Source organism: Monodelphis domestica, chromosome 2 (genome assembly GCF_027887165.1).
Source record: "Monodelphis domestica isolate mMonDom1 chromosome 2, mMonDom1.pri, whole genome shotgun sequence".
Taxonomy (NCBI): Eukaryota; Metazoa; Chordata; class Mammalia; order Didelphimorphia; family Didelphidae; genus Monodelphis; species Monodelphis domestica.
This window is the reverse complement of record NC_077228.1, coordinates 23632144-23701782: the sequence shown is the minus strand read 5'-3', so window position 1 is coordinate 23701782 and position 69639 is coordinate 23632144. Positions and strand designations below refer to the sequence as shown.

Below are 69639 nucleotides of genomic sequence, written 5' to 3'. Positions count from 1 at the left end.
CTGAACACCCCATACACCCCAGATGGTACTAAAAGGGAAATAAGTTCTGTTCTCAATGAGCTTACATTCTGTCATTAGAGACTGATCCCTTACACTGATGAATAAAGGATCTATTTATTTAGCAGAGTTGACCCTCACAGTTGGAGGATGATACCCCAATCCCAAACCAGATGGATTTTGCTTCCTCCAGGACTCATTTCATTCTTGTCTCCCTGCAGGGTTCTTAGTCTTTTTTGTGTGTGTCCTAGATCCCTTTGGCAGGCCAATGAAACCTAGAGACACTTTCTTAGTATCATATCTCTACATATATAAAATACATAGGCGTACAAAAAAAACCAAAAGTTGGGGAAAATTTAATTCTCACTCCCATCCCCCCATTGATGTTCTGGATCTCCCTGAAATCTCTCCTCAGACTCCTTAGAAAACCATGAACCCCAGGTTAGGAACCTCTAGCTTAGAGCTTTGTATTCATGACTGATCTAATTCTTCTATAGTCTCCTTTAGGTCTCATCAAAAGACTAGCAGAGAGATATCCTGTTGTGGGATTTTCCATTTAGCCAGTTTGGAAGTAAACCACAATGTCACTCAAGAGTAAGGAAGGAAGGAAGGAGATTTATTATACTTGGTCTCAAATGGGACCAGCTCCTCTGGTCTGGGCACTGAGGAAAGGGGTTCTTGTTATTTTATACACTTAGGTTACATGATTAGATACATACAGGTAAAGGGAATTACATGACTGGATGAAAAAGGGGAATAACTCTTCATCCTATTGCAACATTTTTCAAGGGGAATTCCAGGCTTGTATAGTCCTTAGTATGGTACAGAAGTATAAGTTCAAAACATCAATCCATCATGGATTTGCCATGTCATGGCATAGGAAGTAATAGTCCTGTGAAGTAGAACTACTTGTTTGTTTTGGAGTTCTGTAATAATTAAATTTTAGTGGTGGACTAAAGTATATGAAAATTATAAATAATATTGTAGTCACCAATTTAAAGTATTATTACTCAAAGTCAAATGACTTTTAATAGCTTTTATTTACAAAAGAGGTAGAAAGAGTAAAAGCAGAGAAATACAGAAAGGTAGAGAAGACAATAGCCTATCTCTGTAAATATTGCTCTGGTGCTCAACTCAGCCAGGACTTGTTGATCTTCGGCTGAAAATAAACTCTCTCCAGAAGACAGGAAGGGAAAGCCAGTCATCTACTCACCCACATTCCCTCCAAGAGGCAGGTCAAGATGAGAACTCAAGCTAAAGGTGACTCCTGAGGTGGACTTTCTTCCTTGAGCCAACCTCCTTCTTCTTAAAGCTGACTTCCTTCTTGAAGTTGTACTCCTCTTGAAGCTTAATCCCCCTGCCCAAGAAATTCAGAGCCTTTTATAGTGGTTTCTTGTCCCTTCCCCTTTTCACAAGGGCCAACCACAGCTTCCAAATTGCCCAACATTCCCCAGGGGGCAGTATTTGTGGGAACCACTTCTCACCTTGTGGAGAGGTGAATACTCATTAAAAGGGTTCACAGATTTCTGGCTGATTGAGGTGAAAGGGTGAAGAGCGCCTCCACCTAGTGCTAACTAAGTAGACAAAGGAGAGGTAATCCTATCTTCACAATCTGGTGAGGTACTAAGTAGGGGTACGTAAATTATTGTTAACCAAAGTGTTAACTCAGAATAGACAAAGAGAACAAAGAATTCCCTTTGTCAAGTCCAGCAGGTCATTCTGTTTGTAGCAAGCTTCTGGGTATGTCAGCCTTGCAAAGCCAGTCCTTAGAGCATAAGAGAGTCCCTGAAGGGGGAGGTCTGAGGATTTTCCACTACGATCCAAGTGATGAAGAATTCATTGGTCCTCAGGATTCCACTTGTGGATGAGTATAATTCTTAGATTCTCCCTACCCCACATGCCCTTACATGGAGCCAAGGTCCTCATATTTGTCTAATTTATTTGATTTTTTAAAAAAAACTGGAAAATTTCATACATTGCTTGATTTCTCATACATGAAAAATGATGTTTTACATTTCTCCCATTTTAAAATGTTTTTGTTTGCTTTCTCAAAACAAATTCAAGGAGAAAGTAATGATGACTGAATGTATCGAATATTCATGTAGGAGTTGCATTTACAAGAAGCTGGTACAGAAGTCTATCATTTGGCCCTACAAAGAGAGCCTCAATGCTGAGCCCAGCAGTTCTACTCCCTTTTCCACTCAGCAAATTACGCCAATCCTGTTGGCCTCAGTTGCTCATCTGTAAGAAGAAGGGGTTGGGCAAAGTGAGTTCTCTGGCCTCTCGCATCTCTGGCATACTCTGTTTCCAACTAAATTGCAATTAACAGGGATGTTTAGGAATGATGTGGTTGTTAGGGTTTCTGGTTAACTCAGCAGATGTGACGACAGCTGAGCCATTTCAGTAATTCTGGGAAGATTATGGTGAAAGGGAGAGGTTCCTCAGAACTGGAGGAAGCCAAATGTTCTATATTTTTAAGAGAAGAAAACAGTCTAAATGATAGCTCTGGAAGACTGACTTAATTCCTGAGAAAAGTCTAGACCATATTATTAAAAAGATGGTTATTAAACATCTAGAAAGAAATCAAAGGCCACACACGGCAAGAAGACTTTATTCCATTCGGCACCTTATTACACTGGGAGCTTCTTGAAGGCAAGGGCTGTTTTCTTACTTTGTAGTCCCAGTGCTTACTTAGCACAGGGCTTGGCGCAATAAGAGGCATTTATTAAATGCTTATTATCTAGAAAATAATCTAGAAAAATACCATGGCAAACTACCCCACTTCCATGTTTGATTGTGTCAGTCGGTCAGTCCATAAATATTTATCACTTAGAGAATGCCAAGCCATGTGCCTTCTTGTGCCAGGGATACGAAGAAAGATAAAAGACTGACCAAAGGAAATAGATTGAGTGCTAGGAGGGATGTTGGCAGTCATCTAAGCTTAAAGGTGTCAAACACAGGGCCTTGGGTCAAATTCATTGGAGGATGGAAATCAGATTAAAATGTAATTGAAAAATATTTAACCAAATAAATATACAATAAAATATAATGTTAATTGGTGGTTTTCTAAGTTGATATGTGACCCTTAGATATCCTTATGTATTTTGTATATGTAGTTTGACCCCACTCATCTATATATAAAAATAAACTTATACTTAGATCACACATACACTTATATAGCACTCCCCTTCCCATTTTATGAGAGAAAACTGAGGCCTAGAAAAGTTGACTTGCCCAAGATCACACAGGTGTGTCAGAGGCAGGATTTAAACCTCCTCTGACTCCAGTTTCTATCACTCTTCTCTTGATACTACATGAGTTCTTTCTGCTTTCCCCCAAGGAGTCATGGCTAGAAGTTTCAAAGAAGCAATTTTAGATTTGACATTAGAAAAAATTAGAAAATTATATTAAAAAAAGCTGGGGGCAGCTGGGTAGCTCAGTGGATTGAGAGCCAGGCCTAGAGACGGGAGGTCCTGGGTTCAAATCTGACCTCAGACACTTCCCAAATGTGTGACCCTGGGCAAGTCACTTGACCCCCATTGCCTAGCCCTTACCACTCTTCTGCCTTGGAGCCAATACACAGTATTGATTCCAAGACGGAAGGTGAGGGTTTAAAAAAAAAAGCTAACCAAAAGTGGAACAAGATCTTCAAATAAAGGTTTGTAACATACTCTGACTTAGTTATCCCAATTCCCACTCTTGCTGGCCTCTTCAGTGCTCTATGGGTCTCCCCAGGAGTTGGAGATTATCTTTTCTAACAAACCCCCATAGTGTTGCCTCTCCACCCCCAACCCCCAGGATTATCAGTTGAAAATTCATCAGCCAGAGGGGTGGAGCTAAGATGGCGGCATAGTAGCAGGAGCCTTCTGAATCTCCTTCTGACTGATCATTACAAAGTGTCTCAAAAGAACAGAAATTAAAATCAGATGAATAAAGGGGCTGTCCCACTGGATGCAGCCTTAAAAGTAGGCAGTGTTTGGGGATTCCCACACTATAAAGGGACAAAACTACACATATCAAAGCTGAAGTTGATCACCACCCCTTCCCACCCCCACCATCACCTACAGTGCCAGAGTCAGAGCAAGGGCTGGGGAAATCTCTAAATTCTTGGGAGCTGGCTGAGGGCACCACAGACTTACCCCTGAGGGTGGTACAAGGCCTTGACAGCAAGACTTGAGACCCAAGGCTGAGGAGTGCAGAGCCTGGGCAGCTGAGGAGTGAGAAGCCTGGGCAGCAGAGCAAGGAACTTTGGCAGAAGCAAGGCTGGCCACAGCCAAGGCAGCAGGAGCTGGAAGAATAGCCTCAGGGCAAAACACTTTAAAGTGAGCTACACAAAGAACATCACAGATTTTCCTGCCCTCCTTTAGGCTTCTGACTGGGAAGGGAAAATACTACTAAGGCAAATGCCTACAAGACAGAAGCTAAGAAAGCAATCAACATGCAGGAGCCCCAATCCACTAATGGCAAAAGAAATGAGCAGCAGCAGCAAAAAAAAAAAAAGCTCTTGACCCCAGAAAATTTCTATGGAGAAAAAGAGCAAAATACAGAAGCAGCAGAGAGTGAAAAGTTCTTACTTTTTTTTTACACATTGAAACTTTCCCCCAAAAAAGGAAATTGGTCACAGGCTCTGGAGGAACTCAAAAAGGAGTTCAAGAACTAAGACAGATAGAAGAAAAATGAGAAGAAAAGTGGGAAAAAGAAATGAAAGTAATACAAAAAGAAAATAGCTCAAAGGACAAAATTTCCCATTTGGAAAAAGAGACACAAAAATCAAATGAAGTAATAAGCAAATTGGAGACCAGAATTGACTTGCTGGAAGCTAGGAAAAGCAGGATAGACCAAATCAAAAAGTAAAATTAAAAAATCATAGCTGAAAATCAGTCTCTAAAGACTAGAATTGGGCAAGTAGAAGCTAATGATATCACAAGACAGCAAGAATTAATAAAGCACAATCAAAAGAATGAAAAAAATAGAAGGAAACATGAAATATCTCATTGAAAAGACAACTGAGCTTGAAAACAGATCCAGGAGAGACAATTTGAGAGTGATTGGTCTACTGGTAAGCCTGGAACAAAATAAAAGCCCTGACATCATATTACATGAAATTATTCAAGAAAAATTCCTTGATATTCTTGAACAAGAGTGCAAAATAGACATTGAAAGAATCCATAGATCACCCCAAAAGAGAACCCCCAGGAATATTATAGCCAAATTCAAGAGTTTCCAGGCCAATGAGAAAATATTGCAAGCAGCCAGAAAGAGACAATTCAGATATCAAGGAGCCCCAGTCTTGATTACATAGGATCTGGCAGCCTCCACACTAAAGGACCATAACACTTGGAATGTGAATATTCAGGAAGGTAAGAGAATTAGGTCTACAACCAAGAATCACCTATCCATCAAAATTGACTATATACTTTCAGGGAAAAGTATGGGAATTTAACAAAATAGAATTTTCCTAAGGATTCCTGCAGAAAAGACCAGAACTAAATGGAAAATTCGATGTCCAAATACAAAATTCAAGAGAACCATAAAAAGGTAAACAAGAAAGAGAGGCAAAAATGTTAAGGGCTTCAGTAAGGTCAAATTGATTGTATTCCTATATGGGAAAATGATATCTGTAACTCAAAAATTGTATTCATTATCATGGTAGATAGAAGTATTATTCATAGGCAGAGGTTGTGGTATTAAGTTGTTTAAGAAGATATGTAAAAAATGGGGGGGGGACAAAAAAAGAGGATGATACTGAGAGAAATTTGAAGAAGAAAAATAGGATAAATTATACCACATAAAGAGGTGCATGGCAGGGAGTGGGGGATAATACTATTATAAGAAAGGAAGGAAGAGAGTGGTAATATGTAATACTTAAACCTTACTCTCAGTGGAATCAGTTCTGAGAGGGACTAACAACCAGATCTATTGGGGTATAGAATTCTATCTTACCCTACAGGGAAGTTGAAAATGAATAATGAAGGGGGGGAGTGGGGTGGGGAGTATCAAAAGGGAGGGAAAAGTTGGGGGAGGGGCAATTAATAGACCTTAAAGAGAAATAAGAGGGGAATAAGGGAGGGGATGGGAAGGAAAGTAAAATAAGGGTGGGGAAAAGGGGGACTGATTAAAAGCAAAACACTAGTATAGAAGGAAATAGTGAAAGAAGAAAGGGCAAGACTAAAAGAGGAAATCAAAATGATGGGGAATACACAACTAATAATCATAACTCTGAATGTGAATGGGATAAACTCACCCATAAAACAGAAGCAGATAGCAGAGTGGATTAAAAGCCCAAATCCCACCATATGTTGTCAACAAGAAGCACACATGAAGCAGGTAGACACACACAGGGTAAAAGAGGCTGGAGAAGAATTTATTGAGCATCAGCTGGAGTCTCAATCATGATATCTGACAAAGCCAAAGTAAAAATAGATCTGATTAAAAGAGATAGGGAAGGTAATTACATCTTGATAAAAGACAATATAGACAATGAAGAAATATCTGTACTTACCATGTAGGTACAAAATGGCATAGCATTCAGATTTTTAAAAGAGAAACTTTTGGAGCTTAAGGAGTAAATAGATAGTAAAACTATACTAGTGGGAGACCTCAGCCTTCTTCTGTAAGATCAAGATAAATCAAACCAAAAAATAAATGAGAAAGAAGTAAGAGATGTAAATGAAATCTTAGAAAAATTAAAGTTAATAGATATATGGAGAAAAGTAAATAGGGATAAAAAGGAATATACCTCCTTTTCAGCAGCACATGGTACATTCATAAAGTTTGATCATATGCTAGGGCATTAAAACATGGCAAACAAATGCAGAAAAGCAGAAAAAACAAATGCAACTTTTTCAGATCACAATGTAATAAAAATTATAATTAGTAAGAGTAGGAGAGGCAAATAAAAAATTAATTAGAAATTAAATAATCGGATTCTCCAAAACTGTTTGAAATAGCAAATGTCTCAAGTCTGGGACTTGAAGCCCATGCTAGGATTGGTCAGAGGCAATGACTGGACAATCAGGTATGCTACATTCAGAGGTCAATCTGGTGAGGGCAAAGGCTTTACAGAAACTGCTTCAGGTTTGAGTCCACCTTCCCCAAGGGCCAAGGGAAGAATACACTGTTTCCCACCTCCCTATATTTACCAACTATTGGGAGAAATGTTGGTACTTTTGCTCTGGCTATCTTTTATTTTTTTTTAACCCTTACTCAGAATTGATACTATTAGTTCTAAGGCATAAGAATGGCAAATGCTTGGTAATTCAGGTTAAATGACTTTCTCAGCGTCACACAGCTAAGAAGTATCTGAGGCGAGAGTTGAATCCAGCACATCCTGACTGTAGGCCACTCTCTATCTACTGAACCACATAACTGCCCCTCTGGCCATATCTTCTGAGTAAAAACTGAGGGTCTCTAGGCACATTCTGGATAAGAGCCTTTGCCTTGGAGTCAAGGAGATCTGAGCTCAAATTTGACCATAGATACTTACTAGCTTACTACTTAAAGCAAAAAGAAAAAAAATCACAAATTACATCAACATCTGGTATCACTGAGACTCAGAATGAACACTAAAAATAATTGTTTTTAGTAACAAATTTCTAAGCACTAATGGGTAGTGATGTCTTATTCTGTACTAAATGTTAACTTGGTGGGGAAAGCCACTTAGCATGGTTATTTCCATGTCCTCATTTGTAAAATGGGTTCAACAGTACCTATGAGGATAATAATGGGCCACTGAATGGTGCACTAGGAATAACATCATGCCTAAAGGCAGGAAGACCCGAGTTCAAATTCTGCCTGAGAAATGTACTGTTTTGCCTGTTTCTTCATCTGCAAAATGAGTTGGAGAAGGAAATGGCAAACCACTTCAGTATCTTTGTCAAGAAAATCCCAAATGGGGTTATAAAGTCAGACAAGATAGAAACAATTCAACATGATGTTGAAAGTACTTATCTCCTCAAGTAGTTGTGAGGATCAAATGAATTATTTGTAACGTACTTTGAAAACAGGTAGTTGCTGTAGAAATGCTAGCTATTATTATTATTTTATTATTATTAATTATTCCTTATAAAAGCTAACTGATGTTCACTGGTAAAACAGTACTATTGGGTGTTGGAGGGAACACACCAGAATGGGGTGGGGAATTGAGCCAAGAGTGATCTCCCAGGAAATATCTCCCCAAGGAAGGGGGAAATGCAAACATAAATGGAAACAGAGGGGGGATCTCACTCTTGTGGGAGTTCCTTGATTGTGAGGAAGAAGGATAGAAAGCAATAAGCATTTAAGGACTGGGGATACAAATGCAGAATGGAGGAGCACACACATAAAGGAATGGTAGCCAAGGAGGGGTGGTTCAGTCTGGGAAATCCCAGGCACAGTCAATGGATCCACAGGATGCTTGATTGATTCTCTTTCCTGAAGCAAGATGGCATTGGCTTGATTGCTGTTCCCAGCGCAGAGGTGGGAGGGGAGCAGGGAGTGTAGATTGAACACATTTTTGCTAATCAGAACACCGCTCCAAGGCAGGTGCTAGAGGACCAGGTCACTGGGGGAGAAATGAGTGGGAAGAGAGCTTGGAACACTGATTGCTTGGTTAGAACCAGTATAAGCCTTTGCCTAACAAATGGCTGAGCCAACTCGCCGGGCTACTGGGTCCCCAAGAAGCTGTGAGGGCTTTTGGTGTTGTTTAACAAGATGACATGCTTTTATTGGGAGTCCCTTGTTTAAAGACACCACCAGTGCCTGTCAAAGCACGAATTGGCATAAGGGAAGCAGCTTAGATAGGGGATGCCTAAACCTAGCAATAGGAACGGCAGTAAGAGCTCTGTTGCTGGGAAGCTGAGCCAGGAGTGTTACCATTGAACCCAACATGTTGTGCTCCACAGGGGAGATGCTTGCAGCATGACTAGGTAGTCCAGAGCCCCTTGGCCAGCCTGTGGAGATATGGGCAAGTTTGTGTGGCTCACTTAAAGACATTTGGGCTGTGGTCCAAGAAGCCACGTGTGAATTATATATCTAGGGGACCCCAACCCACTCTAATCCCGGAAGGATTCACCACAGGAGTCCAGGAGTCACACACCTGGGCTGCCAGCAGGGCAGGCCAGATTCCTGAGCAGGTCATGTAAATCTGATGTATGAAGGCCATTGACCAATTGGAGGAAAGGGGTGGGGGTGGGGAAGAGCTTAGGCGAGGTTTGAAAAGCCAGTGGGGGAAGCTCATCACTCTCCTGGATTCCCTCCATCTCTGGTCTCGCTCTCAGCCTTTGACTTATCTGTCTTGTGATGTGTGATCTCTGATCTCTGATGTGGAGAGGGCCACATTGGGCTGCAATCTGGGACTGATTCCTACCTTAAGTTAGGAAGGCTGGAAACCTTATTTCTCTCTTTCTTTCTCTTTCCTACTACTTCTAAATGTAGTATAAAGTCTCCAAGATTCATTTTTAACAGTCATTGTTCATGCCTAGGCATTCTTGGGAGAGCAAAGATCTCTTGGAAGGGGACCCATGGCTCCCTATCTGTAGTAGTAGGGGGGGGACAGAGAAAGAGGAAGAGACCCTGGGAGCTGACCTGAAATGGTCAGATGGCCAATTCCTTTGGAAAAGCTAACTGATATCCATGGGCAAAATGGTATTGGCTATTTTGGTATGAGAGATGAGAAGATCCTCCTACAACCATTTATTCCCATCATCCCTCCATCCACCGACTGCCCTTGCTTCCCAGGGGAGAAAAGATGGGAGATAACACCAGATGGTTCCTGGGTTACTTTATTTGGACAACAGTCACACAAACACGTTGGGGAGGTGGGAAGAACAGTCGGGCTTCTTCACTGTGGCTCCCCCAGCTCTGCGAGCCCGAGGGGCCTCTCCCAAGCTCTGCTGCCTCTTCGCCACAACCTGATCAGTAGTCCTCCCCCCACCTCATCCCCACAATTAAAATGACTCATTTTTGCCATAAAAGAAACTGCTGAAATTCTTACACCAGTCACAAGAAATAGTGGGGTGGCCGAACCACTCTGGTGGCTGCCACGGCATCACTCTTCACATGCACGCTTTCTGCCCCAGATTCGAACGTCAGGACACAGGAGCAAGTCCGGGGGAGGGGGCTCCCTAAGCACGGATGGCTCATGTTGGATTCAGTGTGCTGCATCTTCCTGCATAGCATTTCCCAGACTAGAATGTCTCCGTTGAACGGGAGCTCCGAAACCCAAAAGGTCAGAACAGAATGTCAGTGCGAAAATAAGAGTTCACAAGCAGACCATGAGAGATGGAACGGAGAATGTCGGAGCTGGGAGGGACCTTCGGGCAGGGGTGTCAAACTCCGCAAGCTGCATTAAGGACTTAGGAAGTCACGAATGAACATGATCTTTGGGGTATTTTTATTTTTTTGGTTAAAAAAGTCCCCAATTCCATTTTAATCTGGTTTGGGCCCCCCTCCAGAGTTTTACAGCAATTGGCCTCCAGTTCTGACACCTCAGCCTTAGAAACAGGATGTGTCCACGCTGGGAGAGACCTCAGGGAACAGGAAAGGCAGAGCTGGAAGGAATGGCAGCGCCGGGAGGGGTCTAGAACAGGGAATGCCAAAGCTCGAAGGATATGCCATTGCAGAACCCTGGGGCTGGAGGAGCCCTTGAGGCTGGGCTCGGGCTGAGCCCCTCATGCTACGGAAGAGGCTCTAAGTGACTTGGCCAAGGACACTCAGGGAGTTACGCTGAGACGAAGCAGGAACCTGAGGCAAATTCTACAACAAACCACGCTCGATTCCGGATGCCACACTCAGAATCGGAGGGCTCTTGGAGGCTTCTGGTCACCTTGGCTGAGCCGGACTTCTCGGTAGGGTTCAAAGACGGCGGTTTCTGGTTTTACTCCAGAGCGTCCGAGAGAGCCTGCGCACGAGGCTGGGCTCCACTCCTGCCGGTAGCCTCTCCTCTACGACCCGTAGAATCATGGGCTAAGCAGGGAACCGAGCCCTGCGGCGAGGCCTCGCTGGGGCCAGGGTCATCCCTTTCCTGCCAGAGCGCCCACAATGTCCTAAGCGATGCATAGAATGTATGGTTAAGACACAAGGCAGAATGCTTTGAGAGCAGACTGTAGCGCGATGGAAGCGGCCACCAGCTTGGGCAGAGCCTCCGGCGAGGACCGCGCGAGGCGGCCACGTTCCGGGCCCTTTGGGCCATCTTTCCGCCTTCGCAGCCGGAGGGAGGAGGAAATGCTGAGAACAGCCATTCAAGCCCCATCAGGAGTGTCAGGGGGTCAGCTGGCCGGTTCTGCTGGGACCCCCCCCCCCCCTCCGGTCTGAATCCTCGTTCCAGAGAGCCCCTAAGCTGAGCTTTGCATAAATAAGGATGAATCTTGGTGAATCGGGCCAAGGGCTGGGGTACCTTTGGGGGTCCTCTCCCCGGGGAAGGGAAGACAAGAACCGTTCCAAGTTCTCGCCAGGCTTCAGATTTCTGTAAGGCACTGAAATGAACCGTAGTCAGCCGCTGGAGGAGGTGGGGGGGGGGGGGGGGACAACTCAAAGTGGGCCAAGCTGTGAGCGAATACTGTCGGATGATGTCGTGCGGGGGTCGCCCCAGAAGCCCCCGGGCCCCCGGGCCAGCTCCTCAGCTCCCCAGAGCAGGCCGGCACGGACCCAGGCTGCCCCGCCGTGCCGACGGCAGCCTTCGGGGAGGATGGAGAGCGCGGGGAGCGGCGGCACTCCCACAGCCTCTAGAGCTTCCCACTCCCTGAGGGAATCGGCCCCAGAGCCGCCAGAGGCTCCCCAAGCACGAAGTGCCCACGCCGTGCAAGGCACTGATGGCTGGCTGGCTCCAGCCGCGGGGGCCTGGACACGGCCGCAGTGGGCTCTGGGGAAGGATCCGTTTCCCTGGGGCCGGGGGGTCCTTCATTCAATGCTGCCTGGGTGAGGCCGGGCTTGGGAAGATGGCGGGAGGCCAGGAGGGCGGGATGCGCCCCCAGAAGGGCTCCCGGCCATCGGGCGCTCCCCACTTTCCCAGAGGCCACCGGGCACGCGCGGGGCGGCTCCTGAAGGCACCTGCCCAAGCCTCTTCTGGTCAGGAGCCGCCCCCGGGGATGTTCCATGGGTCTGCGAGCGGGGCTGGCCGGAGGAGGCGGATCCTTTTCGTCTGAAGAGAAAGGCGATTTCAAAGAAGGCGGACGGGTGGGCAGAGCAGCGGAGCCTGGCCCCGGGTAGGGGGAGGCCCAGGGGGTGCCAGGGCCTGGCGGGGTTGGGGGACGGGAAGCCTCAGTGCCGGGCGGCCTTACAGATCTTATCAAACACCTCAGGGAAGGCGTCTTTGCAGTTCAGCTCCTTCCGGAGCTTGTGGTACAGGGAGCCGTCAAACATCTCCCAGAACTCCTCCCGGTTCATGTAGCAGTCGGCGTACAGCATTTGGAACCTAGAGGGGCGATAGGACACACACTGAGAGCACTGCACTAACTCAGTGCTTTACAGCGATCGCCTCAGGTGATCCGGGGACAGGAAGCCGAGCAAACACACAGAGGTGAGTGACTACCCCAGGGTCACATGGCCAGTAAGTATCTGAGGCTGGATTTGAACTTGGGTCTTCCTGACTCCAGGTCTGCAGCTCTCTCCACTGGTAGAGTCTCTATCTGTTCTGGGGCTTCTGTCCTTCCCCTTCCCTCCCCAAGATTATCCACTAGCACCGCCATGTCTGAGCAGGCACCCCCACATCCGGGATGTCTCTGGACCAGGCTCCTGACCCCTTGGTCCACTCACCCATGCACACTTCGGACAAATTTCTCCATCTGCCTCATGCAAGACCTGGCTTCAAAGTGCTTCACCCGTGGTTCTCCGTAGGCCCCGATGTCCACGTAGAGCTCTGTCTCATCCCCCTTGGGGTGGACCATGCCTGGCTGGCTGGGCAAGATGAATGGGCACAACCAGATGGGATAGACCTGCAGAGGAGAGGAGGGAAGGCCCAGAGTTACCCGGGAGGGCCAGCTGTTCTCATCTGGCCAGGGAGGGGATCTGGTCCTGCTGAGCTTGCTGTCTTTTCAGCCTGATCCTCTCCTCATCCTTCTACCTCGTGGATCTCCTCTGCTGGCTCAGCCCCTCATTCAGGCCATAGCTCTACCTGTGGAGCACTCTCTTTGCCTTTCTTTGCAGGCTCAGTGATAAACCTTGGCATATAGTAGGGACTTAGTCATTGCTTACTGCCTGACTGTGTGATCTTAGACAAGCAAGTTAATCTTTCTGGGTCCTGGTTTTCTCAGTTATAAAATGAGGATTCTGAGCAAGATGATCTCAGAGGTCACTTCCAGCTGCAGCTCCGGGACCCTGTAACCAATGACACTGGATTCCTGGAACATTCACGCCAGAAGACATGAAGTGCTGGATCAGTGGATGGAGACACCCCAGGGATAAGCACATGGCACTGTCAGGAGCCACTGCCCTGGCTTCTCGATAACTCAGCTTCTTGCTCTCTAAGATCCCTGCCTTGGCCTGGCCTCCCTGGGATGCTGGGGAGTTCCAGGCACTGGTGTAATCAGAACTGACAGTCATGGACAGTTCCCTGTGCTCTAAGGGTCATGAGCTCCAGGGCACCCAGGCCTACCAGGGGTTTGAGAGCAAGTGTGTCGGGGGAATGGCTTACATGGAGGTCATTGTGGAAGGTCTGGATGGCGCTCTCCAGCACCTTCATGGGGACCAACATGTCTTGTACCACATGGTGCTGTTCATACAATTTGCGCAGGGTCTCGCCTTGAGTCAGCTTTAACAGGGAGATCTTGGGAGGCACCAACCAGCCAAAGAGGTAACGGAAGATGGGATTGTTGCCGAAGGGGATGATGTCCTGAAACAGGAAAAGGGGTGCGGTTGGGGGACTTTCAGAGCTGGGAGGGACCCCAAGGGTAATCCAGTCAGTCTGCCCTCCCACAGGGTAAAGGCATTCCTGGGATGCCATCTCAGAGCAGAGGAGATTCAGTGTGCTGAAGACATTGGGGATGGGAGTTGGTTATCTGCCACCATCATTCCCAAACTACACTTCCTAATTATGAGTCAGTCTTCATCTGCTTCTTTTTTTTTTTTTTAAACTCTTACCTTCTGGGGGCAGCTGGGTGGCTCAGTGGATTGAGAGCCAGGCCCAGAGACAGGAGGTCCTGGGTTCAAATCTGACCTCAGACACTTCCCAACTGTGTAGCCCTGGGCAAGTCATTTAACCCCCATTGCTTAGCCCTAAACACTCTTCTGCCTCAGAACCAATATGCAGTATTGATCCCAAGATGGAAGGTAAGGGTTTAAAAACAAACAAACAAGTCTTACCTTCTGTCTTAGAATCAGTACTGGGTATTGGTTCTAAGGCAGAATAGCGGTAAGGGCTAGGCAATGGGGGTTAAGTGACTTGCCCAGGGTCACACAGCTGGAAAGTGTCTGAGGCCAGATTTGAACCCAGGATCTCCTGTCTCTGGGCCTGGCTCTCAATCCACTGAGCCACCCAGCTACCCCTAACTCTCCAACTTCTGCCTGGCTCTAAGCTAGAGACGCATCCAATAAACCTACTTCACTTTCCACATGACAGCTCTCTGGCTAACACCTCGATAAGTCTTTTGTTCACCAGGAAAAACATCCCTAGTTCCTAATGACTGTTCTAGGGCCTAGCATAGTTTCTGGTACACAGAGGCCTTTTAATAAATGTATAATGATTGAAAGATAGTTCCTTCAACTGATTTCCATATGGTGTGGTCCCTTCTCAAGTCAACGTTTCTCCTAAAACACGGTGCCTTTCTATCTGTGTGACCTGGGCAAATCACTTAACCCCAACTGTCTAGCCATTCCGTTCTTCTGTGTTGGAACTGACACTCTGCATCCATGCTAAGACAGCAGGAGTTTCAAAGACAAAACAAAATACACGGCACCTACTGGTGGACACAATGCATGCATCATGTACAATTTGGCCAGGGCAAAAAATGCTCGGATTCCTACCTCCCTTCGGACCCAATGCGTGTGCTAATAGAATAGGATCACGATACCTTTTGGGCTGCTCAGTTCTATTAGGGAGTCAGCCAGTTGGACCCTGTGGTCTCCTAAAACTCCGTGGTATTTTCCCCACTCAAATACTTCCCTGGCTATGAGTCCCCATCCTGCATCTATTCTGCAATTGACTTTTTGAGCCCTGGTGCTGGACTTCACATTGACTGATCCTCAACACATAAATTCCATCCATCATTCCAGTCTGCTGAAGTACCCCTCAGACCATGGCTAATCCCAGGCCATGTGTCTCCTCAAGGAGAATTCTACAGGGCGTCCCAAAAGTCTGGCTGCAGCGTGAAGCTATGAAAGATTAAAGCCTTCAAAAGGAGGCTCCCAATTCCCTCCTCAGAAGGAAGGTCTCCTCCTAAGAAGAGAACCCCAAGACAACAATGAATTCATTCTAGAACCCCAGCTCTTGACAAGTGGGAAAAAGGACTCTAATGAAGATGGGGAAGGTTGGGGGGAATGGGGGGATCTGTTCCACGGGCCCGACCTCACCTGGAGTTCCCAGAAGATGCTACGGGTGTGGCGGTGGTAGTAGTGTCGCAAGGGGATGTACTCCAGCCCTTTCTGGTCTTTCTTCAGGTATTCCTCCACATGCTTGAAGAACCAGGGCTTGTAGTAGTCACCAATTCTGTTCAACTGAAGGGAGTGAGAGATGTCAGGAGCCGGGGAGGGGCCTGCAGGTGCCTGAGGTCGGGGTGGGGGGGGTGGGAGGGGGAATGTTAATAAGGGGAGGCTTGGGGCTCAGAGGGGGATCTAGATGGGCTTCTTGATCACTTCAGGCAAGTCCCATCCTGCCTCCAGGCTGCTTGTTCTAACCATGAAATGAGGGCAGAGTTGGAGTAGATCATCTTTGAGCTCTGTTCTATCAAGGGGTCCCAAGATCCTTCCCAGCCCTGCCATTCGGAGGCCCCCCCTGCCACTCCCTGACCTGAGACCCTCGGGGCTTTGGGCATCCTGCTGTGGCCACCCCAAGACCCAGTGCAGGACTCCGGGGAGGGGGAGGCCTTCACCACACTGGGCAGAGTAAAGAAGCTACGAGAGCGTCCTGAGCCCTGAAAACCCCAGTGGGCGGTGCCGGGGGGACTTGCTGGAAGTGAATGAGCTTCCAAAGGGAGAGAGAGGGGGCGGGGCAGACAGACAGACAGACGGACGGACGGACGGACGGACGGACGGACGGACGGACGGACGGACGGAGGATGCAGAAACCGTGATAACTGACATCCTATGTGGTAAATAAAATGCTACGTAACAGAAACAAAATCCGCGCCAGCCATTATTCCTCTAATTACAAATTCTAATTATCATCATCACCACAAAGGAAAGGTCTCGGTAAAGGGCTTCCCTTGATAGCAGACCTGCTGACACATCCTCGTGGGAAGAAGTCGGAAAGGAGAGCTAGAAGCCCTGGGTGAAGGCACCGAGTGCCGATGCTGGCTCAGCCTGTTCCCGGGCTCGGCCGCTTCCCCGTCCAACAGCAGTGAGGACGGGGTGGCGTTGGGAGCCCTGAGGGACCTCCCTTCCCCTCCTCACTCCCTGCTCCCGCTTCTCCTGAGCTGTTAGGCACACTCAGTCCTGGAGGCCAGGGACCACCTTTACCTTTCCTTGCCTTCCCAGGGCTTAGCTCAAGGCTCAGAGTAAAGGACTAAATGCTCCTGGATGGACTGATCTAGCTCAGCCTCCTCCCGGGAGGCCCAGTGAGCCTCGACTTCAGCAGCCCTGATCCCAAGTCCAACACTGGCCTTCTCCGCTATCCTCTGGGTGCCCCGCCTCCCCCGCCTTACAAAAGCCCAAGAGGCCACATTTCTGGGGCCTCTGAGGTGTCCTGGGCAAATGGGGGAATGTGGGGTCAGGGGGTGGATCCCTCTGACCTCTGTTCACTTTCAGGGAGACTCAGGACCGGCCGCCACCCTGTTCCCTTTCCAGTCAGCACTGGGCTGGCATCCTCCCCCTTGCCCGGGTGCCTGGCAGCGAGCCACCACTTTGAAGGCGACCAGCCTGCCTGGAAGCTTTCATTCAAAGGCACTGATCCTGCCAAGGTCCCAGGGCATGCTGGAAGGAGAATGGGGCCAGGAGGCTCCGGGACAAGTGGAAGCCCAGAATGAGCAAGAGAAGCCTGGAAGAGCCGGTCTTGGTCTCTGGCCTACCAGCTCCTGAGAGCAGGGGCTGCCCAGGCTGCCAAGGCTGTCCCCAGCTGAGGACCGTTCCTGGTGGCTGCGGCCACGGCCTGGCCAGGGAAGCCACTGCTCCTGCCCTGCCCCCTGACCTCTGCCTTCTCTGGCATTCAGACGCCCTGCACTGGCTGTGTGCTAACACGTCCCGGCTGGTGGCTGCCAGATGCCGAGTCAGCAGCAAAGAATGCCGGCTTGTTTGCCTCCTGTCCGAGGCGAGGGGGCCCAACAAGGACGAATGAGCCGAGGCGGCCCAGGACCCAGAGAGGAGGCGCTGCCAGCCTCCAGCCTCCCTGGTGGCCCTCAATGACTTCCGGTCTGCTTTTTTCTTCCTCCCTCCCTCCCTTGCTGGCTCTCCTTCCCTTCTCTCCCTGCTCATTCTCCCTCTCTGAATTTCCCTCCTCCGGGGCCTCCAGAATCCCCAACAGTCTGTCCCTGGGCTCATGCCAGCCACCTCTCTTCTCCCTCTCCTGTTGCCTCTCCAAGGAGACCATGTTTATAAAGCACTTGGCACAGTGGCAGCACACAGAAGGCACTTAATAAATGTTTGCCCATCAGTCCAAGCCCTCCTCCACCTTCCACATCTTCTCCTCTGCTGCTCAAACACCTTCTGCAGCTGCCGCTCCCCAGGGGATCATGCTACAGCCCCAGGGCCCTGCTAGGATGGGGAGGCAGGCTCAGCATGCCTGTCAGCACAAGCCCTGCAGCCCAGGAAGGAGTGCCAAGAAGGCGGGACTCACACCCAGGGCTCTTCCTCTAAACCAACTTCTCTGCCTGGCATTCAAGGCCCTACCAGTCAAGCACCAGCCTGGCCTCTCCCCTCCGGGCAGACACTGAACGGGAAGAGGGCAGCTCCTGGGCTACCCTGGAAAGTCAGGATCCAATTCCACCCCCCAGCCCTACCCTTTCTGCCCCCATGCCCAAGCCCTGGGCTGTAGCACAGGCCACGGCAGCCAGGAAACTGCCCGGGATCAGAGACACTCCCTGGGCTGGGCCTAGACCAGGGGGGTCAGGGCTGGGCGGGGCCTAGACCAGGGTGGGTCAGGGCTGGGCGGGGCCTAGACCAGGGTGGGTCAGGGCTGGGCTGGGCCTAGAACAGGGCGGGTCAGGGCTGGGCGGGGCCTAGACCAGGGTGGGTCAGGGCTGGGAGGGGCCTAGAACAGGGCGGGTCAGGGCCTAGCCAAGGAGTGTCAGGGCTGGGCGGGGCCTAGACCAGGGTCTGAAGTGAGGGATGCTCTGATTTCCCAGCCAAGATTCCCCAAAGCTCAGCTCTTCCAGTGGGAGGTGTCCAAGCCCGATTGAATGTGGCCAAATAGGTCTCCTTCGGGCCTTGGTCTGCCTGGGGCTCTCCCCCTTTCAGGTCTTTCAGGCCTGCCTCCTCCAGGCAGCCCTCCCACAGTCTCCGGACCAGCCCTGCACCTGGCAGGCTTGTCTGGTCGAGTTTCTTTGCTATTCTGCCAACTGTGGAGCCTCCTTCCCTGGAGCCGGCCAGCCTAGGCCGGTTCTCCGGTGCAGGCCTGGCGGGCTCACAGGTGGCTCCGCTAAGCCCTGAGCTGGGAGAGGCGGCTGTGCTCAGGCCACAGGCACCCCCTCTGGCTGCATCAGCCTGGAAGAGCCCGTGAGAGGCAGGGCTTGGGGGAAGGTCGCGTCCTCTCAGCACAAGATGATCTCCAAGCGGCTCCCTAGCCCGAGGGGGAAAGGCCGGCCTCAGAGCCTCTGTGGCCACCTGCGCTGGGGGGGGTCCTGACCTCCCCCTGCGCCACGGCTAGGAAAGCCCGAGGTCGATCCCTTGTTTCACGTGTGGAGAAACCAAGCGGTCCAGCACGGAAGTGACTGGCCCAAGGTCTCACGCGCAGGCCTGGCTAGAACCTGGGCGCCCCAGCGTCCGGCCTAGCTCTTTCCAGGCCGTTTCCTCTCTCAGGTCTGCCCCGCCTGGGAGCCCGAGTCCTGCCCCACCGAGGGCGCATCCACCCCCCTACCTTGCTGGGATCCAGGTCGTCGGTCATGACGCCCGTCATGATGACCGCCTCCTCCAGGGAGTACAGCAGGCCTTCCACAAAGTGGTTCTCCTTCCTCTGGGACTCCTCGGTGAACCTGGCGCAGATCTCCTTGAGGCCGCGCACGGGCTCCAGCCGCAGCTTCACATACTTCTTGGCGGGGATGATCCTGATCTCGGCGGCGACCAGGAAGCCCAGCGTGCCGCAGGACCAGGGCACCGCGTAGAACAGGTCCGAGTTCTCTGTCTGCAGAGGCCCACGAGCGCACGTGCTGGGAGCTCCAACCCGCGCACACAGCAGGCGCTTAATCGGTGCCCACTGACTTGCCTCTGCCTGGCCCCAGCATCCTCCCCCCCCCAGGATGTCCCCCCTCTCCCCCCCTCCAGGATGTCCCCCCCGCCTCATGTTCAGGATGTCCCCCCTCTCCCCCCTCCAGGATGTCCCCCCCCGCCTCACGTTCAGGATGTCCCCCCCCCACCTCATGTTCAGGATGTCCCCCCTCTCCCCCCTCCAGGATGTCCCCCCCACCTCATGTTCAGGATGCCCCCCCCGCCTCACGTTCAGGATGCCCCCCCCGCCTCACGTTCAGGATGTCCCCCCTCTCCCCCCTCCAGGATGTCCCCCCCCCGCCTCACATTCAGGATGCCCCCCCCGCCTCACGTTCAGGATGTCCCCCCTCTCCCCCCTCCAGGATGTCCCCCCCCTACCTCATGTTCAGGATGTCCCCCCTCTCCCCCCTCCAGGATGTCCCCCCCCACCTCATGTTCAGGATGCCCCCCCCGCCTCACGTTCAGGATGTCCCCCCTCTCCCCCCTCCAGGATGTCCCCCCCCCGCCTCACGTTCAGGATGTCCCCCCCCGCCTCACGTTCAGGATGTCCCCCCTCTCCCCCCTCCAGGATGTCCCCCCCCTACCTCATGTTCAGGATGTCCCCCCTCTCCCCCCTCCAGGATGTCCCCCCCCTACCTCATGTTCAGGATGCCCCCCCCCGCCTCACGTTCAGGATGTCCCCCCTCTCCCCCCTCCAGGATGTCCCCCCCCCGCCTCACATTCAGGATGCCCCCCCCGCCTCACGTTCAGGATGTCCCCCCTCTCCCCCCTCCAGGATGTCCCCCCCTACCTCATGTTCAGGATGTCCCCCCTCTCCCCCCTCCAGGATGTCCCCCCCCGCCTCACATTCAGGATGCCCCCCCCGCCTCACGTTCAGGATGTCCCCCCTCTCCCCCCTCCAGGATGCCCCCCCCCACCTCACGTTCAGGATGTCCCCCCTCTCCCCCCTCCAGGATGTCCCCCCCCTACCTCATGTTCAGGATGTCCCCCCTCTCCCCCCTCCAGGATGTCCCCCCCCGCCTCACGTTCAGGATGTCCCCCCTCTCCCCCCTCCAGGATGCCCCCCCCCACCTCACGTTCAGGATGTCCCCCCTCTCCCCCCTCCAGGATGTCCCCCCCACCTCATGTTCAGGATGCCCCCCCCGCCTCACGTTCAGGATGCCCCCCTACCTCATGTTCAGGATATCCCCCCTCTCCCCCCCTCCAGGATGTCCCCCCCCCACCTCATGTTCAGGATGTCCCCCCTCCCCCCCTCCAGGATGTTCCCCCCCCCGGCCCCGCCCTTACCGGGGTGCACCTCACGAAGCTCCCGTCGGACAGGACCAGCTCGTAGGCCGTGCAGATGTGCTGGAACAGCCCGAAGCGATGGGACGAGGACTCGATGCCGGTGCCCATGATGAGGCCTCCTGAACGCAGAAGGACACGACTCAGGCCCCGGCCTTCCACGCACCGCACACGCGGGGAGGCTGAGCTGGGGATCCTCCCCACCCCGGGACCTTCGGCTCTCCCCGTGGGCCGCCCCCGGGGCTGATCCTCCCAGTCGGGGCTCTGAACCCGGAACCGCTTGGACGACCCATTTGCTGTCACTGCTTTGCTTGTATTTGAAAGCCTGACTCTGAGAAGGGGTCCAGGACAGACAAAACGGCGCTCCGGGCAGATCTTATTCACAAGAAACAGCGTGAGAAAGGGGACAGATACAGGACTTGAACTCAGCACCACCCCAGGGCCTCGGTTTCTTCATTTGTCAAACAGAACCCTTCAGGACCTGGCTCAGAGGCGAAACCGAGACAAAAGCCAGGCTGCCCCCCTGCGAGCCTCAGTGATGCCAGTCACGGGACCTGGGAAGCCACTCCCCCTGCCTCAGTTTCCTAAAATGGGTTATCTCCGTGTTGTTGAAAGAGAAGCACATTATAACTGGACGCTGGACTCCACCATGTGAACACGGGCTATTCAAGCGACAACCACCACCAGCACAAGAAGCAAATCCACAGAGGGGCCAGCAAAGGGCCCTGTCCCCAAGGAGCGCGTGTTCTAACATTCCCCTCAGCACCCAGACACGTGTGCAAATGTCTGTGTGACACACAAGTGCATGACGTCGCCGTGTTCTGCACAAGCACACGTCACACAAGTTACACACATGGCAGCACGTGCTATACACACACGGTACCACACATGTTGTATGCGTGCACCTGTTGCACACATTGTATACAGGCATATGACACCACAATGTGTTATACAGGAATGCATGCCGTCAGCGTTCTGCTTAAGTGTAGGTCACACGTGTTGTGTAGGATGTATGATTTTAAGGGGTTTTGCTGTGTTCCTCTTATTATTAATCCTTACAACTGGAGTAAGGTAGGTGCTATTACCACCCCAATCTATAAATAAGGAAACTGAGGCTTATAGAAATGGAGTCATTTGGAGGCATCTAGGTAGTCCAGGGGATAAAGCACCAGGCTCAGTGTTGGGGAGTCCCGGGTTCAAGTCTGGCCTCAGACACTTCCTAGCTGTTTGAGCCTGGGCAAGTCCCTTAGCCCCCATGGCTCGGCCCTTATTGCTCTAATGTCTTAGAATGACTGAAGGTAGAGAAGACCGGGGGCAAGTTGGCTGCAGTCAGGCAGCTACTAACTGGACTGAGGTAGCACAGGAGCTCGTGGGCTGGGCCGACAGACATCCCTTCCTGAAACAAGGGGAGAGAGGAGGGCATCCGCCCCTGTGGCCCCCCATCTGGCCCTGATAGGGCGGGGAGCCTCTGGCTTTGCTCTCCGGCTCTCTCTTTGCCAGGCCAAGACGCAGGCCGGCCCAGCCACAAGGCCCGGGGGCTGAAGAGACCTTCCTGCCCACACGGCGGTGCTGTCAGCCAGCCCTGGCCCGTGTCTGCCTGGCACTATCCTGCTCCAGCTCCTGGGTGTTCCAGGGCCGTGGGATTCCCTTCTCCCCCTTCAGGTTATCTGTCTCAGCTGGCTGCTTAGATCGCCATCAGCGCCAGGCCCCCAGCCAAGGGGCACCTGGTAAGAGATCGCTGGCCGGCCGGTGAAGGGCGAACACACTGGCAGTCCTGACAGATTCCTCCTTCAGGCCCTTTTAGGTCAGGTCAAGGATCCAGAAGACCCAGTCCCTCCCCTCCCCCACCTACCCCTGGGGCTCCTGGACCAACCCTTGGCCTAGGCTCTGAGGCTCCTCCCGTGCCCAGGCTGTGGCCCCCATGGCCTGGGGCTCCTCCTGTGCCCAGGCTGTGCCTCCCCCCCTGGCCTGGGGCTCCTCCCCTGCCCAGGCTATGGCCCCCCTGGCCCTCGGATCCTCCTCTACCTAGGCTGTGGCCCCCCTGGCCCTCGGATCCTCCTCTGCCCAGGCTGTGGCCCCCCCCCCCCCCCCGGCCTGCGGCTCCTCCCCTGCCCAGGCTATGGCCCCCCTGGCCCTCGGATCCTCCCCTGCCCAGGCCATGGCCCCCCTGGCCCTCAGATCCTGCCCTGCCCAGGGGCTCCTCCCCAGCCCTGGCCCGGGGCTTCCTCTTTTTCCAGGACATGGTTTTGGGGCCCCCTGGCCCACCCCAGATAGCACCGCCTCACCTACTGTGAGGTCATCCAACTCTGGGAGAACGGGCAGAGTCCAGCCCACAGAATTGAGCAGCGCCGTCACCTGGCCCATAGTGACCAAAGGCTCCACAGAGACAATCTGAATAAGAAAAAAGAAAGGCAGGACCTGCGTTCTCATGTGACCCTCGCAACAAGCCTGTCAGGGAGAGGCTGTTATTAGCCCCACTTAACAGGTGAGGAAACTGAGGCAAACAGAGGGTAAGTGACTGGCTCAGGGTCACCCATCTAGTCGGTGTCTGAGGCCAGAGTTGAACTCGGGTCGGCCTCATTCCAGTCTTTGTCGGTGCCATCTGGCTGCCTCCAGGCACAAGCCTTTAGCATCGGCCTCTCAACGGGGCAGCCCACACCTGGGGGGGGGGGGGGTCACTGCCAGGCTGCCCAGTAGGACAGAGGCGGCACAGGGCACAGCAAGGCCAGAAGGAGCTCTGGAAGCCTGTCCTCTCTGGCGAGGACGTGGCTATGGGCAAGGGCTGGCCCTGGCTGGGCCTCAGTTTCCCCCCTCGGAGCCTCCAGGGTGGCCCCCAAGAGAAGCTCGTACAGGCCTGCCCTGGCCTCCCCCGGGGCCCCTCACCTGCCGCTTGGTGTCCACTTCCAGGATGTCCATCAGGTTGATCATGATGTTTTTGTGGGTTTTCTTGTACTTCCCGACCCGCAGAGACACGGTGAGCCAGCCGGGCCGGCCCGTGCACATGAAGGTCTTGCTTCCTTCTTCCTTCCATTCCCGCACCTGAAGGGAACAAGGGTGGGAGGCCTGTGAAGCTCCCCTCTGGGGAAGGAGCTGGAGGCCTCCCCCTCAGGAGAGACTTGAATCCGGACCCTGGCAGGTCCTGGCTCTGCCCTAGAGACAGACCAAGGCCGAAGGCGCCGAAGCAAGCTGGACCTCCTCGCCAGTAGAGGCCCTGCGCAAGGACAAAACACGGAAAATAAATGCGGGGCTGTTTGGAGGCAGTGGACAACCCTAAAGGCCTCACGCAGAGGGTGGCCCAGTGGAGAGAGCGCCAGGCTTCATCTTCCCGAGTTTAAACCTGGCCCTGCACACTTCCTAGCTGTGTGACCCTGGACATGTCTCCTAACCCTGTTTGCTTCCATTTCCTCAACTGTCAAATGAGAAGGAAGTAGCAAATCTTTGCCAAGAAAACCCCAAAGGAAGTCTTGCAGTGTTGGACAGGGCTGAATAACCAAAGAACACCAGGCGCTGCAGACTGGGGCTGGGTGGCGGCGCATTCCCGGCATGAAGGATCACCTGTACAAAAGCATGGAGATGGGAAATGAGGAACACCAAGGAGGTCCCTTGGGAGGGTGAGCAGAAGCAGGAAGGCTGGAGGGTTTGTACAGGCCCCCAGAGATGAGGCCACCATTGTTTACTAAGTAGTGGGTAACTCTTTGGCAGCTGGACCAAGGAGAAACTGGGGGGCAGGAGGGGTGGGGGTGGTTTCCTGTCTCCTGGCAGGCCCTCCCCTAGGGATGAAATTACACACAGGCACCCCACCCCCAAACAAGCCCAGGTTTGGCAGCGTCTGCACCAGGTCACCCACCTGGCCAAGTTAGGGCCAGAGCCCCAGGCTTCCTCCTGCGAAGAGCTGCCCAGAGTGGAACACCAGTCACTGTCCCAGGCCTGGCCACCCGAGGGGCGACAGGAAAGCTCTAGAGCCTCCAGCCCCAGGCACCCAGGTCTGTTTTATACAAGACGTTTCCTAGCCAAGTTTCCCCACTTCTCTCCCAACTCGTAGAAAGTTGATTATTTAAGCCTGAAATATAGGACTTTGTCTGAAGACCCCAGATTTCTTCTGTGATGTGCCCAGAAGGGAGACGCCCATCATCTGTCTGGGGACTTTCAGGGATGGGAAATTCCCTCCTTACTGGCCAAACTGGCCCCTTCCACTTTCATACAGCTCTTGTGGTTATGCTTTCTTTCCCTGCCTCGGCAGAAACCTGCCTGTCTGGGATTTCCTGAGCTGCGTGAGGGCTGGGCCCGTGTCTCAAGACTTTTTTACCTCGCTCTAGTATAGGACTGGTCATGTGAGAGGTGGTTATCACCGAATTCCAGATGGTCTGAAAGGGCAGGCAGGGCTGCCAGGAGTCACCTAATGGGAGAGGAAGCGGCCATTCCCAAATACAGTCCCCTCTGTGGTCAGGTTCTTGAATTTAGAGGAAGGAATTTTGGCCATCATCAAACTAACACATGGGAAAACTAAGGTCCAGAGGGTGAGATGTCTTATCCAAAGCCTGACACACAACCTTAGGATTTGAAGGGAGGTTTTGACTCAAAATCCCACTTCCCAAAGAGCCAAAAAACCTAGATCTGTCATTGTAGCTCCTTCATAAGCTTCCTTACCCTCTCTAAGGAATAGACTTAAATCAGGATTTATTATATCCCAGAGGGATTCCTTCTCCTCAGCTCCAATCTCTCCATTAGGCTACCTCAGCCTTTTCCTGCCATTTATCTAAAGGGTCTGAAGCTTAGAGGAGTTGCTTAGGTGAAGGAATGAAGCTTCCAGTCACAAAGAAGGAATATGAGAATGACAGTATCACCAAAGAGAAGTCACTTTCACAGAAGGAGCACTAGAATGTCAGTTTCACCCAAGGAGCACTAAGATGTTAGTTTTGCAGAAGAAGCAAAGATGTTAGTTTCACTGGAGGACTAGGATGTCAGTGTCACAGAAGGACCACTCTCAGATGTCAGTTTCACAGAAGGAACACTCTCAGATGTCAGTTTCACAGAAGGAGCACTCTCAGATGTCAGTTTCAAAGTGGTCACCACAACTCAGAAATTAAAATAGAGGCTGGATGGTGGAAGGGACCTTAGAATCCAACACCTTCATTCTATACTTAGAAGAGAAGTGACTAGCTGAAGGTCACACAACTGGTAAGAGGAAGAGCTGGGATTCTGTAGTAGGCAAAAGGCCTAGACTTTCAGCATTCTATTTCTCATCAGTTGCTCTGTTGGCTTTTTGATTCTAACAACATCTTGCCTCTAGCTGGTACCCTCTGGTGACCCCTTCTCCAGTTTCCTTTTATATATTGTCTTCCTCTATTAGACTTTAAGCTCCTTAAGGGCAGGGAAAGTCTTTCTCTTTCTTATTATTTGTATCCCAAGTCTGGAACATAGTAGGCAATTAATGTTTATTGACTATTATCTATTCAGCAACTAAGTGGCTAGTGGACAGAGCACTAGACTAGGAGTCAGAGAGCCTTGAGTTCAAATTTTGCTTCACACACTATGTGACCCTAAGCAAGTCACTTGAACTCGGTGCCCAAGTTAGCTCATCTGCAAAATGGGAATAAAAGTCCTTATGTCTCAGGGTTGTTCTAAGGACTGAATGATAGGACACTTGTAAAGCTCTTTGTAAACCTACAATGCTGCAGGAGGTTCCCTGAATGCTTGGGTAACCCCACAAAGCAGTGTGGGAGCAGGGGATGACAGTGTCCCCCTCTGGAGGGGGCAGAAAGGCCACCTGGAAAGCAGGCCAGACTTGTAGTCCAGAGACCTGGGCTTGAATTCCAGCCCTCTCCCCAGCTGTAACCTACCAGCAGGCCCCCTGCCTCTCTGGGGCTCAGTTTCCTTTTCAAAAGAAAATTCCAATTCAAGGAGGGGAGTTGATAACAAAGGTCCCTTCCAGCCCCCATCCTCCTCCCAGGCTTCCCTCAGAGGCTGGGCCTCCTCTCTCCACCCAGGGGCTAGTCCTCCCTACCCTCCAGCTATTTTTAAAGTCTTCACATTCCGTTTTAGAATCAATACTAAGGTTTGGTTCCAAGGCAGAGGAGTGGTCAGGGTTACACAATGCCAGGGTCATAAGGATAAGGCAGTGTCTCTAGGTCACATTTGAACCCAGGACCTCCTTCCCAGTCATTTAGCGGCCTAAAATATAATACCAGACTCCGAATTTTAGGCAAAAATCCTCCAGAAACAAACTTTAGCTCATTTCACATTAACAGCACTTGTATGGAGCTCTTGGTTTGCAAAACGCCTTTTTAAAAAAACAAACAAATGGGGTGAGGAGACTTGCCTAGGGTCACACAGCCAGGCAGTGTCTGAGGCCAGAATTGGACTCAATCTTCCAGATTCCAGGCTCAGAGACCAGCCCGTTCCCGGAGGCCAAGGCTTAGAGGAAATGGGAAGGGAGAGCTTGGCTGGGCTCAGGGTCATCGTCTGAGAGGTAGAGGAAGGAGGCCCAGCAGGCAGAGGGCGCAGCTTCTGAACTTGCTCAGAGGGCGGAGGCAACATTCAAACTTAGGCCTTCAGACTCCAAGCCAGAGCAGGTCCTTTCTATGGTGCCCTGCAAGTCTGGGGGAAAGCTTCTCCTCTAAGGAGCTGGAGAAAGTACAGAGGCCACATTTGGGCCAGTGGTGGGCAGCAGGCCTCCTGGGGCAGGGGGAGGAGCCCACCAGCTGCCCCAGGTAAGAGGAGCCCATGGGTCCCCCAAAGGAGAGAGGAGCCCATGGGCCTCCCAAAGATGAGAGAAGCCCACAGGTCCCCCAAAGGGGATAGGAGCCCATGGGTCCCCCAAAGGTGAGAAGCCCATGGGTCCCCCAAAGGGGAGAGGAGCCCATGGGTCCCCCAAAGGGGAGAGGAGCCCATGGGTCCCCCAAAGGGGTGAGGAGCCCATGGGTCCCCCAAAGGGGAGAGGAGCCCATGGGTCCCCCAAAGGAGAGAGGAGCCCATGGGTCCCCCAAAGGGGAGATAAGTCCATGGGTCCCCCAAAGGAGAGAGGAGCCCATGGGTCCCCCAAAGGGGTGAGGAGCCCATGGGTCCCCCAAAGGGGAGAGGAGCCCATGGGTCCCCCAAAGGAGAGAGGAGCCCATGGGTCCCCCAAAGGTAAGAGAAGCTCACAGATCCCCCAAAGGGGAGAGAAGCCCAAAGGTCTCCCAAAGGGGAGAGGAGCCCACAGGTCCCCCAAAGGGGAGAGGAGCCCAAAGGTGAGGGAAGCCCATGGGTCCCCCAAAGATGAGAGAAGCCCACAGGTCCCCCAAAGGGGATAGGAGCCCATGGGTTGCCCCAAAGGGGAGAGAATCCCACAGGTCCCCCCAAAGGGGAGAGAAGCCCACGGGTCCCCCCAAAGGGGAGAGAAGCCCACAGGTCCCCCAAAGGGGATAGGAGCCCATGGGTTGCCCCAAAGGGGAGAGAAGCCCACAGGTCCCCCCAAAGGGGAGAGAAGCCCACGGGTCACCCCAAAGGGGAGAGAAGCCCACAGGTCCCCCAAAGGGGAGAGGAGCCCAAAGGTGAGAGAAGCCCATGGGTCCCCCAAAGGGGAGATAAGTCCATGGGTCCCCCAAAGGGGAGATAAGTCCATGGGTCCCCTAAAGGAGAGAGGAGCCCATGGGTCCCCCAAAGGTGAGAGAAGCCCACGGGTCCCCCCAAAGGGGAGAGAAGCCCTGGGCCTCCTACAAGACATGAACAGTTGGGTATCCAGGAGAGTCAAGGAGGCTGGACAAGTTTACAAGAGGGCCAGCAGATCTCAGTGGAGCCAGAGGGTCAGAGGGTCAGAGCAAGGCTTCAGGGTGCCAAAGGCTCTGGGAAGGCCTCAGGGCCTGGCTCTGAGGTCCAGGGAGTTGGGAGGGGAGGCTACTGATCTGAGGCAGCTCTAAAGCACACACTCAGCCCAGACAGGCCTTTTATTCTGGCCAACCTGCTGCTCCTGTTCGGATCCAGGCTGATGGCCTCCAGTGAACCTGGGGCTTAAGAGGAACCCAAGTTCAAATTCTGGTTCTCGTGTGGACTCTTCTTCCCAGCTGGTCTTAGCCGGTGTCTCCAGACAAAGGGGGACGCTGAGGCCCAGCTTCCCCCTCTTGGGGCCTCAGGGCATCCGGCAGGGTGACCAGGGGAGGCCTCCATGGCCGGGGAGTGATGGGGGTCCAACTCAGGCTCTCCATCCCAGATGGCTTGTGTCCTGGCTCCAGACAATGGGCTCTGCTGCCCTGGTCCTCTCTCCCCACTGGCGGGGGATGCTTGGAGGCTGGCTGCCCCCTCCAGGGGGGTGACAGTGACCGCAGCTCCTTCAGGCGGCGTCCCACCGAGGCAGACCCTTCGTGGGGAGGACGGGTCTTCACACCCCGGGCCCTTGGCAACCCCCTCCAGCAGGCCTGGCGAGGAGATGTCCAGCCCCACCTTCCTCCCCAGGGGCACCCTGCAGAGGTGCAAGGGAGAAGCGGGGGCACACCTGGTGGTGTTGGGGGCCAGACCCTTCCTCTTTTCCAGAACTCGGGGCCTCTGCCTGTTAGTTAAGTGACTGCGTCTGGAGAGGCCATCAGAGCCCCCTCCAGGCTGAAATACGACATTGATTCCATCAATCTGTTACACCTCCTGGGTGCTCAGCACCCTGCTAAAAGCGTTACAAATATGACCTCATTTAACAACCCAACCCTGACAGGCTGGGGCTAGGATTATCCTCATTTGGAGGCAGTCAACCAGGAAATGACTTGCCCAGGGTCACTAGGCTGGGAAATGCTAGAGGCAGGATGTGAACTTCCTGCCTCCAGCCCCAGCTGCCTCTCTAGAACCCAGAACCACCAGACTCAGGCCAGTTCACCAATAGGGCGCTGCCTCTCCTATACAAAGAGGGAGTGAATTGGGACAGTAGATGTGATCTCGGGCTACTGGGAATGGCCAGGAGAGGAAACTTCAGGCCAGTAGGAAAGCAGCAGCGCTGAAATGGGGTAAGTGCTGGGCCACGAAGTCGCTTCACCTCCCTGAGCCTCTGTTTGCTGGCTTGTAGAATGCTCGGTGGGGCTCCCAGGATCAGAGAAGGGCTCTGGAGTCCCTGAGAACAGCAGCGATGAGCCACCCCTGCAGGCTGGAGCCAAGGCCTCCACTGAGTGCACCAAGGACACCCGAGCGGTGGGGCTCTCTCCTCAGAAGCTGTGAGCAGCCCTGGCCCACCCACTCCCCAGCTACTGCAGGAGCTGGATAAGTGAGCCTCCCCAGCTGTCCTTCTGGGGCCCCAGCCCTTTGTGCCTGCCCTTCCCGGGCCTCCACTCCCAGACACACATGCGAGGGAGAAAAATGTCAACATCCCTTTCATCCTTGAAAGAAATCTCCGAGGCTAATCTCGGTGCTCCGGGCCCCACAGAGCCTCTCCTCCCCCTCCACGGCACCTTCCGCCAAAGCTCAGTGGTCAAGGATCCAGAATCTCAAAGGGCTGCGAGGGATCAGCAAACCCCTCCTTTCCCCCTTGAAGTGAATGGTCCAAGGCCACACAGCCAATGAGCGGCGGAGCCCGGGCCAGTCCCTGTCTGTCACCTTTCTGCCTCCCCGCTCCAGCGGCTGACGCGGTTCAGGAAGAGCTTCCCCACCTCCCTCAGAAAACAAACTCGGCCGCCCCAACTTGGAACCGAATTGCGGAGCCCGCTGGCACTGGCGCAACTGGAGGCAGAGGCCCTGGAGGCCGAGGGGGCGCCCGCGGGAGAGGGGCCCACTACCACATCGCCCCTCCAACCGCGGGGTTCTCCCTCCTCAAATCTGTCGGGGGAGGGAGGAGGCCCACATACATCTTGCTCTTCTCCCGGCTCCCAAAGTCTACGGTGAGAACGGCGTTTGGAGCCCAGGATGTCACCCCAGGGGAAGAAGGGAACGTGCAAACACACAACGGGGGGCAACCGGTGATGCTCTGCCCTCCCGGGGAAAGCCGAGCTTGGGCCTCTCTCTACAAGCGGCCCGGGGAAGAGAGAGGGGAAGGGCAAGCATCGGGTGTCCGCGAAGCAATGTATGCATTGTGGGAGAGATGGGGGAAAGTGAGGGAAGGAGTACAAAGTGGGGGGGGGGGGCAGGCAGCGGGAGGAGGGGGTGGTGGGATGCAAAGCAGCCCAAGCGAGAAGCTGTTTGCACGCGCTCCCCCCAGCCCCGCGCCCACCTGCTTCTGGATGTCCTGGACCCGCTGGCGGTGCTGCCGCGGCGCGCTGTTGAGCCTGAACACCACCCAGGCGCGCAGGTAGTAGTAGATGTCGAAGATGAAGGACAGCGGCAGGAGAAAGAGGCACACGAAGACCCAGCGCTGGTGGATGATGACGAACTCCAGCCCCTTCACCCGGATCCAGAGCAAGAAGAGCAGCGCGCACACTGCCAGGGACACCGCTGGCTCCATCCCGTCCCGCGCTGGGAACGCGCTGCAGGCTCCCGGGGGCGTTCTCTCCGCGCGCGCAGGGGGCGCACGCAGGCTGCGGACTCTGGAGGCGTTCTCTCGGCGCGCGCTGCAGGCTCCGGGGGATCTTGTGCAGGCGGCGGGCTCCCGGGGACCGGCCGAGCAGAGCTTTGCTGCAGGAGGTTCCCCAGTGGCGGCAGCGGCGGAGGCTGCAGCGCGGCGCGCGGATTGGGGAGGAGCGCCCGGGCCGGCCTCGCGCCGCTCGCGCCCTCCTTTTGCCCCGCCCAGGCCCGTCGACACTCCCAGCCCGGAGCCGGTCCGGGCCCCGATCCGCTGCCCGATTGGCTCGGCCTCCCCAGGGCTCGGTGGGCCGAGACCCAGGCGCCGCCCAATGGCGAGGCTCAGAGAGGATCGGACCAGGAGCGGAGAGCTCGGATTGGCTGTGCTCGACCTAAGTGCCCCGCCCCCTCCACTCCCACCCGGCTTCCCCTGGAACCGGCCGGACCCCGTGTACTCGGGGGAGGGGAGGGAGGAGGAAGGAAAGGAGGGGGAGGCGATCGCGGCGGCAGGGAGAGGGGGGTGGTGGGAGGTAGCTGCGGGCGACGGTTGTGACTGTTTAACGATCTCTACGGAGTGTTCCACAGGCCAAGCTGCCCCAAGGGGAGGAAGGAACCCCTAACTATCCCATCCGCTCTTTGTGCAAGCGGGGAAACTGAGGCCCGGGGCAAGGAGGTTTAGCGTTGAAAAAGACCTTAGAGATCACCCAGGCCTGCCGTTCCTTGTTCTGGAGAGGACACTGAGGCCAGGAGGTGGGCCAGCCAAGGTACCGGATTGAGTGCCTGGCACACCATTGGAGCTTAATAAATGCTTATCCCCTTCCCTTCGTCTGGTTCATCCCCGCTTTGTGCAGGTGAGAGCATCCAGGGCTTGTGCTGATGGGGAAACTGAGACCCAGAAGAGAAGCGGTTCTGGACGCTCCCGGGATGGAGAAACAAGGTCAGAAGGGAACGGCTAAAAGAACGTCAATAAATCATAGGAACAGCCGCAAAAGGAAGTGCGGAAGGGGCGACAAAGTAGCCAGACGGACTGAGCAATTTGGATACACGAGGCAGACTGGTTACTCTGTAGCCTATTGGGAGGCCCGTTTTAAAAACAAACCTTGTAAAGAGGTCCCCGGTGTCAAGTTCGATCCTCTGTTCTTTCGGTATTGACGTTTGTTGATGCTGGTCATGCTCATCATTAAAAAAAAAAAAAGGGAGCGCCGCAGAGGGCAGAAGTGGGAACGCTGGGGGGAGGGGCGGCAGATTGGGGCTGGATTTCTGGGGAAACCGCTCGGAGCCGTCCCGAAGCCGAGCGGGGAGTCCGCGGGAGCCCCGCTTTGGCGATCTTGAAGCAGGCGCTGGACGGGTCCTTGCCAGGGAGGTGGGGAAGAGGAAAATGACGAGGGGGAAAGCCGGAGACTTCAAGTCTCTCATTCTGATTTCCACCGAGAGGAAGCGGGTCCTCCTCGGAGCCTCGCCTCGCGTCTAGAGACCCTGCGGGGCTTCCGGACCCGACCGGGTTCAGAATTTGCCCAAAGGATTTGACTCCCTCGGGGTGCCATGTTTGCAGACATAATTAAAGCCATGACTCACCTCCTAAATTAGCTTTGGCAGCCTTGGGTGAGCCACTTCCTCTCTGTGGGCCTCAGTTTCCCATTCTGTATGGGGGGAGAGGGGAAGGAGTACTGAGCTGAGAGATCTTCCGGCGCCCAGTTCCATAATTCTGGGAAGTAGGCTGCTCTTGGTTTTACAAGAAGTCCAGCACAAAAGTTCTTCAGAGATGTTGTTCAGTCGTGGCCAACTTAGTGACCCCATATGGAGTTTTTTGGGCCAAGATACTGAAATGGGTCGCCATTTCCTTCTTCAGCTCACTTTCCAGATGAGGAAACTGAGGCAGACAAGGTTAAGTGACTTGTCCAGGATCATACAACTAGTGTTTGAGGCTGGATCTGAACTCGGGCTTTCCTGACTATCCACTGTGTTACTTAACCTGACCTGTTCTTCAGGGTTATGGAAATGAATACTGATGACCATGGGAACAATTGCTTATGTTCTCAGGGCTGTCTAAGGCCCTGGGGGACTTCAAGGAAGGGGCCTTGGCTCCATAGTGGCCCGGTCATAAGGACCTGGTCCTATCTTGTGCTTTTTCCACTCCTAACCTCTGGTCACATTCTAAAATTCCTACTTAGAAAGTTCTTCCAGGGGCAATTAGGTGGCTCAGTGGATTGAGAGCCAGGCCTAGAGATGGGAAATCCTGGGTTCAAATCTGGCCTCAGACTCTTCCTAGCTGTGTGACCCTGGGTAAGTCACTTAAGCCCCACTTGGCTAGCCCTTACTGCTTTTCTGCCTTGGAACCAATATGCAGTATCAATTCCAAGATGGAAGTCTGAGCCACCCTTTCTTAGCCATCCCAAAGCCCCATCTTCTCCATGAAAACGTTCCCTACCATCCATTTGGTCCCAGAAGAAGTCTCTGCCGCCTGCTTTGGGGAACGTTGCCTCCCGATCTTCTCTCTCCAGTTTGGTGTGACTTTCCCAGAATTCTTTGACCCTTGAACGGCTTCTTTCTCCAAGGTCGCCCTGTCTAGCTGTTCTTTGCCAAGGGATCTCTGACATTCCTGGGATGTTTCTGGAGACAGCAGGGGCTTGTCCTCTCACTGCTGCTTTCCCTTCTGGCTCTAACAGATCCAGGCGGTTCTTTATCAGCTCTTTTGTATTCCAGCCCTTCTTCAATGCTCTCTCCTTGACCTGTTTTCCAGGTTAAATGTTTTTCATTTCATTAAATAGCGTTCTTTTTTTATCTCATGGAATGGAAAGAGGAGAACAATTTGTTCCACTGGCCATGAAATGGCAGCTGAAGCACGATCATGTGTGGACTCTTTGCTTGGCATTCAAATGTCTTCATCATCTGCCCTCCCCACCCCTGCATGGTTTCACTCTTCCCTTGGCTAGAACAGTCCACCTGCCAGCGCTGTGTCCTTGCACTGTCCCAAGTTCCTGACCCACCTTCCCCTTCTCCACTTCTGGGTTTCCATGGCTCTCTTGAGCCTCAGAGGGAGGCCATCCTGCCTCCTCCAGGAGGCCTCCGCTAGCCTTCCCGGCAGCTACAGCCACCCCTCGGAGATTTCTTCCCATGTCTCCTGGATAGCCATTGGCATATTGTACCTCCCCATAGACTGTGAAGTCCTGCCAAGCAGGCAAATGGGTTTTTTCTTTCTTTGTGACTCCAGGACTTTGCCCAGTGCCAGGGGGAACACGGTGGGTGTTTAATAAATGCTTGTTAAATTGATACACCAACATGTACAACCCAGATTGAATTGCTTGAGGGAAGAAGGGAGGGGGACAATCTGAATCCTATAACTTGGGAAAACTTCAGTGGAAGTTTGTTATTAAAATAAAAATGAAAATTGTAATAATAAATTGACATAGCCAAGAGTTTGGATCAATAGTTTGGGCTTTAAAATAACTTAAGTAGCATTTATTCGTTCAAAGATAATAAAAGCTGTAAAAACAGAAGCCAAGGGGGCAGCTGGGTAGCTCAGTGGATTGAGAGCAGGCCTAGAGATGGGAGGTCCTGGGTTCAAATGTGATCTGACATTTCCCCAGTTGTGTGACCCTGGGTAAGTCACTTGACCCCCATTGCCTAGCCCTTACCACTCTTCTGCCTTGGAACCAATACACAGTATTGACTCCCAAGAAGGAAGGTCAGGGTTAAAAAAAAAAAAGCCAAGGGGACAGCTGGGTAACTCAGTGGATTGAGAGCCAAACCTAGAGAGGGAAGGTCCTGGGTTCAAACGTGATCCTCAATACCTCCTAGCTCTGTGACCCTGGGCAAGTCATTTAATCTTACTTAGCCCTTAGGGCTTTTCTGCCCTGGAACCAACACTTGAAGCCAGGGGGCAGTAAGGGCTGTCTCCATGGGAAATGCCTTTTATCTAGTTCCATCATGAGTCCAATTTAGGCCTTCTTAGATTGAGGCACAGGATAGCTCTCCGAGTTAGAGCTGGAAGTGGGAATGAGCTAAGCTTTGGAGGTGTGTTTCCTCCTTGGTACTCTAGGGCAGTATTGACAAACCAGCCCCACCCCCATCCCACCCACAGACCAAGTGCCACGCCCCTCCCCCCACGGAATCCTGGGCACACCCTGCCCCCCCTTACCCCACACAAGGAAAGGAGAAAGCTTTCCCATTGGGCTGCTGGGGAGAGGGGCGGAGGATGTGAAAAAGTGTCATCAGGCATGGTGGAGAGGGGGAAGGGAGCAGCTCTGCCCCAGGTTCTCTGCCTTTCTAGTAATGAACTAGGGAGGGTGACCAAATGGTCACAGAGAGTGCTTTGTGTGTCATTTCTGGCACCCGTGCCATCCATAGGTTCACCATCACTGCTCTAGGGTCAGCGTTTGGGAGGAGGTAAAACCAAAATTCAGAGAATCATAGATTTGGAGTTGAAAAGCACTTAAGAGCTTATGAAACCCAACTCATTCATTTGACTGATGAAGAAACTGAGGCACAGGGAAGTTAAATGATTCTCCCAGGGTCATAGTACTTGAGGTAAGATTTGAACCCAAGTCTCCCTTATTCCATTGCCCTATCCCCTCTGTCATTTGGTCTACTCCTACTTTCAGAGAAAGAAACTGAGGCTTGGGGTGGGGGGAGGTGAAGCAATGCCAAGGTCCTCTGTACAGGTGATAAAAGGCTGGGCTAGGAGTTGAATCCAGGACTTCTGACTACAAATAGAACATTATTTCCACTACAGGAACAACTCTCTTCTAGAAGGTAATCTAAGGAGACAGTCAGTCTTCCAACGTTGACTTTCTGTGTTCTCATATTCCCTTCCCTGAGGTCCTTCCCAGGCCTGAATTCCCTGTTCTAACATTTTCTGTTGTCAGGTCTCTTCTAGCTTTGACAGTCTGTATTTAACATATTTTCATCTCATTTGCTTGGCAACTGGGTAGTACAGTGGATAGAGTACTGGGCTTAGGCTCAAGAAAAACTCATCGTCTGATTTCAAATCTGCCCACAGACACTTTCTAGCTGTGTGGCCTTGAGCAGGTCACTTAACCTGCTGGCCTCAATTTCCTCAGCTGTACAATGAGCCGGAGCAGGAAGTAGCAAAGCTCTCTAGTATCTTTGCCAAGAAAACCCCAAATGGAGTCACAAAGAGTCTGAAATGACTCAACAACAACAATTTCATTTACAGAATTGGTGCTTCAGGAAACTCGGCCAAATCTTAAAAAGCTCTCGTCCCCCTGAGAAGAGAGCATGGCTGCCATTGCTCTGGGCTTCATTAATCCTGGGAGCTTGCAGGCCACGATGCATGACAGACTTCCTTTTTTGTCTCCATCCTCCAAGCGCAGGCTTGGTTTGTCTTAGGCAGAGATATTAGAGAAGGGTTTCTGGGGGGGAAGTGGGTGTAGACAAACACCTTCGAGAGCCCTTCCAACCTTCAGAATCTGCCCTCTGCTCAGTGTTACTGATCTGCTGGTGGGGCAAAGGAGGATGGGACCGACAGGCATGATCTCCCTCTTCACAGACCTGAAGACATTTTCCCCTATCTTGACTACCTTTTCATCACCTTCACTCCCTAACTGCTTGGGGAAAGTGCTGTATGTCAAAAGTCAAGCAAGGAACATTTATGTGCCTACCGTATGCCACATACTCTGCCAAGCACTGGGGGCACAAGAGGAGGAAAAAGAGCAGTCCCTGCCCTCAAGTATATCAGTATGTATGAGGAAGACAACAAGCAAACATGTTCAAACCAGCTTTATACAAGAAGGAAGCCACTAGAATTATAGGGCTAAGGGGGCAGTTAGGTAGAAAGGCAGGTCCAGAGACAGGAGTTCTGGGTTCAAATTTGATATCAGACACTTCCTAGCTGAGTGACCCTGGGTAAGTCACTTTACCTCCATTGCATAGCCCCTACAGCTCTTCTGCCTTGGAACCCACATACACTATTGAAGATGGAAGGTAAGAGTAAAAAAAAAGAATTAGGAGGCGTTGGGCTGCCTTTGGGATTTTAATGGAGAATTGAAGGAAGCTAGAAAAACCATGAGGTGGAGTTGAAGAGAGAGAGCATTCCAGACCTGAAAGACAACCAGGGAAAATGCCTGGAGCTGTGAGATGGAGATAGCAAGGAGGCCAGAGTCATTGGACCCAAGGGACATTTGGAACTTGGGTTATGAAGCCTGGAAAGGTAGGCTTGAAGGGCTTTGAATGACGGAGGACTTGGTATTTCATTCTAAACATGACAGGGAAGCACTGGAGTTGATAGATTCGAGGATGGAATGATTGGGCCCCCCTTTAGGGAAATTCCTTTGGTGGCTGAATGGAGAAGGAATTAGAGTGGGGAGAGGCCCCAGGCCATCAGGGCCATCAGCAGCTATTGCAGAAGCCCAGGTGTGAGGGGAGGAGGGCCTGTACCAGAGCAGTAGTAGTGTCTAAAGGGAGATGGAGGCATATTTGAGAGAGAGAGAGGTGGCAGAGATGAAATCAACAAGCCTTGGCAACAGATGGGATAGAGAGAAGTAAAGATGGCACCTAGTTGTGAGCCAGGGGGGCCAACCAGTAAGAGGGAAATCAGTGGAAGAGGGTACAGGGGAAGACAAATGAATTCTCTTTTAGATATGTTGAGTCTAAGATGGTATTAGAAATGTCTGAAAGACAGTTGGAGGTTAGCAGAGTGGGGCAGGAAAGGTAGACTGAGAGAAATGGTCACTAAATCCACAGGAGTTGTTTAGATCACCAAGTGAAGAGGCACAGAGGAAAAGGAGAGCCCTAAGGAACACACCACTGGAAAGAGGGGCTAATCTGGATTCAGCAAATAAGGCAGAGAAGGTATGGTCAGAGAAGTAGGAGGAGAACCGGGAAAGACTGGTGTCCTGATAAACCTAGAAAGAAGAGAAAATCAAGAAGAAGGTAATTAGCAGCGTCAAAGGCTGCAGAGAGGTCAAGGGGAAAGACTACTGTACTGTAAAGACAACTAAGATTGTCGATAACTTTGGAGCGGGCAGTTTCAATGAAATGGTGAAATCAGAAATCAGATTATAAGGGGTCTAAGAAGGGGGAGGACAGAAAAGTGGCAGTGCTTATCCTTTGAGAAGTTTAGAGCTGAAGAAATAAAGGATGATAGTTGTCATGGATGAAAGAATCAAGAGAGGATTTACTTTCAGAATGAGGAAGACATGGGCTATTTGTCCGTGGTAGGAAATGAGCCAGTAGAAAGGAAGAGATTGAAGATAAGTGAGGGCGAACACACCTTGGCAGGCATTCAAACCATCTCCTCTCCTCTGTGCTACTCCTGTCCTTTGGATCCCTTTCAATCTTGTCTCTCCATCCTGGAGTATGCTGCAGTCAGCTCCTCCTTGCTCAAAAAATTCCAATCATAAATTTTCAGGGTGAGTATTTGCATTTTTGACTTTGGCAAAGGCTACAAATCAAGGCTTGATTTATTGTTTTATTGATTGTCTAGACTCAAGAAAGTGATAGAGAAAATGCCAATAATCTAGTTTAAACTTAAGTGTGTTATATATTCAAGCATGCACATATAGATGTTGTAATAATGGGGAGTAGGAAAGAGAAGCGTTGGGGGTGAATGGAATGTTGAGGCATGAAGCAAGAAGGACAGTTGGGAACTGAACAAGGACTTCTGGGAAATTCTCCTGAGGAGCAGGGCCTTGAGGGTGGAGACACAGAAGGGAGTGGAAGGAGGAGCTGTTTCTTGGGGCCATTCAAGACACCTGTAGAGATTTCTGTCACAAACAGAAATCCTAATATCAGGGTTCCTGTTTTAAACATCACTGGTTCCTGTCAAGAAACCTAATTTCTTCAAAGACATTCATTTCCATGAACTATTGAGATACTGGACTCAAATTGGTAAACAGTGCTCTTCCCTATTCTACCTCTCCCCGGGCTACAAGAAAACCTTGTACTTCTGTAATGAGTTTTATTTAGAAAGAGATTTAGGGCAACCAGAACCCCTCTAACCTCTACCCTTTGCCCCAATCAACAATTAAATCAAACAAGCAGTCAGATAGCAAATTCAGTCTTTTTTATTTACATCTAGAGAGTAAGCCCATTGGCAGACTCCATCTTGCTGCCAATTTTCAAGTAGACACAAGGCGGGGGTGGGGGGGGTTGGGGGAGGTTGGGGGGGTGAGCGCCCCAAAGCAGCACATACCTGGATTGAGGTTTCATATACCTCTCCTTGTAGAGAAGACTTCCCTGCCAGCACAGCCCTCACGGGGCAAGTCTTCATTGAGAGGAGATCTCCATTTTGTCTCCCTCAACTAATTCAGGAACTCCAGGAGGGAGTAGTGAGGGAAGCCATTTTCATCAACCCTTTCCTCACTGCCTTCAACCCTCATTTCTCTGTCTAAGGAGTGTGTGCTCCCCAAGAATTACAATGTAGCTAGACTCGCCAGAGCACTGACTGGGGGGAGACATACTAGACTCCTGCTGGCAGAGAGAGGGATCTGGTCATAGGCACCATGATGAGACAGACACATGAGGACTTTTAGGATCAAGTTGGTGGATTGTTCAAAGGAGTGCCTAGAGGGGTTGATGTTTATGTAACAGTGCTTTGTGAGTGCCCAGATCACCCAGGAAAGAGACACCCATGTGGGAGACAGTGGAGATCTGCTTTGGGGAAAAGACACTGTGTTCTCCTCCCACCCAGGTGGGAGTAGCCTCTATTGGTTGTATAGCCAGAAAAGCTTTCATCTTTTAAAACTACCAAACTGAGCAGTATCACTCTTTCTTTCTAGTTGCTTTTCATTCAGAGGGGAAGGTCATGCTCAGCCACAGCATGGGTATCATGTACTAAGCTGAGCAGAGAGGAGGGCTCCCTCCCTCCCTTCCTCTCCCTTTCAGTCCTGTAACTGCCAAGAATGAGGCTTGGGATTTGGGTCTGCTTTGTTTATCTTTTCCAGGACTAGATGTAAGCAGTGGAGTCCTTGACCTGGGGATTGAAACCATGGTGACCTAGGAATCAAATGTAGCTGCCAACCTGGAAGGGAAACCCTGAGAAACCAAATACTAGAATAGGAGGGGAGGATAAGGGGGAGGGAATAATGCTCCCAGGTATTGGGGGAGAATTATTATTATTTTTTTAATGCTTGCCCGCTGTCTTACTAACAACTCTAAGACAAAAGGATAAGGGTTAGCTAAGCAAACATGATTAAATGACTTGCCTAGGATCACACAGCTAGGAAGTATCTGAGGCCAGACTTAAGCACAGGTCCTTTTTTCTCCAGGCTTAGCTCTCCAACCACTGTGCAACCTAGCTGCCCCCATTTGTGTTCCTTTGAAATAAATATCACTTTGTAAAAACAAATCTGACTTTTATGAGGCTAAATGGAACTGGGGTTTTGAAACCCTTAAAATTGTGATGATCCAGTCACCAAGGACTTGAGCTAGTGGCAGAGACTAGATCAGTGATGGTGAACCTATGGCATAGGTGCCAAAGATGGCATGTAGAGCACTCTCTGTGGGCACTTGACTGCCCACCCCCCACCTAGTTCATTACTACAAAGGCAGAGGGACTCAGGTGGAGCTGCTCCCTTCCCCCTCTCCACTGTGCCTGATTTTTCACATCTCCCTGCCCCTCTACCCAGCCGCCCCAATGGGAGTGTACAAGGGGTAAGGTGGGTGGCTCATGGGAAGCAGAGCTAGAGGGGAGCAGAGTGCTTCTGCCACTACCCTCCCCCTTTCTACCCTCACTGAGTACATTCCTTACTTCACCCATTCCTCTACCCAGCAACCCAATGGGAACTTTTTCTCCCTCCTGTGTGAGTATGTATGTGTGTGAGAGAGAGAGAGAAGTGGGGGGTGGGCCCAGCACTCCACATCTAAAAGGTTCCATCACTGGGCTAGATCTTCCAACTCCCTTCAGGGCACTGGAAAACCCTGAGCAGAGGGTGAAATGGAACAGACCCAGCCATCTATAGTGGGGGCCAGGGTAGTCATCATTACATTTGTGTTGTTGAATAGTTAATAAAATTTAATTACCTGCATTGATGTGTCTAAGTCTTATTAGTTTACCATCAGCCCTAATTGACACATGTACTAGAAAGTTTGTTTTACACATGCACTGTGATCCTGGGCACATTAACCTCTCTAAGTCTGTAAAATGAGGATAATAAGAACACCCATTTCCCAGGGTGATTATGAAACTCAAATGAGATCACTTTTATACATTGTTTTGCAAACTTTAAAGTGATATAAAAATGTGAGATCTTATTATTAGTGGGTGTCAGTAGAAAAGTCTGTCAAACTGGTTGTTCCTCATTCTTCCTACAGAAAGCCCATGCTTCTAGTACCTAGGTAGGCAGTCTCACTACCAGTAGAGCAAGAGGGATGCAGTTATAGAGTGATAAATAGATCTGAATATCCCTACAGAAAATGGGTAGGGATCCCTTCCCCCTTTTTCTCTTCTACACAGATGGGGCTAACTAACTTGAGCCATGATGGTGATTGAGAGCAATTAATATCCCAGAGGGAGACAATGGGCCCGAGGGTAAGAGACATGATCAGCAAGGGTAACCAGAATGCCATGCTACTCTCAAGGTCATGTTGAAGAAAAAAAAAGATTAATACTAATACCCTACACTCAGCATTTATGGAGAAGACAAACCACTCTAGTATTTTTGCTACACACAAATGGGGTCATGAAGAGTTGGACATGACTGAAAAATGACAAAACCAGCAGCAGTCTGCCAGAAATGGTTTTATTTAATTTAACATTTAAATAAGACATTATCTCTTGGAAAGAGAGAGATGTCCAAACTGGCATAGTCCCATAGACCTTCCAACCCAAGAAAAATTTAGGGTGATATTTAAGGGAACTTTATACAAGGCAAAGATATCCTAAAATATAGCTTGTATTAACATTCCAGAACTGAACAACCACATTTCTATGTCATTTCTCCTGGACTGCCCTTGAGTCTCTCCCAGAGATCTAAATCAAAGCATCTAAGTGGAATCGTGTAAACTTTAGATTTACTCCACCCTGCTTAGTCTAACAAAAGAGGAATGTCTATACTCCTACTTAAGGATTAAGTATTGAGACAGATGGTCTATGACATACATGTGCTAGCAAGTGACAAATCAGAAACAACTGATAGACTCCTTGGGCTGTCCTAAGTCAAGCTTAAGCTACCATTGGTACATGTGAGATGCAGGAAAGTGATGTAAAAATGGTCTATATATTTGGTGTCACTTCCTCTCTCGGGCTGTTTTCACAGAGAGGTGGTTCTGGTGGCAGCATGCTGAGCATCTTGGCATCTTGGCATGGTGGCAGCTATTGTCCAGGTTTGGCAGTGAGTTTTCTTGATACAGTGTCAACATGGAAATCTAGAGATCCCCAGTTTATTTAGTTTGAGGGTAGAAACCCCAGGTTTTGACCTTGTCACAGGAGAGGTTTCCCCCTGAGGGAACGTCCCTCTTCACCAGACAGTGAACTTCCTGCCTGGTAGTTTGAGTGGGAACAGCTAATCCCATCCAATATTGAACATCTCTTTTGTCCCAATGGTTTCTCCCCCTAGGCTAAGGTCCATGACCAAGGTGACCCAGCTTTCCCTTTTGTGTCCATTGTAGGGCCCCAGCCCCTCACTAGTATTCCTGTCTGGAACTCTTCATTTTCCTTTCTTACCATTGTAAAGTCAATCAACTGTCCCTCTAATCCTAAAGCCCCCAGGTCATCTAGAGTGATATATAGGTTTCCCAAATTCTTTTGTTCCTCCGAGTCCATCCTGAGATGGTGGCACTCCCAGGGGCTGGTGACCAGGGCGTCTTGACTCTGTGCAGTCTTGGAAAGCAGCTCTGTTGTCATATTAGTAGCGCTAACCCCTTTTCCCTTGATTAAAGAGTGACTTTTGACTATTTAATAGTTCTGAGTTTTTTCTAGTTGACAACAGTACTGGGAGAAGCTTAGTAACCTAGTTCAGGTGAGGCATCTTCACTGACCTCTCTTGGAATTTAGGCTGATTCTTTTCTCCTTTACCTTCAAAAAAACACTATCCTCTTGGGGGCAGCTGGGTATCTCAGTGGCTTGAGAGCCAAGCCTAGACACAGGAGGTCCTAGGTTCAAATCTAGCCTCAAACACTTCCCAGCTGTGTGACCCTGGGCAAGTCACTTGACCGCCATTGCCTAGCACTTACCACTCCTCTGCCTTGGAGCCAATACAGAGTATTGACTCCAAGATGAAAGGTAAGGGTTAAAAAAAACAAACAAACACTATCCTCTTAGGAAAGCCTCTAATCTTCTGAAAAGACCTTGTGGCAGAGTTCTTTGAACTTCCCCTGGCACAGGCCAGGCGGGAGAAATCCTATACCCTTTCCCTCTCTCTTCCTGATTTCTTTCCTCTATATTGATTAAACCACCATAAAATTTCCAAGCTGACTTGGGTATTTTATTTGGGATATTCACTGGCGACCAAATTAATTTAGATTGTCACAACCCTAAAAATTACCCTTACAATAGGAGGCAAGGAGAATGTTTCCTTTGAGTGGAAGGGGGCTCTTCCCAAAGGATGAATCCCAGTCAGATCCCTTCGGCGAGAAAAGAGAGGCAAATGCCTTTTGATCCATTCATTTAATGAAAAGTCTTTTTGTACTCAAACACAGCATCTATACCTTTCAAGCTTTCCCAAGAGTCTGGAAAGCACTTTAGGAAAAAAAAAATCATTTCTTGGTATTCCCAGAGAAACTGAAAAGGAGGCTTAAGAAACCCTCTCAGTCACCAGCGTTATCAAATCCAAGTGGCTAGAGCAGTGGTCCAAGTTGGAGTGAGGAAGAAGGTTTGCCCTAAATCCAACATCGAATGAATGTCTATGTGGGAATGGGGAGTCTGGCACCCCGTTTGGGGGGAAATCTAGACTTAAGATTTCTTTTTACAGGTTTCGAAAGAGATTGACTCTCTGGGGTTAACACAGGATTAGATTCAGGGCTAGATGATCCCAAAGCTCCTTTGTGGGCTCTGCACCAGAGGTCTGTCTATTCACAAATATTTATTAATTTATTTTAGTTTTCAAACTTTTATTTATTAATTTATTTTATTTAATAATAAATAGGAACCCTACTACGTGCTGATGATGCAAAGGTGAAAAATAGACTCTGCCCTCAGAGATATAATATATAAATAACTATGTACAGATGAGATAGAGTTTACATGTACATGTGAATACACGTGCATATAGACAGGCACGCAGATGGACACACACACACACATACACATGCATGTCCTCACATATGTGGACATGTACCTATGCATAATATATCAATACACATGTTTATGCACAGTATACACATGAATGTGCATACACGTATGTGTGCAAATGTATGTAGACACACGTGCAATTACACACATGCACAAGCCACATATTATACACATGGGTATAATATACATGTATATACGTGTGCATTTGTGCACTACCAATTTGCATAAGCACCCATGTGTACATGTGAACATATGCATATGTGTGTACAAATACACACAAAACCACAACAAGGCTGTTATTCTGGCATTTGGCAGAACTAGGGCTTTATTCCATTAAGCAAATATGGGCAATAAAGGCAGCAGCCCCACCCAGCCTTAGACCCCTCAAGGAAGCTGCTCTACGATAGAGCTGGGCTCTATTAATTCATTGTCTTCTGCTGCTCAGAGGTAGGCAGCTCTGTTGTAGACTAGGTTTGGAAAGGATTTTACATGCCATTTCTTCCCACTCCCTTGTTTTACAGAGAAGGAAACTGAGACTGGAAAGGGTTAAGACACTATAGGAGCAAAGCTCAGATTCAAACCCACATCCTGACTCTAAACCCAGTTTAAATTCTAACTCCTGTGGCTTTCCAGGCTAAGTCATAGAGGAGGCAGCATTTAGCGACAGGTATTGTAGATTCAGTGGGAAGGTGGGACTCGTCGCACCCTGTACTTCTAAAACAAAAATATGTATGTTCCCAGAAAGCTGAACGCCACACATTGAGGGAGCCGTGGCTCTTGGCGGCTCATTGCTCCCTTTGTGCCCTGTCCCCCCCTTTTATTTTATATATTTTCCAGATCACATACAATACAATTTTAATAATTGTTTTCTGACATTTTGCAATCCATATTCTCTCCTTCCCCTCCACCCCTCCTAACTTCTGAGATGACAAGCTAATATGCTATAGGCTACACATATGCTATTATGCAATAATATTTCCATATTTGTAATGTTTTGAAAGGATGCGCGCATCACTTAGACTAGGAAGAAATACAATGAAGAATGGTATGTTTCAATCTGCATCCAGCCTTTATCAGTTCCTTCTATGGCACTGGGTAGCTTTTTTCATGATGAGTTCCTTGGAATTGTCTCAGATCCTTGCCTTGCTGCTCATAATGGTCATTCACAGTTGATCATCATACATTATTGCTGTTACTGTGTGCGAAGTTCTCCTGGTTCTGCTCACTTCACTTGCATCACTTCATGTAAGTCTTCCCAGGTTTTTCTGTGACCTTCCTATCCTTCCTTTCTTAGAGCCCAGTATACCGCAACTTGTTCAGCCATTTCCCAATGGAGGGACATCCCTTCTTTATCTCCACAAGAAGAGCTGCTCAAAATAGTTTGGTACGCTTTGGTCCTTTCCCCCTCTCTTGGATCTCTTTGGGATACAGCCCTAGTAGTGGGATTGCCGGGTCAAAGGGTGTACGTAGTCTTAGGGCCATTTAGGCATGGTTCCAAATTGCTCTCCAGAATGGTTGGACCAGTTCACAGCCACACCAACAGTGCACTATTATACCAATTTCCCCACATCCCTTTCAGCATTTATCATTTCCCTTTTTTGTCATAGAAGTCAATCTGATGGGCGTGAGGTGGTACCTCAGATTAATTTTAATTTTAATTAAATTTTAAAATTAATTTTAATTAATAGTGAATGAAAGCATTTTAAAATAGTTCTAATTTCTCCATTTAAGGACTGGCTGTTCCTGTCTTTTGATCATTTGTTGCCCATTTGGGGAATGCCTAATAAGTCTAATAAATTTGACTCAGTTCTCTATATTTGAGAAATGAGGCTTTTGTCAGAGATATTTGCGATAATTTTTTTTTCCAGTTTGTTGTTCCAGTTCCTTCTTTTTTAGACCCTCACCTTCTGCCTTAGAATTAATGCTGTGTATCAATTCCAAGGCAGAAGAGTAGTAAGGGCTAGGCAATGGGGGTCAAGTGACTTGCCCAGGGTCACACAGCTAGGAAGTGTCTGAGGCCACATCTGAACCCAGGACCTCCCACTCTACACTCAGCTCTCAGTACACTGAGCCACCCAGCTGCCCCCTGTTGTTTCCCTTTTAATCTTGGTTGCATTGGTTTTGTTTGTGCTGTTCCCTTTTATGCCAACCTTTGTATTGACTTTCATACCTTTAGACTCACCTCAGACCAGGTCTATTTATTCATATCGATATACAGTGCCTGCCTCACTCCCCTCCCTACCTCCCACTTTGCCTGTTTCTGATCCTGGCACTGATTCTGCTTTCAAACCAGATGCCATCTCCAGTCCTGGGACCTGGGTCCCAGCATGGCACCTCAATGATTTCCCTGTTCTTTCTCTCTGTAACTATGCCCCTTGGCCTTTTCTCTTTGCCCAGAATAAATTGCAGTTTATATGACTCATTAACTTGTCATCAAACTTTTATTTGCCATTAAATTCTGTTCACCTGACCTCTGCACAGGTGCACACCCAGCCTTAAAACCTCTGGCAGCCTACAGTACAGTCCTTTGGGCCAAGCAATATAGGGGAGCACGGATACACAGGCCAAGCACCCAAGACAAGCCCAATACTACCACCCCCAGGCCCAGAGAAGCCTCATCTGACTTTATAGCCCCTTGGCTAGCTCTTCTCCTATCAACAAGTCAGTTTTATGGAATAAAGAAAAGTTTAGAATTATTGACCTAGAAATGTGGGCTGTCTGCTTCCTGTAGGCAGCCTCAGAATTGAAGAGAGGCTGTTTGCCCACATCAGGGTTATTGGCAGCAGCTGCCACCTTCCAACTGCATAGGTCAATTGCCATCTTTTCCTAATTGTGGTAACATGATGGGAGGAATGTCCTAATCAGTGGGTGGGGATGGGAAAAGGAGGAAGAAAAGGAGGAGGATGAGGAGGAGGAGCTAGAGACAGAGATGAGGGCAATGGCTGGAGATATAGAGAAACAGTCCCTGCCCTCAGGAACTTACATTCTGCTGGGGAGATGTAAATAAATGAATCAATATAGTACTGATACAACAGAAATGCATGGTATTTTGGGTTGGGCATTGGTCTTATGGGAATAAAGAATGGTCTTTTAAAAGACCTGGCATTTTCTTTGTGGTGGCAAAAAATTGGAAAATGAGGGGATGCCCTCCAATTGGGGAATGGCTGAACAAATTGTGGTACATGTTGGTGATGGGACACTATTGTGCTCAAAGGAATAATAAAGTGGAGGAATTCCATGGGAACTGAAACAACCTCCAGGAAGTGATGCAGAACGAAAGGAGCAGAATCAGGAAAATGTTGTACACAGAGACTGATACATTGTGGTACAATCAAATGTAATGGACTTTTCCATTAGTGACTGCAGTGATCCTGAACAACTTGGAGGGATCTATGAGAAAGAGCACTCTCCACATCCAGAGGAAGAACTGTGGGAGCAGAAACACAGAAGAAAAACAACTGCTTGATTACATAGTTCAATGGGGATATGATTGGGGATGTAGACTCTAAACAATCACCCTAATGCAGATATTACTAATATAGAAATAGGTCTTGATCAATGACACATCTAAGGACTAAACTATTTATCAGTAAAACAAAGTTTAAGAAAACCCCAAGGGATTCATGAGAAAACAAAACAAAAAGCTATCCAAACCAGTGAAGGAACTGGTGGAATCTGATTGCATATCAAAGCAGGTCAGCCTTAGATTTATTTTCTTCCTGAGTTTTTTATTGTATATATGGTATGTATCTTCTGTCATGGCATGGAGAATATGGAAATATGTATTACATGAAAACATTGATATAGCCTATATATCAGGGAGGGGGTGAGGAGGGAGGGAGAGAATCTGAACCCCAAAAGTGTCAGAAAACAATGATCAAAAATTGTTCCTACATGTAATTGAAAAAAATTTTAATAAAAAAAAAAGACTTTCCCACTCCATTTTATCCTCCACTTGGTTGACAGAACGACCTTCCTAAAGTACAAGTCTTACCACATCACTCCTCTGGTCAATAAACTCCAGTAGCTCCCTATCACCTCCAGGACCAAAAATAGAACCTTCCATTTAGCTTTTAAGCTTCTATATATAACCTGGCCTCTTCCTGCCTTTCTTAATGTTCTTACATCTTCCATCTCCTCCTCTGAATCTACTCTGAAGTCCAGTGATATTGGACTTTGCTGTTTCTGTTTTCACTGGCTCTCCTCTATCCTTGAAATTCTTCCCTCTTCATTCCTGCCTTCAACTCTCAGTTGGTCTCACTGTATGCAAGAAGCCTTTTCCAAATCCTCTTTAATGCTAGTGCTTTCCCTCTGTGGCTTATCTCCAGTTTAGCCTCTCTAGAGCTTGTTGGTACAGAGTTGTTTCCCTGTTGCCTCCCTCATTAGATTGTGAACTCTTTGAAGACAGGGTCTGTCTTTTGCTTTTCTTTGTATTTCCAAAACTTAGCACAGTGTCTAGCACATAGTAGGTACATAATAAAAGCTAGCTAGTTTTTTCCACTGGTAGCTGCCATGACTTGTGTGATACTGACTGTGGATTCTTGATATTTAAAATTTTTTTTGATTGCTTGCACAGAGAAAGAGCAGCAGCACTGTGTGATTATGGCTACATGGCGACCCAAGTGAGGGAAATTATTTTTCTTTTTGACTCAAAAATCAGAGAGAATGAGACAGACAAAAAGAGGGAAGGAGGGAAAGAGAGGAAGAAGGACAGAGGGGAGACACAGAGAGAGAAGAGAGAACCAGAGGGAAAGACAGAGGCAGAGGAGAGAGAAAAAGAAAGACAGAGGAGAGAAAAAGAGAGGGAGAGAGAGAGATTTCATCTGTTCATGCTTTATATGTGCAAAATCAGTTCTATCTCAACAGCCAGTTAAAAGGCTTTTCATTACCACAGAGTAAGCCAACAGGAAACAGAGAATGCCTGTTCATCCTCTGAATGAGGAAGGTAAAGGAGTTGCCTCTTCATCACACACTTCCAAACACATGTGGGTTGATACCAGGATCGCAAATTATGCATTCTCCCATTTAGAGGAGAGCCCTTAAATTCAGGTTTAAAATTTTGTTCCAATACTTCTTGGTGTCTCATGTAGTCATGAATTTCTGTCAGATTCAATAAAATCCAAGGAGCATGCTAGCTGGGTGGCTCAGTGGATTGAGAGCCAGACCTAAATGGGAGGTTCTGGGTCCCAACTGTCCTTAGCAGCCCTTCCTCATTTCCTTTCTTGCTCTTTCCTCCTAAAAAATTAAATTTGGTCTCTAGTAATAGAAATATTATATTTTATGAGGTTTATTAAGGATCGTTAGAAATCAAAGAATAAAGAAAATACAAAATAAGAAAACCACGTGCCTAGGGCTGATTAGCCCATTCAAAACCCCTATGTTTAGCTTACCCACTACATCACTGCAATGGAAGAGCTCTAAGTAGGCATTGCTGCCAGTTAAACACTCCTTGTGATCTCACCCAGGTGGAGACTCAGGTGAGATTATAGGGAATTCTGGGAAGTACCAAGGACTTCTGGGGATTGAATTCTAGGGTTCAAATCTCCGTTTTACACTCCTGAGCAATGATTCTAAATATTTTCCATGTCTCAGAGCCCTTGGGCAGTCTGGTGATACCCATAGTAGTAGAGTCGATGACAAGATGTCCAAGGTAGATGGAAAATGTTAAGGAGGAGAAGGAACCCATCACCTCCTGAGGCAGTCCATGCTCTGGGATATATCCTTCTAAATAGCTAAAAGGCTTTTCCTAACATCCCCTACATTTTCCTCTTTTCATCTTCTCATGACTCCTAGTTCCACATTCAGTTCCCTTTCCTTGTCTATAAAATCAGGAGGTTGGAGGGGCAGCTGGGTGGCTCAGTGGATTGAGAGCCAGACCTAAATGGGAGGTTCTGGGCTCCAATCTACCCTTAGATACTTCCTAGCTGTGTGACCCTGGGCAAGTCACTTCACCCCCATTGCCTAGCCCTTACCACTCTTCTGCCTTGGAACCAATACACACTATTGATTCCAAGATGGAAGTTAAGGGTTTAAAAAAAAAAAACAGGAGGTTGGGGCAGATAACCTCTATGGACCCTTTCTGCTCTAAATGGATGAGCTTTATGGCCACACAGCTAGTAGGTCAGAGGGCAGCCCTTGAACTCAGGTCTTCTTAGCTTTAGAACCTCTATCTACTACTCTGCTTGATTCTTCTCTTTCATGAACAAACCCACGAAAAAAGCAAAGGAAAGAAAAGGAAGAGAGAACTGCAGTGAGAATCAGGTCTTTAGTTATGGTGACAGCAGTTGATAGGAAAGAAAAGTAATTAAAAAAGAGTTGTGGCTATTGGGTTTGTACTCCATAGAGATAATAAGGTGAAAGACTTAGACAAAAGTATTTATAGCTGCGCTCTTTGTGGTAGCAGAAAATTGGAAAATGAGGGGGGAAACATCAACTGGGGAATGGCTGAATAAATTGTGGCATCTGATGATAAAAATGAGTTGCTACATGGCTTATGTAAGGATACCCCAAGGTTCTGGCAGCTCCAGATGCCAAGAAGGCTAAAGTTGTGCCTTAGTCATTCATGCTGTTTGGAAAGTGTTTATTGAACATTATGTTGCTCTACTCATTAACTACTGTATTGATTTCCTAGCCTATTCCATTGATCCACTATTTTATTTCTTAGACAGGACCAGACTGCTTTGATGATTACTGCTTTATAATATAATTTGATATATACTATAGCCAGACTTCTTCCTTCATATTTTTTTCATCAATTCCCATGATATTCTTGACCTTTTGTTCTTCCAAATGAATTTTATTATTTTTTTATAGTTCTAAGAAGTAGTTTTTGGATAGTTTGATTGGTATGACCCTGAACAGGTAAATTAATTTAGATAGGGTTGTCATTTTTATTATATTGGCTCAACCCATCCATGAGCAATTAATATTTTTCTAATTGTTTAGGTCTGATTTTATTTGTGTGAAAATTGTAATTGTGTTCATATAGTTGCTAGGTTTGCTTTGGTAAGTATACTCCTGGGTATTTTATATTTACTAAATTATATTAGAATTTATTTATTTATTTATTTTTTAAAACCCTTACCTTCAATCTTGGAGTCAATACTGTGTATTGACTCCAAGGCAGAAAGAGTGGTAAGGGCTAGGCAATGGGGGTCAAGTGACTTGCCCAGGGTCACACAACTGGTAGAATTTGTTTATAAGTTATAAATAATACAATTTAAACTTATATGAAAAATATATTAAATTATATTTATTTTATATTTATAATATATAAATAAATTTATATGTATTTTAAATGAAATTTCCTTTTCGATCTCTTGCCGTTAAACTTTGTTGGTGTTAAATAGAAATGCTGATGATTTCTGTGGATTTCTTTTGTAACCTGCAACTTTGCTAAAGTTGTTCATTGTTTCTATTAGTTTTTGGATTGATTCTCTGGGGTTCTCCATGTATACCATCATATCATCTGCAAAGAGTAATAGTTTTGTTTCCTCATTGCCTATTCTGATTCCTTCAAGTTCTTTTCTTCTCTTATTGCTAAAGCTAGCACTTCCAGTACAATGTTAAATATTAATAGTGGTGATAATGGGCATCTTTGCTCCTCCCTCCCCCATCTTATTGGGAAGGATTCTAGCTTGTCCCCATTATTTGTCAAAGGCTTTTTCTGCATCTATTAAGATAATCACATGGTTTCTGTTGGTTTCATTACTGATACGGTCAATTTTGCTGATCGTTTTCCTAATATTGAACCATTCCTGCATTTCAGGTATAAAATCCACCTGGACATGGCGTGTGATTCTTTGATATGCTCTGCCCGGGCTCATTCCTCAATGCTTAGCAAGCACCCAGTCTTCCCATTCCAATGCTTCTAAAACCCGTGAGTGTTATTTGCTGTCCCCAACTTACTCTCACACCTACTCCTATCCCTCATGACCTGATATTTTACATGGGACCCTCCAGATCTTCCCACCCCTTCAATTGTACCCTCTGGAATACCTGCCTAAAGAAGTATCCAACTTGCTTTCATACACTCACACACACACACACACTCACTCACACACACACACACACACACACACACACACACACATCTTCAGTCTTAGAATCAATACTATAGATTGGTTCCAAACCAGAAGGGCAGTGAGGGCTAGACAATGGGAGTTAAGTGACTTGCCTAGGATCACAACTAAGAAGTATGAGGGCACATTTGAACCCAGGACCTCCCATTTCTAAACCGGACTCTATCCACAAAGCTACCTACTCGCTCCTAAACTTGCTTTCATAGAAACCTTCTTCTTCCCCCTTCTTGCATCTTCCAGCTCTGGAAGACCAGACCTGACTCTCTCCTGAGTTCACAGACTCCAGAGCCACCCTTTCCAGCTTCATTCCCCATTCCCCTACTCTTTGAAGTTGGGGAATTGGATTATTCTTTGTCCCCATTCATTTGAGATTTGATCTCCCAGTCTAAGCTTTGGTAGCAGTCCTCTGGGGGCCATAAAGACACTCTCCTTCCTTCCTTAATGACATTAGTGGCTAGCTCATGGTTTTTCCTACCCCTCCCACTCTGGGCCTCCTCAAGCAGATATTCTGATCCTCCTTCACATAGTTTAACCTAGTCAACTCCCAGACTATGAACTCCACCACCCACTTACCCATAAAGTTAGTCAATAGTCTGAATCTAGTTATCCATTGCCCACTTTGACATTCTTGTATTCCAAGATGCCTTTAGCAGATTAGAATCTTTTATCTTGCCATCTGTTTGCTTTGTGCTGACTCTGACCTCCATTCCATCCACTCACAGTTCTTTCCAAGGCTATTATTATTGCAAAGATCACACACTTCCCCTTTCCTTGGTGAGTAAGCTTAACTCTCCATTACAGTCTTCTCTTGAGTCCTCACCTCTTATGGAATCACTCATCTTGCCTTGCCAAGACCCCTTCTTTTAAAAAAAAATATTATTGAAATTTCAATTTCAGTATATCCTGCCAGTCGTCCCCCACAATGAAAAGAGAAAAGAAAAAGAAAAATCCTTTGGAAAAATATGCCCAGTCAATCAATCAAATTCCCATCCATTTCCTAAAATTTTGAGTTCTAAATTGTCTTCTCTCCCTCCCCTCCCCTCTCCCTAATACAGTAAACAATTTGATCTAGGTTATATATGTGCAATCATGCAAAACTTATTTCCATATTGGTCAAGTTCTGCAAGAAGGCATGTATCAGAAACAAACACACTGAAAAACCCATGAAGAAAATAAAGTGAAAAATGGTCCGCTTCAATCTGCATGCAGACTCCATCAGTTCTTTCTCTGAGGTGGAGAGCATTTTTCATCATGAGTCCTTGGAAATTGTCTTGGATCACTGTGTTGTGGGTGTAGAGGTGCACCCCTGGGATTTGGGAAGGATACCTTTCCCAAGAATGCAAGGCTCCATAACTTAGCTTAAAGGCAAAGAGGAAGATTTATTAGTGATGTTAAATCTTTGATCAGCAAGATAGCATGAGTGGAACAACCTGGAGGTTGCTCCCAGAATGCCTCCATTCTGGGGTCTTTATATTCTTTTACAGCAGTGAGGATGTGACTCTGGAGCAAGGGGTTGGGGGGAGGAGGTTGGCCCAAAGGCATGGGGTGGTTCTCATGATTTGGAGGACAGATAGATGAGGTGTGTCTTTGTCCATCTCAAATCAATGGGACAATCAAAGGAGGATAATCATCTCACGGTCAGATGTTTTGGGTTGGGAGTCCGAATTTCCCTGATAATAGTTTGCCTGAGTTTCTAGGGGTACAATGCCCATGCCAATTGCATTGCTGAGACTAGCCAAGACATTCACAGATGATCGTCTCACAATATTGCTGTTACTGTGTATAATGTCCTCCTGGTTCTGCTTATTTCACTCTGCATCAGTTCATGGAAGTCTTTCCAGGTTTTTCTTAAGCCATCCTACTCCTCATTTCGTATAACATAGTAATATTCCATTACAACCATATGCTTGTTCAGCTCTTCCCCAATGGATGGACATCCCTTCAGTTTCCAATTTTTTGCCATCATGAAAAGAGTTGCTATAAATATTTTTGCACAGAGAGGTCCTTTCCTCCCATCTTTGATGTCTTTGGGATACGGACCTGATAGTGGTACTGCTGAGTCAGAAGTAGGCACGGTTTTTTGGGCCTTTGGACAGAGTTCCAAATTAAACTCCAGAATGGTTGGATCAGTTCCCAGCTCCACCAATAGTATGTTAATTAGTGTCTCAATTTTTCCACATTCCTTCCAACATTTCTAATTTCCCTTTTTTTTTCATATTAGCCACTCTGAGAGGTGTGAGGTGATATCTCAGAGTTTCTTTAATTCATATTTCTCTAATCAATAGTGATTTGGAGCATTTTTTTTTCATATGACTACAAATAGCTTTGATTTCTTAGACTGAAAACTGCCTATTTGTATCCTTTGAGCATTTGTCAATTGGGGACTGACTTACATTCTTATATTACATATATATTTGAGAATTGAGCACCAGCTATAAAATATTTTTCCCAGCTTTCTGTAATATTTAAAATAATATATGGCTTAAACTGTAATAGTTAAAATAGTTGATGTTGTAAACTGTAGTGAGTTAAATTGGTGGAAGATATAAATTATGATAGATATAAGAGAGGGTGAGTAAATTTGACCACTGAAAATATGTTTCACTACAGTGTCTTGGTTTTTAAATCAAATATAAGGTGGTCGCCAGGGAATATATTCCCAAATTATGAATATACCCAAGTCAATTGGGTTTTATAGAGATTTTAATTAACAATATAATGAGTAATCAAAGAAAGAGAGAGAGAAAAGGTATAAGTATGAAGGGCCTTAAGCCAACATGGCCTAGACCTGAGTCTTAAGAGAGAGAGAATCAGTCAGTTTTTTTTATCACTCACCACAAGATTTGTCTTAAGTAAGGATGTCTGGGGAACAGAGTCTCCCCAGAGGGAGTTCCAGCCAGAGTCAGCCTCCCAAGGGACTTCTTCTCAAGAGATCTTCCAAGGGCCTCCTCCAAAAGGATCTATCTCCAAAGAATCAAGGATCCAAGGATCTCTTGCTCCAGAGATTCCTTTTCTTATATAGGGTTTTTTTTTCCTATGTCACCTCCCCTAAGTTCTTCCATCTACCGTAGATGTTTTCTAAAAGACAGCCCATCTGAATTCCAGCTAAGTCAACTAATCCCCTCAGTAAGTCTGAACCAGAGAAAACACAGCTGCGTCCCGACTAATCTCATCAAGAGAAAACCTGCCCGACCTTTATAGGTACCTAGCGTCCCATTGTATCAATTCTAAAAACAGGCATGGCTCAAAGAACTCCTTGCCTTATTATAAGCATGGGTCCAAGTAATTTCATTGTTTAGCAAGGAGTTTTCTCCCCTAAAGCAGTCTTAAGTACGGGTGGAATAGAGGTCCTCCCATTTCTGATCCTGGTGAGTTCTCACATCAAAATGGGGAATGTTTCCAGTAGGGAATTTGTTCCAATGGAGGATTCCTCAATGTGGAAATTTTTAACATTCACAAGTCTGAGAAATTTCAAGATTTACATTTCTGCTTTCCTTCTAATCGTGGTTACATTGGTTTGTACAAAAACTTTAAAATTTAATATAACCAAAATTATTTCTCTGTATCTTGTAATACTCTCTATCTCTCTTTTTTTTTTTTTTGGTCATAAATTCTTCCTTTTCTCAGTGATTTGAGAGTTAAACTATTATATGCTCCCCTAATTTGTTTATGGCATCACATTTCATGTTGAAATCGTGTATGTATTTTGACTTTATCTCAATATACAGTGTGAAATATTGGTCTTTGCCTAGTTTCTGCCTTATTGTTTTCTAATTTTCCCACTAGTTTTTGTGAAATAGTAAGTATTCAGTGAGTCCTAAAAGCTTAGATTTTTGAGGTTTTCAAAGACTAGATTATTATGATCATTTATTACTATGTATTATGTACCTAACCTATTCCACTAATCCATCATCTTTTCCTGAGTCAGTACCAGATTGTTTTGATGATTTTTGCTTTATATTGCATTTTGAGATCTGTTATAGCTATGCTAGTCTTCCCCCCCTTTTTTTCATTAATTACTTAAACATTCTTGAAATTTCGTTCTTCCAGATGACTTTTGTTATTATTTTTCCTAACACTATAAGATAATTTTTGGTAGTTTGATTGATATGGCGCTGAACAAGTAACTTAATTTAGGAAGAATTGTTATTTTTATTATATTGGCTCAGCCTATCCATGAAATATTAGTATTTTTCTAATTTTTTTGAGTGATAAGTATTTTGGAATTGGGTTCATATAGTTCCTGGGCTTGTCTTGGCAGGTAGACTTCTCTCTTTCTCCCTTCCTTCCTTCTCTCTTTCTCCCTTCCTTCCTTCTCTCTTTCTCCCTTCCTTCCTTCCTTCCTTCCTTCCTTCCTTCCTTCCTTCCTTCCTTCCTTCCTTCCTTCCTTCCTTCCTTCCTCCCTCCCTCCCTCCCTTCCTTCCTCCCTCCCTCCCTTCCTTCCTTCCTTCCTCCCTTCCTTCCTTCCTTCCTCCCTTCCTTCCTTCCTTCCTTCCTTCCTTCCTTCCTTCCTTCCTTCCTTCCTTCCTTCCTTCCTTCCTTCCTTCCTTCCTTCCTTCCTTCCTTCCTTCCTTCCTTCCTTCCTTCCTTCCTTCCTTCCTTCCTTCCTTCCTTCCTTCCTTTTGGCTTGCCCAGGGTCATATGGCTAGGAAGTGTCTGAGGCCAGATTTGAACTTAGTACCTCCCATTTCTAGTCCTGGCTCCCAATCTACTGAGCCACCTAGCTGCCCCCTCTAGTTTTTCCTAATAGGAATGAGTGTTATATTTTGCCAAAAATTTTTTCTGCATTTATTGAAATAATCATGATATCTTTTGTTTTCATTATTGCTATAATCAATTTTAGTTTTCCTAATACTGAATCAGCCCTGCATTACTAGTATAAATCCCATCTGGTCACAATGTATGATACTTATAATATATTGCTGTAATCTTCTTGCTAGTATTTTATTTAAAATGTTTGCATCAATAGTCATTAGGCTAATTGGTTTGTGGTTTTCTTTCTGTTTTTGCTCTTCTCAGTTTAGGTATTGGTATCATATTTGTGTCATAAAAGAAATTTGGTAGGATTCATCTTTATCTATTTTTCTAAATAGTTTACATGGTATTAGAATTATTACTGCCCACTGTGCTACCTAAGTGACCCCTTTAAATAACTGGAGAAACATAAATTGCTCATGGTTGGGTATAGCCAATATAATAAAAATTATAATAATATCAAAAATAATTTACTTTTTCAGTTCTATATCAATTCTACTCCCAAAAAAACAATCTTATAGACCCATGAAAAATAAGAACAAAATTCATATTGAAAAAGAAAAGTCCATATTTGACAAAATCTGCTGGGGAAATTAGTTATCGATCTCATAGAAATTAGTTAGAGACCAAAACGTCAACATTGTACTCTAAGGTAAGTTCCCAATAGATATTTGACTTAAGGTCACATCCTTAATAAGGTGGAGAAAAAAGGAAGAAATTACCCTTAGGATATATGGATAAAGAAACAGTTTATGACCAAACAAGTAATAGAGGGAAACATACAAGATAAAATGGATGATTTTGATTTCTATAAAATTAAAATATATTTGCACAAACCTAATGTGGTAAAAATTAGGAGGGAGACAGGAAAGAAAATATCTGCAATGGTAGTTTTCCCAAAGATATATATACAAGGTATGTAAAAGATATATAAGATATATGAGAAATGGAATCCGACTTGAGGACTAAAAGCCATGCCCCAGTAGATGAATATTCAAAAGTTTTGAATTGACAGTTATTAAAAGGAGAAATAAGCCACTATATGGAAAAAATGCCCTAAGCCACTAATAATTGGAGACATGCAATTTACACCAATTTAGAGGTCCTGCCCTACATCATTCAGAATGGCAAAGATGACAAGGGGCTGCTGGAAAACAGGTGTACCATTACACTGCTAGCGCATTATGAATTAGCCTAGACATTCTTTTTTTTTTTTAATTGTTTGCTTGTTACAATAAAGTACCCAGTTAACTCCCTTCCTCTCCCAATTAGAGAAGGCATTATTTGACAAAAAGATATACATACATACATATATATGTATAAACTATGTTATTTCTATTTATCAGTTCTTTCAATGGAAGTAGATATACACAAGTCATTCCTCAAATTATATTTCTATTGCTATATATATTGTTTTCATTTCAATCTTCCTACTTTCATGAGGCCTTTTCATGTTTTTCCAAAATTAACCTTCTTTTTTGTTTCCTATGGCCTGGTAGTATTCTGTCACAATCATATGCCACAACTTGTTTAGCCATTCTCCAATTTATGTGTATCCCTTCAATTTCTAATTTTTTGCCATCACAAAGAGAGCTACTATAAATACTTGAGAACATTTAGTTTCTTCCCCACTCCCCCACGCCCCCCAATCTCCTTAGGAAATAAACCTAAGGGTATACACAGATTTGTCACTCTTTGAGCATAATTCCAGATTGCTCTCCAAAATGGTTGGATCTATTTACAGTTCCACCAACAGTGTATTAGTGTTCCCATTTTCCTACGCCCCCTCCAACATTTGTAATTTTGCCTTGATACTCTAAAGTTTTGTTTTCCAATTACATGCAAAAAACAATTTTAACATTCATTTAAAAACATTTTGAGTTCCAAATTCTCTCCCTCCCTCCCTATCCTACCCAACTTGAGAAGGCAAGCAATTGATATAGATTATACATGTGTAGTCATGCAAAACATATTTCAGTAGCCATGTTGTAGAAGAAAACAGCCAAAAAAAACAACTCAAGAAAATTAAATAAAGTCAAAAGTATGCTTTGATCTGCATTCAGGCTTCATCGGTTTTTTCTCTGGAGGTGGATAGCATTTTTCATCCTGTCCTTTGGAAATGTTTCATTTTATTGCTAAGAATAGCTAAGTGGCCTAGACATTCTGGAAAGCAATTTGGGATTATGCCCAGAAAATTACCAAACTGTGCCTACCCTTTAACCCAGACATCCCACTCTTAGATCTCTAGTTCCAAAGAAAAAGGATCTTAATATACAATGGTATGTGTAACAGCTTTGTACTAATAGTCAAAAGCTGAAACTTCAAGGGGATTCTTCCTATTGGAGAAAAGGCCTAAAGAAATTGTTTAATGTGAATGTAATGCAATATTATTATGTCCTCAGAAATGATGTAGACAGTTTCAGATGAAACTAAGAAGACCTTTATGAACTGATGCAGAGAAAAGTCAGCAGAAACAAGGAAAGCAATTTATACAATAGTAAAAACATTATATAGAAAAAAAAAACAACTTTGATAAGACTTTAGAATTCTGATTAATTAACCATGAGGCCAAAAAAAGAAAAAGATGAAGATAAAACATGCTGCTCTCTTCCTAACAAAGAGATGATGAATTTAAAATGCAGATAGAGACAGCCATTTCTGAAGGTTGTTTTACTGGTGTAAAGATGAGATTGAAACACAAAAGAGATTTGCAAGAAAAAGCAAGAGAGTTGGAATTTGGTGAAGGGACAGTCAAACCAGATAGAAACAAGATTCCAATAGAATCTGGGTCAGGGGGAAGTGGGGAAGCCCAGCAGCTTGAACAGACTTCTCCTTTTCCTCTGACTGTTGGATGGAAGCAGGAAAACCAATTCCTCTCTTGGTTAATGATTATTTATCTGACTGAGTACTAAGAAGATTTGGAGCTTAGCTCTGAAGAATCTCTATCAGCTTTTGCTATCAATATCTCCCCATAGAGAAAATAACCCTTATTTCCTGAATTGAACACATTGTGAAAATCTTCAATCAACAGGAAATCATAGGAAGTTAGGGAAACCCATTTTCCTCTTTCCCCCTCCCCCTCTTTACTTTCTCTGCCTTAAAGAATAAAACTCACTTAGTTAAAAGATCTAAATTGTGGGATTAGTCATTGGGGAAACCCTTCAAGCTTACTATTCCTGAGAAGAACTTTTAGATCAGTTGAGAAAGGGACAGGAAATGGTGGTGGTGGTGGAGTGTAAGATCCAGCCTTTCCTTTAGCTGGCTTCCTGGTATCTCTGTCCTATTACCATAAACTCCTAATATTACCATCTATTACACTGGACTCTGCATCTGGGTATGCAGGCTCACCTGTAAGGAATTAAATTAATGATTTGACTAAAATATATGAAAATTATAAATAATGTGGTGGTTACCAATTTAAAATATTATAGCTCAAGTCAAAATGACATTCAATACTTTTTATTTACAAAATAGGTGGAGAGAGTAAAAGTTGAGAAATACAAAAAGAGGGTAGAGAAGATATTTAGCCTATCACACTAAATATTGCTCAGGTACTCAACTCAGCCCGGCAAGACTTGTTAACCCTCAACTGAATTTAAACTCTCTCCAGAAGTCAGGAAAGGAAAGTCAGCTACTCACTCACCCAAGTTCCCTCCAAGAGGCAGTTCAAACTGAACATAATGATGGCCTGTCAAGAACAACTCCTGAAGTTGACGTCTATCTCTCCAAATTTAGGGTTTTTATAGTGACTTCCTGTCTCTTCCCCTCTTCACAGGGGCAATCACAGCTTTCAAATTGTCCAGGGATCCAATGTCTTGCTGGATCTACTTCTCATCCTCTGGAGGTGTAAACTTTTATCAAAAGGATTCACAATTCCCTGGCTGATTGAGTTGTTACCCACTTTAGCAATTGACCTGCAAACATTCTTATTTAGTGTCCGGTGAGGTACTAAGTAGGGGTGTTAAAAGAAAGTCGGATTCACACTTCACAGTCTGGTGAGGTACTAAATAGGTGCACTTAAATTAGTTTTAACCAAGTGTTAACTCAAAATAGACAAAGAGAATAAAGAATTCCCTCTCACACAACAAAGCACTAAGGCATCCACCCTGAGAGAGAGAGAGACATGAGGTAGCATGTATCAGTTGAGCCGAACCACCTTGGCTACCATGTCCTCTCAGACCCTGAATCCAAGAGCCTTGGGAATGGAAAAGTCCTCCAAACCACTTCCCAGCCCCTCCAGCTAAGAGGTCACTGTGGTGAAAGGATCTACCTTCATCACAAGTCCTTAATGTGGCAATGCCACCTAGACTATTGGTCTTGTGTCTAGCTCTTTCCTCATAGTCATTATTTGGGGAAGTGTCTCCTGTGGCTATGGGTGCCAGCCATTCTTATCAATAGCCAACTAACTGCCATGCATGCACAGGGCAGACAAGTCAGGTCCCCTAAAGTATCTAGGCACCCTGAGGAAGAGACAGGAAGGAGTGTATGACAGGCATTTCAAACCATCACTGCCACCTCTTTGAGTGCCATCTTCCCTTAAATATTGATAGAGACAACTCAGGACTCTGACCCCCAGAGCCTTGGGGATAGCAATGCTTCTAGCACAATTTCCCATAGCCATTATCCTGAGAAGCAACCTATAAAGGTTAAAAAGGGTTGCTAAACTGTAATAATTAAAATTAAATTATGAGTCTGTTAGTAGCTTTATTTACAGCAACGTAGAGATATTGATGTGGAAAATATAGGAAGGAGGTAGAAAATATCACCTAGCTAAAAGTACCCTAAGTCCTAATCCTAGAGCCTCTAGGCCATGATTGTGAATCCAAATGTGAATCTCCAAAGTGCCAAAGAACATGAAAAAACCACCGAGAACCTTTAGCGCACATGAGGCCAAGAACGCCAAGAATCCTACCAGAACTCACTCTCCGCCAAGAATGAAGAGCCAAGAATTCCAGAATGAAGAGAGCAAGTCTCTCTCTGGCTTCCGCTCATATACAATTTTCTCTACCCATCAGCTCTCCTCACATCTCAGGAATTAATCACAGCCTTTCAATTTGCCTAGTACTGCCCAGGGAGGGTCAGTGCTTGTGGTCTGTTAGGCCATAAACTTTCTTTGTTAGTGACTTACTAAGTGTTCAGTAGGGATACTTTAAGTTCTTGATTGGTTAACTTAAAATAGACAAAGGGAATAAATATTCCCTTTCACAAACCCCTGGGAAGATGCAGTAGTCTGGACCCTGCCCCTGCAGGGACTGTAGCGATAGCCACTGAAGACCCAGAAGAGAAAGTCCTTGACCCTGTCAAATGGTTCAACATCAGAAACAGAAAGGATTTTTATCAATGGACATGCAATTAAAGAGGAGGCTGGACCATCTGCTTGGTCCCTGTGCCCTGAGGAACCGAGGACCTTTCCATCTAACTTGCAGCTGAAACTTCTATATGTGTTGTCTCTCCATTAGACTAAGAGCAGGGACCGGACCATCTGCCTTTTCTATTTGTATCCCCAGCACTTAGCATAGTGCCTCACACTTAGGAGGTGCCCAATTAATTAGCTTTTCCTTCATTCAACTATTAAGGACTTTCTCTTTGGGGGATAAAAAAATGCCCATTAAGGGTAATGGTAGGTTAGATTTTAAAAAGAACTAATCCTTATTTTCTGTCTTGAAATTAATACTAAGTATTGGTTCCAATGTAGAAGAGAGATAAGAACTAGGTAATAGGATTTAAGTGACTTGCCTAGGGACATAGAACTAGGAAATATCTGAGGTCAGATTTGAATCCAGGATCTCCTATCTCTCGACCCACCTAACCACCCCAGATAAATTTTAAAAATTCATTCCTTTTGCTTGCTGCTTTGACTTTGAGCTATGTATTTGTGTCCACCATGGCAACAGTGCTCCACTGTGCATGGTCCTATTTAATGTTTAGGACAAAGTGATGTCAATTAGCTTGACATATTGTCCAAAGTCAGAGGCCAGTCTGGGATTCCTATGGAACTCTCTCTGGTTCTCGGTTGCCTCTTTGTAGTTGCTGTAAGAATTTTTGGTTTTGATTTTTAACATATAAATTGCTCAATTAGTGCTCAAAGGTTGTTATCCACCCACTCTATTCCTTTTCATTTTGCTACTCACTTTATGCTTAACTGATTTATCTATGAAACATTTGTGTTGAAACTTTGATCAGAATATAAGGAATGACTAAAGCAAGCAACATTAATATACCTAGTAGAGTGATTCTCCTTGGCTTTCAGGTTCCATAAGACCAACCTGCTTCTGGGTAGGGAAGCAAAAACTAAAACCAAGAATCAAGGAACTTAGTTCTCTTTTCCACCCTCTCTACCTAGCTCCCTCTCTTCCCATGACCAACCACTCCCATGGAAAGAGACCAAGGAGTCTACCCCTCATGGTGGGTCAGTCTATCACAGTAGACTCAGGAGTATAGAGCACTTCCTGTTAGACTCTTTGAAGGTGGTGTGAACTCTGTAGGGTGAGATCCATCTGGGTAACCACCATTTACGGTTGTTCCTGCTGCTGCCATTTGTGGATTAGAAGTTCTACTTAGCCTTCCGTCTATCTGTATTTATGTGTGTTTTTGTCCTGAACTTTTGGGTTGGAGGATCTTCTCCTTTAGGATTTTGCCTTGGATCTTTGGTCTTTGGCTTCACTTGGACCTGGGACTCTGGCTCTTAGACTGTTTCTGGTAAGACTGCTCTTGGATCTCCTCCCTTTGGAACTTGGGCCTGCTGAGTGAAAAGCTGACCTTCCTTTCCTGACTTCTGGAGAGATTCGTTCTGGAGAGGCCTCTCCTTCCTGGAGGAGGCTGAGTGAGTTCAACCCTTGCTTAATTCACCACCGAGTTCTCGGGCTTAAGCACCAGAGAAATATTTAGTGTAGTAGGATAGACATCTTCTCTATCCTCTTTTTCATTTCTCTACTTTCACTCTCTCTACCCTTTTTGTAAATAAAAGCTGCTAAAAGTCATTTTTGACTTGGGCTGTATTCATTTTAAAATTGGTGACCACAATATTAATTTAGAATTCTCATATATTTAGTTCAACCATAAAATGTAATTCCTTACATATATGTGTACACACACACACACACACACACACACACACACACACACACTGTTCACCTAGATTAGATATAGGAAAAAAGGCTGTATTCCAAAGCTAGCATTCACCAAAGCAGCCAGCATGGCTTGGTGACCATTCTATCTATCTTTCTTTCCCCCATAAAAGTTTGTGTCATCGTCTAGGCCAATGATGTCTCCAAAGTGTGTTTTCCGGTTCATTGTGTGCCCCAGCCTCCTTCTCTAATGTGGGCAGCTGATGCCTTAACAGTCACATCTATCCCTTATTCAAGTTGGATGAGGGACAATGTTATATGACATTTGAGACTTTGGGTTTTTCTATTGGCTTCCAGTTTTCTTTTCTGGTGAATTTCTGACTATCTCCTTTCCTAATCTAGAGGGCAGATGTAAACAATTTTCTCTCTCCTCTTTCTTTTTCCAGTTTGAAGGTTCTTTGATTAGATTTTTCAAGACACCTGACAATTCTTTTCATCGGCATCGCATCCCCACCAGGGCTCTGTTATCCCTATAGTTTATTCTGTGGTCAAGAAATCCAAATTCCCTTCTTCGCCAGGTGTTTCTGCCTCTCTATCTTCTTCTCCATTTCAGACCTTCTTGCTGTTCCTTTTCCCACCTAACTTTCTCTTGCTGAAGTCAGGATTGGCATCCAAGTGCATCCCTTACACCTTGATTGATCTCCTGTGATTTTGTGAACCAAAGAATAAATGCTTATGAAGTTGAATCAAACTCTTCTAGGGGTCCCTTTCAGCCATATTTGCATAACCATCCATTTCCTACCTTGTCACTTGAACTTTGCAACAACTCCATGAAGTTGGCAGTGGAATGTCCTCCTAGGGAGTCCTTTATCCCACCTTGAAGTCTGAGCCATCTAGAATGTGGGATCAACCAGAGTCAGAGGTATGGGGAACAGAGCAAGCCTTTAGGTTAGGCATTCCATGGTCCAGCACAAAGGCAGTTTGGGGGATAATGCCTTGATTCCCCTGTGAACGAGTTCTTCTTGGCATCTGTCAGCAACAAGAGTCACCTCCACTCTGACACATTTTCACAAGAACAATTATAGCATGTGTTGCCCCATGACTTTAAGATTTGTAAATATACTTTCTTCAGTGAGACAGATAGGTTGACCCTGAAAGCCTGAAAGACAGAGGCAGTTAGTAAGACAGCGTGGGCCAATAATAATAGATGAACAATCCATCATGGGTTCCCTTTCCTCCCCATTTGGATGTGTCACAAAACCTTGCTGTTAACTCCTATTTCTCACCTCCTTTGCTTGAGGCTCTAATGAAGAGGTGGCCTTTGTCCTTGCCAAGAACAATCCTTCGCTTGAGTCTTTCTCCCATCCCCTCCTGGCTCTCCTGGGAGTTTTCCTTATCTATTGTTGCCTACAATCATGCCTAGATCTCCTCCTCTTTAAAAACTTTTAGTAGACCCTACCATTTCCTCACACTATCATTCTCTCTACTCTTTCTTCTCCTCCCACTCCTCAACCCTTTGCAGTGTGGCTTCCACCATTAACACTAAGCTGAAATTGCTCTCTCTGGAGTTTTGAAATCTCTGTATTGCTCTATCTAAGGGTTTTCCCCCTCAGTTCTCATTCTACTTACCCTTTGTGTGGTGTTTGACACTGTTGATGACTGTGCAGATAGGATGAACTCTCCCCTTGCCTATTTTTAAATTAATCAACAAAAACTGGAAACATCCCAAGGGAGGTCTGCAAGCCACTTACTAAAATGGGTGACAATTCCAGAAGCAAATTTAAAGACTACAATTGGCTCCCTTAAAGTGGAGGAAGGGACCAGAAGTGGCATAGAAAAAGGACTATGAAAGTCTGAACTTCCTATCCAAAGGGGTCTTTGGCCTGAATTTTTGACTTGGAGGATCTTGGACTAGGACTTTGACCTGGGACTCTGGCTCTAGGATGTTTCTGCTAAGATTGCTCCTGGATCTCCTTCTTTGGAGCTTGGGCTTGGGTGAGTGAGAAGCTGACCCTCCTTTCCTGGCTTCTGGAGAGATTAGTTCCAGAAAGGTCTCCCTACCACCAAGTCCTCCAGCTGAGGGGTTAATGAGCCCTGTCTGGGTTGAAGCCAGGGACTGAATAACATATAGGGTGATAGGCTAGATTTTCTTACTCTACCCTCTTTTACATTTCCCTACTTTCACTTTTTCCACCTCTGTAAATAAAGTTACTGAAAGTCAATTTGATTTGAGCTTTTTTTTAATTTTAAATTTAAATTTAATTATTATTATATATCATATCATATTAATAAAATTTATATTTTATTATTTTATATTATTATATAAATATAATAATTTTAATAAAATTAATATATTATATTAATAAAATTTATGTTTTGTTATTTTTATATTGGTATATTTTATATAAATATAATTTTAATAAAATTAATATATTATATTAATAAAATTTTAATTAAAAATAAAAAAATAAAAAATATATTTTTAAATCAGTGACCACTGTATTATCTTAGAATTCTCATATATTTAGTCAAACCTTAAATTTTAGTTCCTTACAAGACCACAGGCTCCTGGCTATTCTCGCCTCACCAGGTTTTTGTGATATTGTCTTTTGGATAATGTTGCTTAGCATTGGTTTAATTGACACCCTTCACACTGAGGCTGCAGCCAACCTTCCCACAGTCATCTTTCCCTTTCCACATGCTATATTTCAGCCAAATTGTCCTACTTCTTGTTTCCTATACAGGATACTTCAACCTCCCCCCTCTTTGCCTTTGTCCTTGACTTTAATCTTCCCCAGGCCTGGAATGCCCTCCTACCTTGCTTGCGCCTCATGAATCCTCAGCTTCCTTCAAGACCCAACTCACAGACAACTACCTGCACAAGGGCTTTCCTGACTCTCCCTCTCTCTTGTCCTCTTGCCCCTCCCTTTTGTTTTCTATTCATTGATTTTTTTTTTAAACTTCCATCTTTGATTCAATTCTGTGTATTGGTTCTAAGGCAGAAGGATGGGAAGGGCTGGCAATGGGAGTTGAGTGATTTTCTCAGGGTCACCCAGCTAGGAAGTGTCTGAGGTAGATTTGAATCCAGAACCTCCAGTCTGTAGGCTTGACTCTCAATCCACTGAGCCACCCAGCTATCCCCACTTGCCATTTATTTATCTGCATGTATGTCAAATCCCTCCAAATGAAATGTAAACTCCTTAGCAACAGACAGTCTTTTCTTACCAGGACCTAGCCCAGAGCCTCAAATGGATTGAGCTGAATCCTATGCCAAAGTGAGAAGATGAAGCAGTCACTTCCCCTCAAAGTTCCCATCATTTCTTTTTTCAGCATCTCTTCTTTGTGGTTAGCGAGAATCAGGTCTAAAATGTTAAGGAAAAGTCCATCTTAGAGGGAGGGACCTTGCCACCTGAGATCCTATTACTCACCTTTGCCTTTATTGTTTCTCAAGTCTTTCAAAGGATGATCAGCCAGGAAGACCTGAGTTCAAATCCCATATCAGATATACACTAACTGAGTGGTTTCTGGCAACTCACTTAAACTTGGTTGGCTTCAGTTTCTTCATCTATAAAATGGGGATGATAATAGCACCAAACTCCCAGGGCTGTCAGGAGAATTGAATCAGATGATGCTTGTAAAGCACTTTGTTGTTTAGGACTCTTTGTGACCCCATTGGAGGTTTTCTTGGCAAAGGCACTAGAGTGGTTTGCCATTTCCTTCTCCAACTCATTTGACAAATGAGGAAACTGAGGCCAATAGGGTAAAGAGACTTACCCAGGGCCACACAGCTGAATTTGAACTCAGGAGATGAGCCTTCCTGACTCCAGGCCCAGCACTCTATCCATGGCACCACTTAAGTGCTCCAGAAGAGTAAAGTAAGCAGCAAATGATTAGCTGGTTTGCTTGAGACAGAGATCTCAGGTAGATATCCTAAAGATCGAAGGTGACTGGCGTCAGGGTCTCCTGGCAGAACTCAATTTCGTACTGGCCAAATTTGGGAGAGAAGCAGGGGGAGAAAGAATAGCCCAGAGGCAAAGCATCTGGTAGTGTCAGGTGGCCAAGCAGAGAATGCCCCTCTCCTGGGCGCTAGCTAGCATGGCATCCCTCTAGGCTGGCAGCCCAAAGCCAATCTTCCACTCTCTGGAGGCAGTTCTCCAAGGTGCTACACTTCTCCCCTCTGTGGCTTCTCCATAGGCTACGGGCAGGTTCTGCGCCCCAACATCTGACCTCACAGTCCCCAAAGGCCCCTTGCCAGAGCTGTAACTAGCATGGGGGGATGGAGACTTTGTCCCCAGGTGCAGACACCCAACCAAGGTCATGCGATCTTTCTTCCTGCAGGGGAATGTCGCCTTCCTAATTGGTACCCTCCCTTCCTCCCCCACCCCAAGCTCTAGGGGTTTATGGGAAAGTTATCTGGGGAACATCTCCGAGTTTCTGATGTATCCCCCACCCTGTGACTGAGTTTGCCTCAAGCGCTAGGATTTCGAGTTGGAACTTGGCCCTTTTTCAGTCTGATTTCAAATCTTGGCTCTGCCAATAACTACCTGTGTGTGATCCCTGGGAAGGTTGGGTAATCTCTCCAAGCTGCAGCTTCTTATCTGTGAAATGGAGGCAATAAGACTTAAACTATCTCCCTCATTGTGAGAGGCAAGGACCTGCAGACAGAGCCCTGGGCATGGGCTTGGAGACTTGCCTTTGAATTGGACCTCCAAGGTTTACTTATCAACAAATCCCTTAACCTCTCTAGTCTCCCTTTCTGCTTTTGAGAAGTGAGGAGAGGGGCAGCTAGATGGTTCAGTGGACAGAGAGCCAGGACTGGAGACAGGAAGTTTGGGTTCAAATTTGGCCTCAGACACTTCCTAGCTCTGTGGCTCTGAGCAAGTCACTTAACCCTCATTGCTTAGCCTTTACTGAAGTTCTGCCTTGCCCCTGTGTGGGTAATACACAGTACTGATTCTAGGAAGAGAGAAAGAAGGAAAGAAGGAAGGAAAGAAAGAAAAGAAAGAAAGAAAGAAAGAAAGAAAGAAAGAAAGAAAGAAAGAAAGAAAGAAAGAAAGAAAGAAAGAAAGAAAGAAAGAAAGAAAGAAAGAAAGAAAGAAAGAAAGAAAGAAAGAAGAGAGAAAGAAAGAAAGAAAAAGTGAAAGAAAGAGAGAAAAGAAAGAAAGAAAGAGAGAGAGAAAGAAAGAAAGAAAGAGAGAGAGAAAGAAAGAAAGAAAGAGAGAGAGAGAGAGGAAGGGAGGGAGGGAGGGGGAGGAAGGAAGGAAGAAAGAATGAAAGAAAGAAGAAAGAGAGAATGAGAGAAGGAAGAAAGGAAGGAAGGAAGAAAGAAAGAGAG

The 69639-nt window shown here is 47.2% G+C and overlaps 1 protein-coding gene across 4 annotated transcripts; it reads right to left on the bottom strand.

Annotated features, from left to right (window-relative positions):
• Positions 1-9742: 9742 nt before the first annotated feature.
• DHCR24 (24-dehydrocholesterol reductase) lies at positions 9743-33937 on the bottom strand. 4 transcript variants are annotated; one of them, XM_056815070.1, is made up of 10 exons: positions 33641-33934; positions 32788-32852; positions 23650-23805; positions 23052-23157; positions 20770-20888; positions 19136-19399; positions 15481-15624; positions 13607-13804; positions 12730-12908; positions 9743-12388 (listed from the first exon to the last, which is right to left on the bottom strand). In XM_056815070.1, exons 3-10 carry the CDS (start codon positions 23767-23769, stop codon positions 12235-12237), a joined length of 1284 nt encoding a protein of 427 aa, XP_056671048.1. In that variant the 5' UTR covers positions 23770-23805; positions 32788-32852; positions 33641-33934; the 3' UTR covers positions 9743-12234. The 4 variants fall into 4 exon arrangements, with proteins under 4 accessions (XP_056671048.1, XP_056671047.1, XP_056671049.1 ...); XM_056815069.1 differs by lacking the exon at positions 32788-32852 and having other exon boundaries at positions 33641-33937; XM_056815071.1 differs by lacking the exons at positions 32788-32852; positions 33641-33934 and adding an exon at positions 32312-32762.
• Positions 33938-69639: the final 35702 nt, after the last annotated feature.

What these genes read in the sequence shown, in the direction of transcription:
- DHCR24 (XM_056815068.1), bottom strand. Translation starts at nt 31,156, where the DNA reads ATGGAGCCAGCGGTGTCCCTGGCAGTGTGCGCGCTGCTCTTCTTGCTC. An exon ending in GTTGGATGACCTCACAGTAG is followed by an intron (nt 20,889 to 23,051) that starts GTGAGGCGGTGC and finishes TTCTGCGTTCAG; the next exon opens with GAGGCCTCATCATGGGCACC. An exon ending in CCTTCCACAATGACCTCCAT is followed by an intron (nt 12,909 to 13,606) that starts GTAAGCCATTCC and finishes TCTCCTCTGCAG; the next exon opens with GTCTATCCCATCTGGTTGTG.